The sequence below is a fragment of the Lithobates pipiens genome, unplaced genomic scaffold (genome assembly GCF_037356315.1).
Source record: "Lithobates pipiens isolate NorthernLeopardFrog02 unplaced genomic scaffold, aLitPip1_a1.2 Scaffold_3, whole genome shotgun sequence".
Lineage (NCBI taxonomy): Eukaryota > Metazoa > Chordata > Amphibia > Anura > Ranidae > Lithobates > Lithobates pipiens.
The window spans coordinates 5584672-5649870 of record NW_027507790.1 but is presented as its reverse complement, the minus strand read 5'-3'; the positions used below and the strand labels follow the sequence as shown (position 1 = coordinate 5649870).

General features: G+C 43.2%; 1 protein-coding gene across 3 annotated transcripts; it reads left to right on the top strand.

The window, feature by feature from the left end:
* Positions 1 to 13079: 13079 nt before the first annotated feature.
* LOC143940117 (telomerase protein component 1-like) lies at positions 13080 to 64126 on the top strand. Of its 3 annotated transcripts, XM_077461191.1 has the most exons (15): positions 13080 to 13200; positions 19213 to 19377; positions 33763 to 33947; positions 38356 to 38680; positions 46244 to 46356; positions 51273 to 51504; positions 51611 to 51719; positions 53214 to 53350; positions 54068 to 54271; positions 55696 to 55908; positions 58927 to 59127; positions 62943 to 63164; positions 63266 to 63361; positions 63616 to 63704; positions 63809 to 64126. In XM_077461191.1, exons 1-15 carry the CDS (start codon positions 13138 to 13140, stop codon positions 63927 to 63929), a joined length of 2475 nt encoding a protein of 824 aa, XP_077317317.1. In that variant the 5' UTR covers positions 13080 to 13137; the 3' UTR covers positions 63930 to 64126. The 3 variants fall into 3 exon arrangements, with proteins under 3 accessions (XP_077317317.1, XP_077317318.1, XP_077317319.1); XM_077461192.1 differs by lacking the exon at positions 55696 to 55908; XM_077461193.1 differs by lacking the exons at positions 13080 to 13200; positions 19213 to 19377 and adding an exon at positions 32796 to 32915.
* The last annotated feature ends 1073 nt before the right edge of the window (positions 64127 to 65199 follow it).

The window sequence follows — 65199 nt, the reverse complement described above, 5'->3', positions numbered from 1 at the left end:
CTGATTCACTGCCACTGAATCCTTTGAGCTCCTCCAATCTTCACATTGGTATCTTCCTCAAGCGCCACCCCCGCTTCTCTGCTGGCTCCCTAGTTTGCCACTCTCAAGCTTCACCCCACTGGCCTGTTCGGTCCCTGGCTTGACACACAAGGCTGGTCTGCAAGCGTCACCTCCACTGGCTGGGGCCCTGGCTTGATCACCGACTGAAGTTTCCCTATTCTCCCCCATTTGGTAAGAATACTGCTCCTGTACTTGCTTTACTCACTGTGGTAATAAAGTGGATGGCCCCTTAGTGGCGACAGCTTCCCCTCCACCTCCAACCACTGACAGGTTGTCTGGCCTGCAAAACCGTCCCTTCTGGTTGGACTGAATCCCAATCCTGCACTCCTCTCTTGCTTCTGGATAGGCCCTCTGACAGCCTAGCAGGCAGCTGTCCCCAGGATAGGCCCAATTTCTAGCCTAGCAGCCCAGGGCAACATGACACACAACCACCCAGAGAGCTGTCCAGGTGGCACAGAACATAAATCACCTGACTTCACTCGAATATATAGGCTCTTCCAGCAGGCCAAGGGATTCAAGAAAACCCCCTGCCCATTGGCTGAGACACACCATATACCCATAACCTGACCTTGAGTTGCCCTTCTCATATCTAGTGCCGCCAAGTGCCTGGCCACCTAGTGGTAGAAGAGAAAAGTGCAACAAGGCCAAACTTAGGGAGAAATCAATAGATCTCTAACAATCAACTAGGATAACTACTCCTGGCAAGTAAATTTGTGAGGAGCATCCCTGCCTAAACTCCAGGGTGCTACATCCAGTAGAAAATGCAGAGACCAAGGGCTACCAGAGTATTAACACAGTCTGCTTGGGTTATTGAATCAAGCTTTAAAGGGTAAGTTCACCTTTTCATGAACAAATGGAAAAGGTTAAATAACTAATTTCCTACATTATAATGCTACACAATAGCCAGGGCTGTGCAATAAACATGCTGATTGTGTGGCCCGTTCTAGTGACTGCAGGGAAAGTGACATGGGACCAGCTATGCGCAGTGGGGGACCAGGTAGGTAAGGAGGGTTTATGACGTTCACAATAGTCGGCAATCCCACAACACACACTATACCCAACATTGCCCTTTAAACAATAAAGCTCTTTACCAGGTGTAAATAGGGTATTGCTTCATTTACACCTGCTAGCCGTTATGCTTATGCAAATGTCTCTGCTCCTGGGCTTGTGCTCCTGCACATTACCACTTAGGATAGGGTAAGAAATGGTTATGACTCTATTTGGTTTCTTTTTTTTTTCTATCTGTGTCCCATTGGAGAAATTTAGCCTAATATCCTGTCCAATAGCCAAAGGGTGCAGTGTACAGAAATCCTTACATAGGGAGGAAATCCCTGGTTGCCACTAGAACCAGTGTCCCCATTTGACGATTCCCCCCTCTTTTCCCCTTTATTACTGTTCTGATGTCAATCCAAAATTTGGGATTTTCTTTCACTTTCAGTGATAATGATAAATAGGACAAATAGGGAGGGTGAACCTCCGTAAAGGGGCACATACAGCAATAAAAACCTGACAGGCGGTCTAATCCCTCTCCACTCTAAAATATTTAAAAAAAAGTTTTACCTTCGTAGTCCATGATAGAAGCTAGATGCTTGCTGTCATGTGACAGATTCCCTTAGCTCAGTGGTCTCCAAACTGCAGCCTTTTGCTAGCCTTTATCTGGCCTTTGGAGCACTATTTCTCCTGTTGACACCAACAGTGGGGTGTAATTCCTGCAACTGACACGTACTATTTCTCCCACTAATATCAATGATGGGGCACTATTCCTCCCACTGTCACCAACAATAGGTCACTATTTCTTCCACTGATAGTGGATTCTCATTGATGCTGGGCCTGGGACATTTTCTACCTCCACTGGCCACAATCCAGCCACCCTAAGTAAACTGTTTGAAAACTGTAGTGAACCCCTTAGTTCATTCCTTAGCTCTTTTTGAAGCACAACACAGAGGATACAGTGTATTATGCTGCAGTGTGTTAGTGTATGAAACATAAAGCAACACACCATACTGGCATTCAGTTGATGTGGGTGGGCCCTAATTTGATCTATAAAATGAAATAAAACAAATAATTATAATAACCAGACAAGTAATTCAGACAGTGAAAATCACTGACATTGAAGAAATGCCCACTTACATTGACAGTAGTAATGTTCCCCATTTACATTGGTGCCACTCTTACATTCTTAGTCATTAGAAGGGTCACCTTAGTTTTGAGGGCAAAATAACAATGCCCCCAACCTCTTTTCTAGTGGCAATGACATACATGTGCATGTATTTCCATAGCTCTCAACTGTCCCTGATTTCGAGGGACTTTCCTTGATTTGGAACAAAAAGTCCCTTTATCCTCCTCATTTGTCCCTTACTTTGGTCTGATCTATATAGTTGTATATAAAATGCACTATTTATCTTTCCAGTGTTCCCAGTGCTAAACATGTCATCCAATTTCTAAATGGTTGCTTTTGTAAATTTGAAAAGCCAGTATAAAGTAATAGTAATGGAAAAAAAAGCACTTGTGAGTTTAATCATTTCTTTTTGTATAATTCTCCTTTGACGGGGACGGGCCATGGTTCCCAACTGTCCCTGATTTTCAGGGACTGTCCCTAATTAAGAACAAAGGCGTTTATTTACTAAAGGGAAATCCACTATGCCCTACCAGTGCACTCTGAAGTGCAGTCGCTTTAGATCTGAGGGGGGCAGGCAAGGGAACTAAAAAACAGCATTTTAGCTTGCATATGATTGGATGATAAAATCAGCAGAGCTTCCCCTCATTTCAGATCTTCCACTCGGATCTACAGTGACGGCACTTGCAGTGCACTTGTAGTGCAAAGTGGATTTGCCTTTAGTAAATCAACCCCAGAGTCTTTGTCCCCCTGTTTCCTCTTTATTTGCCCCTCATTTCTGATTTATATAGTTGTATAAAAAAAAAAGCACTCTTTTTATCTTTCAAAAAATGTTTTCCAGTGCTAGTAACTTCTAAATTACTGCATTTGCAAGCCAGTATAAAAGCCAGCATAAAGTAAAAGTAGTGGTAAAAATAGCACTTGTGGGTTTACCTAATAATTTTTTTGTATATTTCTCCCTTTTAAGGGGGTGTGTCCTATGCCTACATACTTTTGATAATGGGGTGTGTCAGGAACCATGAAATCAGACCGAGACAGAAGTACAGGTAAATCACACTTGTTTAATAATAAAAGTAAAAAGAACAATCGTAATCAAAACATAGCCAAAGTTCAGTAACTGGAAAGGATAGTCAGCCAAGCCAGAAGTCAGGGATTAAAGTAGTGGAACAGCAAGTAGGATCTGGAGCCAGAAGGGATGTCAGCAAAGCCAGTCTTTAAATAGGAACACAGGAGATAGTTTCTTGTGATGTGACCAAGGCGAAGGCAGAGCTCCTCTGGACTGGACAGCTTAAGTAGGCAGGACTAGCGAGCAGGATCATCAACAGCTGAGTAACTGTGGAGAGAGATGGGAGCTGGCAATTAGCCGACAGCCGAGTGGCCAGCTCAGAGAAGGAAAGGCTGAGCCCAGCCCTGACAGTACCCCCTCCTCAATGACCCCTGCCCCTCAGAGGACCACCAAGCTTGAGGGGAAAACCTCTATGGAAATCATGTAGGAGGACAGGGGCATGTACATTCGAGGATGAGACTCAAGAGCTTTCCTCTAGACCGTACCCTTTCCAATGCATCATGTATTGTATGCGCCCACGGAACCTACGGGAGTTAACAATGGGTGAGACGTGGCACCCAGGTGGTAAAGTGGTTGCAGACCAAAGGTTTTAATAAGGAGACATGAAATACATTTGAAATATGCATATTAGAAGGAAGGTCTAATGCGTAAGCCACTGGGTTAATCCTGCGAAGAATATGGAAAGGCCCAATAAACCTAGGTGCGAACTTCAGTGAGGGAACATGAAGTTGGAGGTTGCGAGATGACAGCCAGACCCTGTCCCCAACCTGGTAGGAAGGCGCAGGCAGGCGCCTGCGGTCAGCATTGAGTCTGTACCTATCATTAGCATGACACAAAGCCTCCTGCACTTGTGCTCAAGTGGAGCGAAGACTACGGAGATACTCCTTTAAGGCAGGAATATTCTGCAGGACAAATTAGTCAGTGGGTTGTAGGAGGCCCACTGGAAGGTGTCGTGGAGTCTTGCTCTAAGCGCACATGGCACAGGCAGCTACTAAGGCAGTTACATCAGCATGTAGATTAGGCCACCAGAATTGTTGGGAAATGGCCCAAAGAAGTTTATTCTTCCCAGGGTGGCCAGCTGCCTTGGGAGAATGGTCTGGAGCACGGCAGTATGGAGACTCTGGCACGAGGCAGCAGTCAAGGTTTCTCAGGAGGAGCATGGACCTGAGCAGCAAGAATTTTGTCACCCAAAGGAGAAGTGAGACTGGTGCAAACTTGCCAGAATACGATCAGGAGGAATAACAGGAACCGGAACCGACTCCAACTCCAACTTGTAAGTGGAGGAAAATTGTCGTGACAAGGCATCAGCCCTTACATTTTTAGTACCGGGTAAGAATGAGATAATGTAATTGAAACTTGACAAGAAAAGAGCCCAGTGCGCCCTTCTGGGAGAGAGGCGTTTAGCCTCAGACAAGAATGTGAGATTCTTATGGTCAGTAGGAATGAGAACCGGCACAGTGGTACCTTTGAGGAGATGTCTCCATTCTTTCAGGGTTAAAATTAACAGCTCTCTGTCATCTCATAATTGCATTCCGCAGGTGACAATTTCTTGGAAAAGTAGCCACAAGGATGCATAGCGCTCTCAGAGGTAGGACGTTGAGACAGAAGGGTGCCAACACCAGTCTCAGAAGCATCGAGCTCAAGGATAAAAGGTAACGTAGGATCAGGATGTGCCAACACAGGAGCAGAAACAAAGGCAGCCTTGAGAATCTCAAAGGCCTTAATGGACTCCGGAGACCAATGCTGTGGTTTACCGTCCTTTTTGGTCATATCAGTCAGGGCGCTTGACCAGAGACGAGAAGTTACGAATAAACTTTTGATAATAGTTGGCAAAGCCCAGGAAACGCTGTAGAGGGCATAACCCCATGGGTCGGGGCCACTGTAGGACTGCCGAAAATTTCTCCAGGTCCATTGAAAAACCAGCTGTGACAAATGATATAGCCCAGGGATTTAACCTGTTCACGATGGAGCCCGCACTTCTCCAGTTTACAATAGAGATTGTTCTCTCTTAGTTTCTGAAGCACACGACAGACATCTGTGTGGTGGCTCTCCAGGGACTTGAAAATATGAGGATATCATTGAGATAAACCACCACACATAACTGCAACAAATCTCGGAGGACATCATTAATAAATTCCTGGAAAACTGCTGGGCCGTTACAAAGGCTAAAAGGTATTACGAGGTACTCATAATGTCCTATTCTGGTATTAAACGCAGTTTTCCACTCGTCGCCCTCCTTAATCCTCATAAGATTGTGTGCCCCTCTCAAATCAAACTGAAAACTGTTGCTCCCTTGAGGCGGTCAAATAACTCTGTAATCAACGGAATCGAAAAGGCATTCTTAACAGTGATACAAACAAACCCAAGGATAAACCGAGGAAAAAACCAAGCATTACTTACCTCCAGCCCACAGACAACCAAATAACCTGTCTAACAGTATGCGTTAAAAACAGGGGTTTAGTCTGCACACATCTGCAAATGCATGCGTAAGCCACATAGCCCCGCCAAGGCACCCCAGTATCTGTGGTACCTAACACTAAATTATAAGTGTCCCCACAGTGGAGGCACATGCATTCTAATGGATAGGTGAGAGCAGATGGACTGAAGGGGAGCCCACCCCTTCTTAAAGGTACAGGAGCACACTAGACACCCAGCACAATGGCAACACAGGTGAGATGACTGACCAAAAAACACAACAGTGATACAAAAAGACGCCTCCTGCTCACACCTATAGCTGGCTATCGCAGTAAAAAGCTTGGAAGGCTAACAGATACAAATAAACCGAGGAAAAAAACAAGCTTTACTTACCACCAGCCCAAATGTGTGCAGACTAAACCCCTATTTTTAACGCATACTGTTAGACAGGTTATTTGATTGTCTGTGGGCTGGTGGTAAGTAAAGCTTGTTTTTTTTCCTCGGTTTATCCTTGGGTTTGTTTGTATCTGTTGTTAGCCTTCCAAGCTTCTTACTGCGATAGCCAGCTATAGGTGTGAGCAGGTGGTGTCTTTTTGTATTCTTAACAGTGAGAAGATTGAGACCTCTATAATAAATACAAGGTCTCAGTTCACCACTCTTCTTCACAAAGAAGAAACCAGCACTAGCAGGAGACGAGGATTTGCTGAGGAAACCTTGAGAAAGTACGTCTGCAACATACTCCTCCATGGCCTTATCCTCAGAGACCGAAAAAGGTTAAACCCAGCCATGAGGGGGTATGGCACAAGGTTGAAGGTCAATTGCACAATCATACGGCCGGTGTGGAGCAAAACTACTGGCTTGACCTTTGTCAAAGACATTGCTAAATCGCGGTACTCCACTGGCTGGGAGGAGAGTGAAGAGGTGCACAGGACCTTGGCTAGCAGAAACTTAGGTGAAGGAAATAACTTGGAATTGGACTATCTCATGGCGAAGAGCCCCTACAACCATGGACAATGGAACCGTCTTATGAGTCACATGAGCAGGCTGTAGAGGTCTCCCGTCAAGAGCCTCAATGGCAAGTGGAGTGTCATGCAGCTGCAGTGGAATCGAGTGCTTTGATACATCAATGAACAGGCCTGCAGCCCCAGAGTCGATTAGAGCCTGTACATCCATGGACAACTCAACCCAAGAAAGGTGACCGAAACCAGGGGCTTATCCTTCTAAATAACTGGGGATGAAACAACGCCACCTAAGGTCTGTCCGGGTGGAACTACTACAGCGGCCCCACGGGGGTACCGCTACACATAGCAAACTCTGGAAGAATCCTAGGGTTCCAAGTAACACTGATAAACACTTTGATGGCAACTAAAATCAGCTTTATATAAAATGTTTTCCATTAACCACTTACAGACCGCCTGCCACAGTTTTGCGCCAGCTGTTTGAAGGAGGATATCATTGTTATGGCAGCAGCTAGCTGCCATAACCTCAGTAAAATATTATCGTAAAAAGGTTGTATATATGTTAATTGAGGTTAATTTTATATTGGATTCAATATTTGTTAATAAAAGGCTGCTATGGCCAGTTATACTCCAAAATTCCCGTGTTGCCTATTAATTTGGGAAAGGAGGTAAAGTTAAGGGAAAAGGGAGGAAGGGTGTTTTTTTGGTAAAAGGAAGTTATGGGAGAATTATGAATGTCTGGGATATATTGGTGATGTAAGGCGCTATATGAAATAACTTTTTTTATTACTCTTATAATGTATATTTCGTACCTCAGCATTCCCTGTGGAAACTGCAAATTACTGTAGTAGTCACTATTATTACATTAGAGCGGCAGTCTTCCAGATCCAGCATCGGGCATCACTGCCCACCTCTCCACCTCGTCCAAAGAATGCCTTATAAAAATAAATACAAGGTGTTTTGTGAATAGCGACATTGCCGGGCATCAAATCCCTGTGATTACTATGCAAAAAGGCAGTTGCCCAACACTGGGCCCAGAAGACTGCTGCCATCATTTTAGTAGTGGTGACTACTACATTGACTGTCAGCCTCGACAGGGATTGGTCAGGTATGAGATATGCATACTTACAGTATATTGGTCGAAGCTAGACCAATGTAACTATGCAATATAATTTGTAACACCCGCCTAGGTAGGTGCTAGAAAAGAGTATAGTTTTTGGTCTTTCTGCTTACCGGGAAGATGGTCAAGTAAAACCTAGTGTGCTCTCTGCCTACCAGGGAGCAGGATCTATTGGTTAGGTCTGCTCATTTGTACTCAGGTGCAGCTCAGCTTGTTCTGACTGCCCCCACTGGTCCAATAGGGAGGCATATTGGACAGTGGGAGTGGACTTGGCAAGTGGGTTCACATGCTCTGTTACAGCCCTGGCAATTGGAGGGAAAGTGCTGCATTGCATTGTGGGATACTGTATATAAGGCCAGAGTACATGTGCTCAGAGTTAGTTGAGCCGGGGAACAGAATCCAGGAGGGAGGAGGTGGATGCCTTCTCCTCTGCACAGGCTATGCGGCCCTTGGTGGTCCACCCATGGGCCTAGAGTGTCAGAGAGAAACTGAACCCGGAGGTCCTGCAAAGCTGACTAGAGGGGGAGACACCAGGAAGGATCTGATTCTGCCTACTGTGGGTACAGATCTGTGTCTTTGGGGCCTGTCGAGTGAGGGCTGCCCCCTTCAGCTAGAAGAATCAGTGGATGGGTGTCAGTAAAGGAGATGCTAGAGAATGTCCTTAAGATAATGTAAGGCATCAAGTCTGCTGCTAGTGAGAGCAAGAAGACTTAATACTTCCATACGTGGGGCTGTATGGTTCAAGCAGTGTGTCTGCTACCACAGATCATCCGGTGATAGGGTTGCCACCTGTCCGGGATTCACCCAGACAGTACGGGTTTTGAAACATGTGCCTGGGTCTCTGGCCACCTGAGACCCGGGCACATTATTTATTTCAGATGCGCCAGTGGCTCCCTGTGTCAGTGCGGCTGTGTCTCCTCATTTTCGGGTTCGCAGCGGCCCAGCATTGCTTGATTTCTGCTAGTGCACAGCTGTCTGAGTTCACCATACCCTATACATACACCCCCTCCCCCTACCATACCCTATACATACACCCCCTCCCCCCACCATACACTAGACATACACCCCCTCCCCCCACCATACACTAGACATACACCCCCTCCCCCCACCATACACCACACATACACCCCTCCCCCCACCATACACTATACATACACCCCCCTCCCCCCCACCATACACTATACATACACCATCTCCCCCCACCATCACTGAACATACACCCCCACCATACACTATACATACAACCCCCTCCCCCCATCATACACTATACATACACCCCCCTCCCCCCCACCATACACTATACATACACCCCCCTCCCCCCACCATACACTATACATACACCCCCCCACCCCCACCATACACCACCCATATATACAGTCCCCCCATATATACTGTTCTCCACCCCCCCATATATACTGTTCTCCACCCCCCCAGACACCATCCATATATACAGTTATCACTGGGTGACAACGTCCACTGCCCTACTGACACCATCCACTGCCCTACTGACACCGTCCACTGCCCTACTGACACCGTCCACTGCTCTACTGACACCGTCCACTGCCCTACTGAGACCGTCCACTGCCCTACTGACACCATGCACTGCCCTACTGACACCGTCCGCTGCCCTACTGACACCGTCCGCTGTCCTACTGACACCGTCCGCTGCCCTACTGACACCGTCCGCTGCCCTACTGACACCGTCCGCTGCTCTACTGACACCGTCCGCTGCCCTACTGACACCGTCCGCTGCTCTACCGACACCGTCCGCTGCCCTACCGACACCGTCCGCTGCCCTACCGACACCGTCCGCTGCCCTACCGACACCGTCCGCTGCCCTACCGACACCGTCCGCTGCCCTACCGACACCGTCCGCTGCCCTACCGACACCGTCCGCTGCCCTACCGACACCGTCCTCTGCCCTACCGACACCGTCCTCTGCCCTACCGACACCGTCCTCTGCCCTACCGACACCGTCCTCTGCCCTACCGACACCGTCCTCTGCCCTACTGACACCGTCCACTGCTTTACTGACATCGTCCTCTGCCCTACTGACACCGTCCGCTGCTCTACTGACACCGTCTGCTGCTTTACTGACATCATCCTCTGCCCTACTGACACCGTCCGCTGCTCTACTGCCACCGTCCGCTGCTCTACTGACACCGTCCACTTCTCTACTGACACCGTCCTCTGCCCTACTGACACCGTCCTCTGCCCTACTGACACCGTCCTCTGCCCTACTGACACCGTCCTCTGCCCTACTGACACCGTCCTCTGCCCTACTGACACCGTCCCCTGCCCTACTGACACCGTCCACTGCCCTACTGACACCGTCCACTGCTCTACGTACACTGTCCACTTCTCTACTGACACCGTCCTCTGCCCTACTGACACCGTCCTCTGCCCTACTGACACCGTCCTCTGCCCTACTGACACCATCCTCTGCCCTACTGACACCGTCCACTGCTTTACTGACATCGTCCTCTGCCCTACTGACACCGTCCGCTGCTCTACTGACACCGTCTGCTGCTTTACTGACATCATCCTCTGCCCTACTGACACCGTCCGCTGCTCTACTGCCACCGTCCGCTGCTCTACTGACACCGTCCACTTCTCTACTGACACCGTCCTCTGCCCTACTGACACCGTCCTCTGCCCTACTGACACCGTCCTCTGCCCTACTGACACCGTCCTCTGCCCTACTGACACCGTCCTCTGCCCTACTGACACCGTCCTCTGCCCTACTGACACCGTCCCCTGCCCTACTGACACCGTCCACTGCCCTACTGACACCGTCCACTGCTCTACGTACACTGTCCACTTCTCTACTGACACCGTCCTCTGCCCTACTGACACCGTCCTCTGCCCTACTGACACCGTCCTCTGCCCTACTGACACCGTCCTCTGCCCTACTGACACCGTCCACTGCTTTACTGACATCGTCCTCTGCCCTACTGACACCGTCCGCTGCTCTACTGACACCGTCTGCTGCTTTACTGACATCATCCTCTGCCCTACTGACACCGTCCGCTGCTCTACTGCCACCGTCCGCTGCTCTACTGCCACCGTCTGCTGCTCTACTGACACCGTCCTCTTCTCTACTGACACCGTCCTCTGCCCTACTGACACCGTCCTCTGCCCTACTGACACCGTCCTCTGCCCTACTGACACCGTCCTCTGCCCTACTGACACCGTCCTCTGCCCTACTGACACCGTCCCCTGCCCTACTGACACCGTCCACTGCCCTACTGACACCGTCCACTGCTCTACGTACACTGTCCACTTCTCTACTGACACCGTCCTCTGCCCTACTGACACCGTCCTCTGCCCTACTGACACCGTCCACTGCCCTTCTGACACCGTCCACTTCCCTACTGACACCGTCCTCTGCCCTACTGACACTGTCCTCTGCCCTACTGACACCGTCCTCTGCCCTACTGACACTGTCCGCTGCTCTACGTACACTGTCCTCTGCCCTACTGACACCGTCCTCTGCCCTTCTGACACCGTCCTCTGCCCTTCTGACACCGTCCTCTGCCCTTCTGACACCGTCCTCTGCCCTTCTGACACCGTCCACTGCCCTTCTGACACCATCCACTACCCTTCTGACACCGTCCACTGCCCTTCTGACACCGTCCACTGCCCTTCTGACATGTCCACTGCTCTACTGACATGGTTCACTGCTCTACTGACACCGTCCGCTGCTCTACGTACACTGTCCTCTGCCCTACTGACACCGTCCTCTGTTCTACTGACACCGTCCACTGCCCTACTGACACCGTCCACTGCCCTACTGACATGGCTCACTGCTCTACTGACACTGTCCACTGCCCTTCTGACACCGTCCACTGCCCTTCTGACATGTCCACTGCTCTACTGACATGGTTCACTGCTCTACTGACACCGTCTGCTGCTCTACGTACACTGTCCTCTGCCCTACTGACACCGTCCTCTGTTCTACTGACACTGTCCTCTGCCCTACTGACACCGTCCACTGCCCTACTGACACCGTCCACTGCCCTACTGACACCGTCCACTGCCCTACTGACACCATCCACTGCCCTACTGACACCGTCCACTGCCCTTCTGACACCGTCCACTGCCCTACCGACATGGCTCACTGCTCTACTGACACTGTCCACTGCCCTTCTGACACCGTCCACTGTACTTCTGACACGTCCACTGCTCTACTGACATGGCTCACTGCTCTACTGACACCGTCCACTGCCCTTCTGACAATGTCCACTGCCCTACTGACACCGTCCTCTGCCCTACTGACACTGTCCTCTGCCCTACTGACACCGTCCGCAGCTCTACTGACACCATCCGCAGCTCTACTGACACCGTCCTCTGCCCTACTGACACCGTCCACTGCCCTACTGACACCGTCCTCTGCCCTACTGACACCGTCCTCTGCCCTACTGACACCATCCTCTACCCTACTGACACCATCCACTGCCCTACTGACACCGTCCACTGCCCTACTGACACCGTCCACTGCCCTACTGACACTGTCCACTGCCCTACTGACACCGTCCACTGCTTAACTGGCTGACAGTGACCTTTTAAGGTAGGCTATTTTCACTGACATTTCTTTTATTAATCAAATCATATTTTATGGGTGCACGAATGCTTTTGTTTTATTTAATCATGCCCCTTTAAATCCCCCCCTACTGTTAATGCAATTTGGCCACAACCACTGTTCACCATAGCACACCTCATTACTACTCTTTTTGGGTAACCCAAGGTATTTTACAATCCTATAGCATGTACTACAAAACAATTGCCGTGGGCCGCAAAAATGTTCGGGTTTGGCTTGAAGAAAAGGTGGCAACCCTATCCGCTGAGGCCAAGTGAGAGTTGTCCTTATCTATTGTGAATACTTCTTGTTGGAATATCCCACTTATCCATTCTCCTATCTAAGTTTCAAAAAAATACAAAAAACCCAAATACCCTGGACTGGTCTGTGAGTAATGAGCAAACGGGAGTAAGGGGTGGAACAAGTAGGAGCCAACAGCAACTACGGGAATTCCTAGCAACATAGAAAGGAAATCCTTAGCAACCAAATGGGAATCCCCATAGCAACAGTGGAAACCCCCAGCAACCAAGTGGGAATCCTCTGCACTTAAGTGGGAACCATTGGCAACCAGCTGCAGGTTACCAGGGAGAGATCCAAGAACCCAACACTCAGCAAGCCCTACGGGGACAGTGCTACAAATTCATACTAAACTTCAGCTTTAAGTAAATGCCAGCTTGTAGTACTAGTAATGTTTCTGCTGAGTTCTCTAGGAATCCAAAGCATTCTAGTAACAATACATCTGTGTTTTCCAGTGTGTACACAAAGACAGTGCTAGAGCTGTGTTTCCAGGTGTCATGGTGACCAGCTAACTGAACTGTGAACATGGGGATCGTGGTGACTAGAATAACTGGGAAGGAGGAGAAGGGTCATGACAAAAACACAGAGGTAAACATAAAAAAGTTAAACGTCTGTCCTATATGTATGGGGGGCATCAGAATGGGAAGAAGAGGAGGAGATGTCAGCTTGTGTAAGGTGTGAGAAATTGCAGCAATAGGCTTATAATGCCACTGTAGACTCAGTTCAGGTGTCCTGAAAGTATTACATTTCTAATGCACAGCAAGAGACATAATGACCCAACCACTGGAGCTATGAGCACATGCAATACATGCAGTACATATACCTGGTATCAGAACCTAGACTTCTGCAAGCACCAAAAATGCAGCAAGCAGGACTTTTAAAAACAAGCAGATAAACAATCAGTTAATTATTGTAGAGCGGGGGAGCCTCACGGTAAGGAAGCAATTATTTTTATTTTCCTGCTATTCGTCAGAACTTCTACAGTGGACCAGATGGATTCTTAATGGTCAGCGCCATCACAATCCCCAGACTTCTGGAGTGACTGTGGAGGTGCTGACAGGTCAACAACCCCGAAGAAAAGACCAAGGGAGTGGAGAGGGTGTCCAGTGTAAGTCTACCTTTACATTTTTTCTGCAACAGTGAACACACTTTAAACTCTACCTTGCTTTCCTCTTATATGTAATGTTAAGGGGTGAACTGGGGTGCTGGCAGATCTCATTAGCAGTTGTGAACTCGATGTGCACACTGTCTGTCCTAACAAACATTTAAAGATTCCAAAGCTTGGGTGGTTCATTGTATGTCAAAGTACTTTCCCTCAGTTTATCCCTCTAATTGCACTTTGAAATTGTTCACAGTAGCTGCAGTCCTATGTATAGACCTGCTCCAAAGAAACAACCAGAGAGTACATGTGTATATACACTATATTCTCAAAAGAATTCATATGCCTGCATTTACAAGCACATGCACTTTAATGGCATCCTAGTCTTAGTCCGTAGGGTTTAATATTGATTTGGCCAACCCTTTGCAGATATAACAGCTTTCATTCTTCTGGGAAGGTTATCCACAAGGTTTAGGAGTGTGAGTGTGAGTTTGAGGTTAGGCACTGATGTTGGACAAGAAGGCCTGGCTCTTAGGCTCCGCTTTAATTCATCCCAAAGGTGTTCTATCGGGTTGAGGTCAGGACTCTGTGTAGGCCAATTTCCTCCACTCCAATCTCGTTCATCCAAGTGCCTGACCTCACAAATGTGCTTCTGGAAGAATGGTCAAACATTCCCATAGACACACTCCTAAACCTTGTGGACGGCCTTCGCAGAAGAGTTGAAGCTGTTATAGCTGCAAATGGTTGGCCAACTTAATATTGAACTCTACGGACTAAGACTGGGATGCTATTAAAGTTCATGTGAAGGCAGGTGTCCCAATACTTTTGACAATATAGTGTACGTAGGTGAATAGGAATACATAACAAACATATAGTGGGGGATTCTAAAATCTGGCTGCTAAAGTGGCAATGGACTTTAAATCCAGAATTCTTAGGCTGGTCATGTGACATTCAGTATCCTCTTGTCTCAGCGGTGGTCTTAAGTACTCAGATAACAGCACTACCATTATTGAAATGTGAGCCTAAGCCTGTACAGTGATTTATCAGAGTTTATGACAGCCTGGGCTTACTGTAAGTGGATTGACTGACGCCAGCCATCATTTGGACTGGAAAACAACACTGGAAAGGAGGTTGAGCATTGAGCATAGCAGCTAAAGTTTTTTTTTTTTTTTTTTTTTTTCTTCTATGCCGGGATACATAAAAAAAGGGAATTTTTACTGTAAAACAAAAACAATCTTTCACCATGGCCAGCAATCACTATAGTACAACGGTATACTTTGTGTGGTGCACTTTCTTTAGCCTACAGGAGACTTTCCATGTCATGAAAGGGCCCGCTGGTTTCCAAGGATCGTAATCCTGATGAAATCATGTGATTTTTGACTATACGTATTGTGAAAACACTGACTGGACCTATCTGTGCATGTTGCTAAGTGGCGTTCCATATTGGTACTGCATTACTAACGGCTCTGTGTTGCTGTACAACAACATATATCGCACAATTATATGTAAGTGTTAATTTTAATAAAATGCAGGTAAAGTTTATCCTACACTATGGGAATCTCCTATGTTTCTGATGAGATGATTGCCTAAGGAGCTTACATCAGGAGAGCTCTTTATAGAGGACAAAGGCAAATATCTGTGATCTTTCCCCTATAAAGGGAAAGGCGCTTCTGACTTATATCCCACATAGGTCCACTTAAAGTGATTGTAAAGTCTTGTTATAAAACAAAATAACCAAATAATAAATAAATGTTATACTTACCTCCTCTGTGCAGTTGGTTTTGCACAGAGCAGCCCAGATCCTTTAGGTCAGTGGTCATCCACCCTGTCCTCAGTGCCCACTAACAGGCCAGGTTTTATGTATTACCTTGGGGAGACGCAGACTAGAATACTGCAATCACTGAGCAGCAAATTATATCACCTGTGATGTATTTCAGTTATCTTGCAAACCTGGCCTGTTAGTGGGCCCTGAGGACAAGGTTGATGACCACTGCTTTAGGGAACAAGGAGGATTATGTAATATTTTAACAGTTATGAGAGCAGCAGGAGTTGTGGGGGTGGGCACTGTCACAGGAGCCGACAGGCAGGGAGGGAGGGGGAGAGAGGAGAGACGGAAGAGCTGCAGATGACGGAGGCACGTAAGCTGACCACGGTGTCAGGGCTCAGCAGCCCTGGTATTGTGGTCAACTTACAGAGTGGAGGGCAGAAACTGGCAGGATTAGCCAAGTATTTCAGGTGATACAATGGGCTAAATGAGACAGCACTAGCACTGTGCTGTATAACATGCTTTAACCCCCCCTGACGGTATTCCAGAGTCTGGCTCGGGGTGGAATTTTTATACCAAAAGCGGTAACCCCGAGCCAGACTCGGGACTGCATCGCTGGATCCAGGAGTAGGTTTACTTACCTTCTCCCGCGGATCCAGCGCTGTCTCACCGCTGTACGAGCGAGCCGTGTCTCGCTCGATCTATCACATCGCCGATCTCCGTGCCCTTCGAGCGTTGCGACGCACGGGGACGGAGATCGGCGCCAAATTCAAAAAGTGAAACACACAGTATACATACAGTATAATGTAATCTTACAGATTACATTGCTGTATGTAAATATTTCACATCCCTTTTGTCCCTAGTGGTCTGCCCAGTGTCCTGCATGCAGTTTTATATTATAAAAACTGTTCTTTATGCCTGGAAACTGGAGATTGTCCATAGCAACCAAAACTGTCCCTTTACATCAAAAATTATTTTAGACCAGCTAGAAAACAGCGATAATAAATTGGAATCACTCGCAGAATTGAGGGATAGCGATTTGTGGGGAGATCCGTCATCAAATACTGAAAAGTAATGACAGCGACAATTCTGCAACTGAGCAAATTTCAGTGTTTTTGATTTGATTACATTATTGAATAATTTTTATTATTGTTATATTATTATTTGGTACAATTATTTATAGTTATTTATTATATTATAATTTATGATTTCATTTTTCAAACTTTATTATACCCGGGATGTCTGCTAGATTTTCATGCAAAATAATGGTACCGCTTTTAGCACCTAAAATCCGAAATAATCGTACCGCCAGGGAGGTTAAAGGGACAGAATCCATTTTTTTTTCTTAGGTTAACCCCTTCCCGCCGAGCGTACGCAGATCTGCGTACTCGGCTTCCGGGGGGTATACCGGGATGATGCCTGCACCTGCAGGCATCATCCCGGTGCCGTTTTGTTCAGCGGGCGATTGGCTTTCCAGCCATAACAACCGATGTGGCTAAAAGCCGCTCGGCTGTTATGCCGGAGGAGCGGGAGGGGACGTCCCCCCCTCCCGCCGCCTCTCGCCGCTGTTACCGGTGCTCCCGCTCGATCGGGAGCACCGATCAGTGGTCCGACGCCTCCGGCTGCTGCGGAGGAACTGGAACGAAGCCGTAATCGGCTTCATTCCAGTCTCCTCATCGTAAACACGGAAGCGACGTCATGACGTCACTTCCCGTTTACTCGGCTGCCAAAGGCGCCGGTTTTAAAGAAATATCCGGTATTCAGAATCGCCGTTTTCGGCGATCTGAATACATTGAAGTGTAAAGGAGGGGTGGGGGGTCTTTTAGACCCCCGATCCCTCCATAAAGAGTACCTGTCATCACCTATTACTGTCACAAGGGATGTTTACATTCCTTGTGACAGCAATAAAAGTGATCAAATTTATTATTTTTTTTTTAAACAATTTAGTCGTTTTTAAATAAATAAAATAAATAAAAAAATTAAAAAAAAATTTTCAAAGCGCCCGCCGTCCCCGTGAGCTCGCGAAGCAAAGAAAACGCATACGGAAGTCGCGCCCGCGTATGTAAACGGTGTTCAAATCACACATGTAAGGTATCGCCACGATCGTCAGAGCGAGAGCAATAATTCTAGCAGTAGACCTCCTCTGTAACGCTAACCTGGTAACCGTAAAAATTTTTTAAAGCGTCGCCTATTGAGATTTTTAGGTACCGTACTTTGTCGTCAATCTACAAGTGCGCGCAATTATAAAGTGTGACATGTTTGGTATCTATTTACTCGGCGTAACATTATCTTTCACATTACGCAAAAAAATTGGGCTAATTTTACTGTTTTGTTTTTTTTTTTATTCATGAAAGTGTCCCTTTTCCCAAAAAGTTGCGTTTAAAACACCACTGCGCAAATACCGTGTGACATAAAATATTGCAACAATCGCCGTTTTATTCTCTAGAGCCTCTGCTAAAAAAAAATATATAATGTTTGGGGGTTCCAAGTAATTTTCTAGCAAAAAATATGGATTTTAACTTGTAAACACCAAATTCCAAAAATAGGCTTAGTCATGAAAGGGTTAACAAACACTTTAACCAGGTGAGAGGCTCATTGCACAATTGGTGGAACACAATTGTATTTTAAAGTTTCATAGGAGCATTTGGAACTGTCAATTTTTTTCATTACTATACACAAACTAATATACCTATACATTTATATTTTTAGTTGGAGCATTATTTGAATCACCAATTTTGGCTGGAGCAGTTTTTAGTACTGAATATATTTACATATACAATTGCTGTTACTATTGATTTTATGGTTGGCACCATGTTTGCTTGAGTGTTTTGATTGTAGAGTATTGCTTATATGATTATTTTTTAGGTGGAGCACTTTTTGAGTATAGATTATAGATGAGCAATTCTCCACACATGTTTCTTTTGAACATTTTGTTGGATTATGATTTGGTGGTGTTTTTTTGCGTTTTTTTTTTTCACTTAGAGCAGTGCAGCACCATATACACTACTTTTAACAAATTGATTAATATGAGAACACATACTTGTGCTTGCTAGCAGCTCATAAGGGAGGAATTCACGGTCAGCACACAAGTTATCTATTGGTCACTATTTAATTCATGCCATTGACATAAGCAAGTAAAATAAAGTTTATTTTTCTACTCTGAAGCCTTTTGTGTTTAGAGAAGTGTTTATTACAGCCAGTGTCTGGGGAATTAAGTGAGAGATGCATCTACTGGGGCCATCCTATCCACAGAGTCCAGGAATTGTACTCTTGGACCAAGTGTGTGAGTACTTCCTGAGAAGAAGGGGGTTAACAGGACAGAGATTAAGAGGGTGAGAAGTTTTGGCCTGCAGCCACTATCCAGGCACAGGACAGTAACAGGTTGGGCTAAGAAGCTTGGAGAACCCTGGAACCTGTATGATAGGTGGTGACCCAGCTGCTCATGATGGCTGCATGCAAGGCAGCTTGGGTACTGCCCACAAAGATAATGTAACTCCAGCAAGAGCATGCTGAAACATCAGTGCATGCTCAGTGATGAAACAGGCAGAAGATGGCAGTGATCCTTGAGGATTGAACAACATCCTTGAGGATTGACTTGTCAACGCTGGAGAAAGGTAGACTCAGATGTAAGTCTTCCATAATGTGCAAGTATGTTGTGAGTACTTGCATGCATGTAAAAGGCCATGAGCAGATTGTTCTTTTTAACTTTATGATCTTTTGTTCTTTATATTACTAGAGCTCATCCAATCACATAGCCCACTTGTGGAATGCAATTAATAATTTACCACCCACTGAGAGGCCCTTTGAAGTACCAGTGTCTTCCAGATGGGTTACAGTTCGAGTGTTTGTGTCATCCACATTTGATGATTTTCATTCAGAGAGAGAGGTGCTAGTAAAACAGGTAAGTAATAAGATATTCCTCTTCAAGGAGAAATCTTGTGTTTGCAACCTCCGAACTGCCTAATTTCATAAATTGTGGACCTGCTGAAAATAATGCCCCCAAAAATTTTAATTTGGTTTGGGTATAGAGCCAGCTTTGAGTTTGCGTTATTCTAACTTAAATGTGGTCTGGCCCTCCCTTAATCTTAGTGAGAAAATCTAATTTTGCTTACTCTTTTATAACCTTTTCTGATAGTTTTGTGTATGTAATCCTCTCTGCACTTACAAGTTGTCAAGTGTATTTTGAAATAGAAAAGAAAAAGAACTGCGCTAACCACGAATACCCAATATGATTAGGGTATATAGAAGTGCCAGACCCACACTGTGGGTCTTAGTACCTAATGTCTCTAAGGCCACCTCCAAAATGTAGTGTAAACCATATACGGATAAATGCAATTAAATGCAAAAACAAACCATAAATACGTATCGATAATGTGAATTCCCCAAACACAATATATGTGTATCAAACTCTGTGTATGAACCCCTAAAACATAAAAGTGAAGATATGAAAAAATATTTGCTATTAAGCATAAATGGGCTATCAAAAAATAAATTTGTGTTTAGAGACACCCTATATAATGTCCATATAGTCCTATATCAAAAATAATAATAATAAAATGTCCAAATGGTAAACGAACACCAGTAAAGCAAGACTTCAAATGAGGTACGGCAGTGAAGAAAGATTCCAAACGGCTGAATTACAGATACACAAATTGAAAATCTTCTCCAAAGATGTGGTATGCTTATCCCATCACCGAATGAATGAATTAGCTCCTTACCAGATCCAAGCGACCCCCCGTTACAGAGGGTCACCACAAGCAGCAGCAGTCAAAGGATATCCGGATAACGCTTCCTCCTCAGGTGATCACGAATCTTCCACGCGATAGGGTTATGGCTGTTACTCACTCCCGACTCGACGTGGTATCACATAAGGAAAAACATAGGCTCCAGATAGTGTAAAACCAAATGACTTTAATTTCTTAAAAACGAACGTAAACACTTACGTAAAAGACTTTAAAAACAGGTTCCAAACAAAGGCGTGCACCGGCCGGATACACGCCAACGCAAAGACCAACCCGTCCTTCCTGGTCCACAGAAACGAACACGACTGGGGTGACGTCGACACGTTCGCACCGCCCTACGCGTTTCGTAATAATTTACGTCGTCCAGGGGCACGGGCGGCGTGCGACGTCACCCCTTTTATAACCATAGATTTAACCAAGCCTCACTTTGGGTCAGCGGCCATCTTAGATGTCACATAAACATTAAGAATCAAAAAAAAAAAAAAAACGTAGGCCAAGCCTCACTATCAATCACGAACGTCAGATGTGCGTATCCGCAGCGGACGTCCTATGGTTGCGGACCATACCTCGTTTCCATACGAACGTCATATGATTATAAGCCAAAGCCTCGCTTCCAGGTATTAACCCTATCGGCAGAGTGGCGTGGCAAATACCCTCATTTTAAGGTGCCCTTCCTATACCCCGAAACAGGGTATAGTGTAGATCGCCAAGAGGGGGTAAAATAAGATGGAAAATCAATAAGATAAAAAGAATAATAAAAAAATATAAAAAAATATAAAAAATGGAATAAATTATCACAAATAGGAATAAAAATACATCAAAAATTCTACGTTTCGATGTATTCATACAGCCATCAAATTCAATTAAGTATAGGCAAATAGGTATAGAGATACATCAAACATTATGCGTTTACCCGATGTGTTTATGTAGCCATCAAAATCAATTGAGAAATGGGATTACTGTAGACTTGTATTTCAAATACCTTGTTGTCTCGCATATTCCCCAGGGGTTGTTCAGAACACCCCAAAGCGAATGTCGAGGGATACACTAAAACGTGACCTAGAGGGCCGCCAGACCCAAAACCAGGCCTACCACACAAGAATATGCTCTACAGTGATATATACCAAAATAAACAGCAAGAAAAAATACAATAGAGTAGTTTTTTACAGTAACTAATACAGTAAAAACGTGGTGGAGAAGCGTTATATCAAACAGGTTACCTCAAGAGTTATTAATAAAGGCATTTACATCGGTGTCCACATTAAGGCCAAACGGAACATATGTTTTTAATCTATGGATCCAGGCCATTTCAAGCTTGGATATCTCCCTAACCAAGGACCCTCCCCTCCAGTGGGGCCTATATTTGTCTAAGCCGACGAATAGGGTACCTGATGGGTCTCTCTTGTGTGTCTGGTCGTAATGTCTGGACACAGGGTGTTTGTCGAACCCCCGTCTGATGTTGCCAATATGTTCGTTCACTCTGACACGAAGTGCCCTCTTGGTCCGCCCATATATACTGGAGGCCACAGGGGCACTGTAAAAGGTAAACCACAGCCTCCGAGGAGCAAGTAATAAAGGACTCTATATCGTATGTCCTAGAAGTACTCGAAGATACGATACTAGAAATCTTAGAGCCCCTATGCGAATTCAGGGTACAGACCTGACAGTTCTTGCATTTATAGTAGCCAACTAGATTTTGGAAAAAACATCTATTGGCCCTAGGCGGGTCTTATACACTGGGGGCAATCTTGTTTCCCAGTGAAGAGGCCCCTTTAAAAATTATTTGGGGTTTGACAGGTAGAATTGGATTCAAAACATGGTCACTAGTAAGTAAGTGCCAATGTTTTTGAATCAAATTTCTCACACCACGATGTTGGACTGAGAAAGTCGTGACAAACGGTACACCACCCTGTATGTCAGCCCTAACACTTTGTCTGTCTGCCAGTAGTGAGGGTCTGTCTCTAGTCCGGGCAATCCTCATAGTTGCGTCAAGGGAAACGGGATCATATCCCTTTTCCAAAAATCTACCTGCCAAAATCGCTGCCTGTTCATCATATTTTACAATATCCGAACAGTTCCGTCTGAGGCGTAGAAATTGCCCCAAGGGAACAGCTTTTAGCCAAGGTTGAAAGTGGCAGCTATCGGTAGGGATGTACGAGTTCCTATCGGTAGATTTAAAATATGTAGATGTGATGAACTCATTACCAACCCTCCTGATGTTAAGATCGAGAAAATTGACCTCGTCCTGGCTAGCCTCAAAGCTAAATTTAATTCCTCTGTTGTTTTCATTTAGACCAGCCATGAACGATCGCAAGTCTGGCTCTGTTCCTTCCCAAAGGAGGAGGACATCATCGATATACCTCGCCCACAGGACTATCTCAGACCTTCTAGGGGCATCGATGATGTCCTCCTCCCATTTGGCCATGAAAAGATTGGCCAAACTGGGGGCATATTTTGCCCCCATGGCCACACCCCTATCCTGGCGATAAAATTGCTGGTCAAACCAGAAATAGTTGTGTCCGGCCGCATATTCCAAAAGTTCTATTAGGAAATGAATCTGAGGTAAAGGAAGACCCGATCCCCTCTCTAGGAATAGTCTCACTGCCTCGACCCCTAGGGAGTGGGGGATGATGGTATACAGTGAATTCACGTCTGCCGTGACCAGCCAAAGACCATCTCCAGGGGTGATACCGGACAGAAGATTGATTACATGTTTAGTGTCCTTGACATAAGACGGGACCTTTTGGACCAAAGGTTGCAGATAGTGATCTATATACTTGCCCACCCGGGACGTAACCGAGTCAATGCCACTGACTATGGGTCGACCCGGGGGGCAAGTTTGATTCTTATGAAGCTTCGGGAGGTAGTAAATGACAGGTGTACGGGGGGCACAAGGTATCAAAAAAAGTTTTTCTTTATCGTTTAGGATGCCCCTCCGATGGCCTCCCTCCACAATCCTACCCAGTTCCTTCTTATACTTGTCCACTGGATCCCGATTAAGGATAGTATATGTTTCCCTATCTTCCAAGATGCGATACATCTCTTTCATGTAGTCACAACGATCTAGTACCACAATCCCCCCCCCTTTATCGGCAGGTCTAATGACCAAGGACTTGTTGTTGCACAAGGTGTCTAGGCCCATCTCCAGATCTCTCCGCATTTTAACTTTCTTTACCCTAATATCCTCCAGGTCACGTAATACCACATCCCTGAATACCTTGATACTGGGTGCAAGGGATCCTGGAGGGTTAAAAAGGGAGGCATTTGAGAGGCTGGAGTGTTGAAACTCCGTGACTCTCGTAGTACTCTCTCTGATGGGATTACCCAACATATACCGTTTTATATTTAGCTTGCGGACGAATTTATGTACGTCCATATAGGTTTGAAACTTGCTCAGGCATCTGGGCGGAGCAAATTTCAAACCTTTGTCAAGTACTTTGGTTTCAGAGGTCGTGAGTTCCTGTTTGCTAAGGTTAAAGATTCCAGTTCCTATGGCCTCTTTCTTTTTTGTTGACTGAGCTCGCCTCCCCCCTCTAACCCCTCTCTTTGTTCGACGGACCTTTTTAGGCCTCTGTTGTCCCTGGGAAAAAAATGTTGGTTATTATTCCCACTGGTGTGGGGCCCTTCCTCATAGGCGGGCTGTTGGTGTCCCTGTCTAAAACCTGGGCTCCCCTGGAAATGGGAATCCGGATGGCGTCTATGGTCCGCCCTCCAATTCCCTCCTACTCGGCCCGATCCCCTGGGGGTCTCAGAATCAGAGAGGGGAAAAAAAACGATTTTGAGTGGGGACATTATAATTATAATTCCTATCGTCTCTATTGTGATAGGGGAGGTTCCCTTGGTAGGGGCCCTGAGTCCATTCTGGGGGCCCATAGGTCCCTGAATGGCTAGGTCGTCCTGTTCTCGGAGAAAAAGGTACTCGGTAAGGGTGTGGCCCATTTAACTTGGGGCCTTTTTTAGGGACTCTCTGTTGGGGAGCTCCCACATATTGATTCCTAGTATGGTTTGGAGTTTTATGATTGTTCACAGGTCTCCTAAAACCATAACTAGTACCGGGATTAGGTTGGGTGCTGTTCGGGGGTGGCTGTACGGGGTTACCTCCCACTGCGCCCAATAAATTCAGTTGTTGTGATGTGTCCATCTGGACCTCCACCACCTCTTCCAAATCTAAATCCCTCTGCCAAGAGAAAACCATCCCAGTGTTGTAATCCTCCTTATCTCTATTATATTTCCGTTTTTTCTTAGTTTTCTGATCTCTTTCTTCTTTTTCAAGCACCTTCAACAGGTTCTTGGAACATTCCCTATATTCCTCACTGTCCCTGAGAGGTAATAGGGAATCCCTAATGGCCTTAATCTCTATATCTAATCGGGCAGCTTTCTCGCTCTTTTTTTGAGCTAAGAAGCGTAGTAAACTCACACCTGATTCATTAAAATATCTATACCAACCTTCTAAATCCGGTTCCCCTTGTTGGGGACTGACATTCCACCTCAAACTCCTAGGGACCATTGCCTCCCTAATATAGGTTTCCAGGAAGGCAATGTCCCATTGGAGGTGGATCTCGGATGTGGTCAAATTCTTAAGTCGTAAGAAAAGGCCACTCGTATCAGAGACCACTGACGGTGGGGTAGAGTCAAAAACCCCAGTTGTGTCTACAACCCTTTTTGCCCGAAATTCAAAAATATCCATGATCTTAAAATTGGTATGACCCAAAACCAACCGAAGCAGCAATTAACAATTGGAAAGTAAACAAGAAGGAAAAAAGGATAAAACTGCGCTACGGGAAAAACAAATAGTGTTAAACGGAAGCTGCAATTCAAATGTACACCAAAAATACACCAAACAGAAATAGAAAAGAAAAAGAACTGCGCTAACCACGAATACCCAATATGATTAGGGTATATAGAAGTGCCAGACCCACACTGTGGGTCTTAGTACCTAATGTCTCTAAGGCCACCTCCAAAATGTAGTGTAAACCATATACGGATAAATGCAATTAAATGCAAAAACAAACCATAAATACGTATCGATAATGTGAATTCCCCAAACACAATATATGTGTATCAAACTCTGTGTATGAACCCCTAAAACATAAAAGTGAAGATATGAAAAAATATTTGCTATTAAGCATAAATGGGCTATCAAAAAATAAATTTGTGTTTAGAGACACCCTATATAATGTCCATATAGTCCTATATCAAAAATAATAATAATAAAATGTCCAAATGGTAAACGAACACCAGTAAAGCAAGACTTCAAATGAGGTACGGCAGTGAAGAAAGATTCCAAACGGCTGAATTACAGATACACAAATTGAAAATCTTCTCCAAAGATGTGGTATGCTTATCCCATCACCGAATGAATGAATTAGCTCCTTACCAGATCCAAGCGACCCCCCGTTACAGAGGGTCACCACAAGCAGCAGCAGTCAAAGGATATCCGGATAACGCTTCCTCCTCAGGTGATCACGAATCTTCCACGCGATAGGGTTATGGCTGTTACTCACTCCCGACTCGACGTGGTATCACATAAGGAAAAACATAGGCTCCAGATAGTGTAAAACCAAATGACTTTAATTTCTTAAAAACGAACGTAAACACTTACGTAAAAGACTTTAAAAACAGGTTCCAAACAAAGGCGTGCACCGGCCGGATACACGCCAACGCAAAGACCAACCCGTCCTTCCTGGTCCACAGAAACGAACACGACTGGGGTGACGTCGACACGTTCGCACCGCCCTACGCGTTTCGTAATAATTTACGTCGTCCAGGGGCACGGGCGGCGTGCGACGTCACCCCTTTTATAACCATAGATTTAACCAAGCCTCACTTTGGGTCAGCGGCCATCTTAGATGTCACATAAACATTAAGAACCAAAAAAAAAAAAAACGTAGGCCAAGCCTCACTATCAATCACGAACGTCAGATGTGCGTATCCGCAGCGGACGTCCTATGGTTGCGGACCATACCTCGTTTCCATACGAACGTCATATGATTATAAGCCAAAGCCTCGCTTCCAGGTATTAACCCTATCGGCAGAGTGGCGTGGCAAATACCCTCATTTTAAGGTGCCCTTCCTATACCCCGAAACAGGGTATAGTGTAGATCGCCAAGAGGGGGTAAAATAAGATGGAAAATCAATAAGATAAAAAGAATAATAAAAAAATATAAAAAAATATAAAAAATGGAATAAATTATCACAAATAGGAATAAAAATACATCAAAAATCTAGGTCACGTTTTAGTGTATCCCTCGACATTCGCTTTGGGGTGTTCTGAACAACCCCTGGGGAATATGCGAGACAGCAAGGTATTTGAAATACAAGTCTACAGTAATCCCATTTCTCAATTGAATTTGATGGCTACATAAACACATCGGGTAAACGCATAATGTTTGATGTATCTCTATACCTATTTGCCTATACTTAATTGAATTTGATGGCTGTATGAATACATCGAAACGTAGAATTTTTGATGTATTTTTATTCCTATTTGTGATAATTTATTCAATTTTTTATATTTTTTTATATTTTTTTATTATTCTTTTTATCTTATTGATTTTCCATCTTATTTTACCCCCTCTTGGCGATCTACACTATACCCTGTTTCGGGGTATAGGAAGGGCACCTTAAAATGAGGGTATTTGCCACGCCACTCTGCCGATAGGGTTAATACCTGGAAGCGAGGCTTTGGCTTATAATCATATGACGTTCGTATGGAAACGAGGTATGGTCCGCAACCATAGGACGTCCGCTGCGGATACGCACATCTGACGTTCGTGATTGATAGTGAGGCTTGGCCTACGTTTTTTTTTTTTTTTTTTGATTCTTAATGTTTATGTGACATCTAAGATGGCCGCTGACCCAAAGTGAGGCTTGGTTAAATCTATGGTTATAAAAGGGGTGACGTCGCACGCCGCCCGTGCCCCTGGACGACGTAAATTATTACGAAACGCGTAGGGCGGTGCGAACGTGTCGACGTCACCCCAGTCGTGTTCGTTTCTGTGGACCAGGAAGGACGGGTTGGTCTTTGCGTTGGCGTGTATCCGGCCGGTGCACGCCTTTGTTTGGAACTTGTTTTTAAAGTCTTTTACGTAAGTGTTTACGTTCGTTTTTAAGAAATTAAAGTCATTTGGTTTTACACTATCTGGAGCCTATGTTTTTCCTTATGTGATACCACGTCGAGTCGGGAGTGAGTAACAGCCATAACCCTATCGCGTGGAAGATTCGTGATCACCTGAGGAGGAAGCGTTATCCGGATATCCTTTGACTGCTGCTGCTTGTGGTGACCCTCTGTAACGGGGGGTCGCTTGGATCTGGTAAGGAGCTAATTCATTCATTCGGTGATGGGATAAGCATACCACATCTTTGGAGAAGATTTTCAATTTGTGTATCTGTAATTCAGCCGTTTGGAATCTTTCTTCACTGCCGTACCTCATTTGAAGTCTTGCTTTACTGGTGTTCGTTTACCATTTGGACATTTTATTATTATTATTTTTGATATAGGACTATATGGACATTATATAGGGTGTCTCTAAACACAAATTTATTTTTTGATAGCCCATTTATGCTTAATAGCAAATATTTTTTCATATCTTCACTTTTATGTTTTAGGGGTTCATACACAGAGTTTGATACACATATATTGTGTTTGGGGAATTCACATTATCGATACGTATTTATGGTTTGTTTTTGCATTTAATTGCATTTATCCGTATATGGTTTACACTACATTTTGGAGGTGGCCTTAGAGACATTAGGTACTAAGACCCACAGTGTGGGTCTGGCACTTCTATATACCCTAATCATATTGGGTATTCGTGGTTAGCGCAGTTCTTTTTCTTTTCTATTTCTGTTTGGTGTATTTTTGGTGTACATTTGAATTGCAGCTTCCGTTTAACACTATTTGTTTTTCCCGTAGCGCAGTTTTATCCTTTTTTCCTTCTTGTTTACTTTCCAATTGTTAATTGCTGCTTCGGTTGGTTTTGGGTCATACCAATTTTAAGATCATGGATATTTTTGAATTTCGGGCAAAAAGGGTTGTAGACACAACTGGGGTTTTTGACTCTACCCCACCGTCAGTGGTCTCCGATACGAGTGGCCTTTTCTTACGACTTAAGAATTTGACCACATCCGAGATCCACCTCCAATGGGACATTGCCTTCCTGGAAACCTATATTAGGGAGGCAATGGTCCCTAGGAGTTTGAGGTGGAATGTCAGTCCCCAACAAGGGGAACCGGATTTAGAAGGTTGGTATAGATATTTTAATGAATCAGGTGTGAGTTTACTACGCTTCTTAGCTCAAAAAAAGAGCGAGAAAGCTGCCCGATTAGATATAGAGATTAAGGCCATTAGGGATTCCCTATTACCTCTCAGGGACAGTGAGGAATATAGGGAATGTTCCAAGAACCTGTTGAAGGTGCTTGAAAAAGAAGAAAGAGATCAGAAAACTAAGAAAAAACGGAAATATAATAGAGATAAGGAGGATTACAACACTGGGATGGTTTTCTCTTGGCAGAGGGATTTAGATTTGGAAGAGGTGGTGGAGGTCCAGATGGACACATCACAACAACTGAATTTATTGGGCGCAGTGGGAGGTAACCCCGTACAGCCACCCCCGAACAGCACCCAACCTAATCCCGGTACTAGTTATGGTTTTAGGAGACCTGTGAACAATCATAAAACTCCAAACCATACTAGGAATCAATATGTGGGAGCTCCCCAACAGAGAGTCCCTAAAAAAGGCCCCAAGTTAAATGGGCCACACCCTTACCGAGTACCTTTTTCTCCGAGAACAGGACGACCTAGCCATTCAGGGACCTATGGGCCCCCAGAATGGACTCAGGGCCCCTACCAAGGGAACCTCCCCTATCACAATAGAGACGATAGGAATTATAATTATAATGTCCCCACTCAAAATCGTTTTTTTCCCCTCTCTGATTCTGAGACCCCCAGGGGATCGGGCCGAGTAGGAGGGAATTGGAGGGCGGACCATAGACGCCATCCGGATTCCCATTTCCAGGGGAGCCCAGGTTTTAGACAGGGACACCAACAGCCCGCCTATGAGGAAGGGCCCCACACCAGTGGGAATAATAACCAACATTTTTTTCCCAGGGACAACAGAGGCCTAAAAAGGTCCGTCGAACAAAGAGAGGGGTTAGAGGGGGGAGGCGAGCTCAGTCAACAAAAAAGAAAGAGGCCATAGGAACTGGAATCTTTAACCTTAGCAAACAGGAACTCACGACCTCTGAAACCAAAGTACTTGACAAAGGTTTGAAATTTGCTCCGCCCAGATGCCTGAGCAAGTTTCAAACCTATATGGACGTACATAAATTCGTCCGCAAGCTAAATATAAAACGGTATATGTTGGGTAATCCCATCAGAGAGAGTACTACGAGAGTCACGGAGTTTCAACACTCCAGCCTCTCAAATGCCTCCCTTTTTAACCCTCCAGGATCCCTTGCACCCAGTATCAAGGTATTCAGGGATGTGGTATTACGTGACCTGGAGGATATTAGGGTAAAGAAAGTTAAAATGCGGAGAGATCTGGAGATGGGCCTAGACACCTTGTGCAACAACAAGTCCTTGGTCATTAGACCTGCCGATAAAGGGGGGGGATTGTGGTACTAGATCGTTGTGACTACATGAAAGAGATGTATCGCATCTTGGAAGATAGGGAAACATATACTATCCTTAATCGGGATCCAGTGGACAAGTATAAGAAGGAACTGGGTAGGATTGTGGAGGGAGGCCATCGGAGGGGCATCCTAAACGATAAAGAAAAACTTTTTTTGATACCTTGTGCCCCCCGTACACCTGTCATTTACTACCTCCCGAAGCTTCATAAGAATCAAACTTGCCCCCCGGGTCGACCCATAGTCAGTGGCATTGACTCGGTTACGTCCCGGGTGGGCAAGTATATAGATCACTATCTGCAACCTTTGGTCCAAAAGGTCCCGTCTTATGTCAAGGACACTAAACATGTAATCAATCTTCTGTCCGGTATCACCCCTGGAGATGGTCTTTGGCTGGTCACGGCAGACGTGAATTCACTGTATACCATCATCCCCCACTCCCTAGGGGTCGAGGCAGTGAGACTATTCCTAGAGAGGGGATCGGGTCTTCCTTTACCTCAGATTGATTTCCTAATAGAACTTTTGGAATATGCGGCCGGACACAACTATTTCTGGTTTGACCAGAAATTTTATCGCCAGGATAGGGGTGTGGCCATGGGGGCAAAATATGCCCCCAGTTTGGCCAATCTTTTCATGGCCAAATGGGAGGAGGACATCATCGATGCCCCTAGAAGGTCTGAGATAGTCCTGTGGGCGAGGTATATCGATGATGTCCTCCTCCTTTGGGAAGGAACAGAGCCAGACTTGCGATCGTTCATGGCTGGTCTAAATGAAAACAACAGAGGAATTAAATTTAGCTTTGAGGCTAGCCAGGACGAGGTCAATTTTCTCGATCTTAACATCAGGAGGGTTGGTAATGAGTTCATCACATCTACATATTTTAAATCTACCGATAGGAACTCGTACATCCCTACCGATAGCTGCCACTTTCAACCTTGGCTAAAAGCTGTTCCCTTGGGGCAATTTCTACGCCTCAGACGGAACTGTTCGGATATTGTAAAATATGATGAACAGGCAGCGATTTTGGCAGGTAGATTTTTGGAAAAGGGATATGATCCCGTTTCCCTTGACGCAACTATGAGGATTGCCCGGACTAGAGACAGACCCTCACTACTGGCAGACAGACAAAGTGTTAGGGCTGACATACAGGGTGGTGTACCGTTTGTCACGACTTTCTCAGTCCAACATCGTGGTGTGAGAAATTTGATTCAAAAACATTGGCACTTACTTACTAGTGACCATGTTTTGAATCCAATTCTACCTGTCAAACCCCAAATAATTTTTAAAGGGGCCTCTTCACTGGGAAACAAGATTGCCCCCAGTGTACAAGACCCGCCTAGGGCCAATAGATGTTTTTTCCAAAATCTAGTTGGCTACTATAAATGCAAGAACTGTCAGGTCTGTACCCTGAATTCGCATAGGGGCTCTAAGATTTCTAGTATCGTATCTTCGAGTACTTCTAGGACATACGATATAGAGTCCTTTATTACTTGCTCCTCGGAGGCTGTGGTTTACCTTTTACAGTGCCCCTGTGGCCTCCAGTATATTGGGCGGACCAAGAGGGCACTTCGTGTCAGAGTGAACGAACATATTGGCAACATCAGACGGGGGTTCGACAAACACCCTGTGTCCAGACATTACGACCAGACACACAAGAGAGACCCATCAGGTACCCTATTCGTCGGCTTAGACAAATATAGGCCCCACTGGAGGGGAGGGTCCTTGGTTAGGGAGATATCCAAGCTTGAAATGGCCTGGATCCATAAATTAAAAACATATGTTCCGTTTGGCCTTAATGTGGACACCGATGTAAATGCCTTTATTAATAACTCTTGAGGTAACCTGTTTGATATAACGCTTCTCCACCACGTTTTTACTGTATTAGTTACTGTAAAAAACTACTCTATTGTATTTTTTCTTGCTGTTTATTTTGGTATATATCACTGTAGAGCATATTCCTGTGTGGTAGGCCTGGTTTTGGGTCTGGCGGCCCTCTAGGTCACGTTTTAGTGTATCCCTCGACATTCGCTTTGGGGTGTTCTGAACAACCCCTGGGGAATATGCGAGACAGCAAGGTATTTGAAATACAAGTCTACAGTAATCCCATTTCTCAATTGAATTTGATGGCTACATAAACACATCGGGTAAACGCATAATGTTTGATGTATCTCTATACCTATTTGCCTATACTTAATTGAATTTGATGGCTGTATGAATACATCGAAACGTAGAATTTTTGATGTATTTTTATTCCTATTTGTGATAATTTATTCCATTTTTTATATTTTTTTATTATTCTTTTTATCTTATTGATTTTCCATCTTATTTTACCCCCTCTTGGCGATCTACACTATACCCTGTTTCGGGGTATAGGAAGGGCACCTTAAAATGAGGGTATTTGCCACGCCACTCTGCCGATAGGGTTAATACCTGGAAGCGAGGCTTTGGCTTATAATCATATGACGTTCGTATGGAAACGAGGTATGGTCCGCAACCATAGGACGTCCGCTGCGGATACGCACATCTGACGTTCGTGATTGATAGTGAGGCTTGGCCTATGTTTTTTTTTTTTGATTCTTAATGTTTATGTGACATCTAAGATGGCCGCTGACCCAAAGTGAGGCTTGGTTAAATCTATGGTTATAAAAGGGGTGACGTCGCACGCCGCCCGTGCCCCTGGACGACGTAAATTATTACGAAACGCGTAGGGCGGTGCGAACGTGTCGACGTCACCCCAGTCGTGTTCGTTTCTGTGGACCAGGAAGGACGGGTTGGTCTTTGCGTTGGCGTGTATCCGGCCGGTGCACGCCTTTGTTTGGAACCTGTTTTTAAAGTCTTTTACGTAAGTGTTTACGTTCGTTTTTAAGAAATTAAAGTCATTTGGTTTTACACTATCTGGAGCCTATGTTTTTCCTTATGTGATACCACGTCGAGTCGGGAGTGAGTAACAGCCATAACCCTATCGCGTGGAAGATTCGTGATCACCTGAGGAGGAAGCGTTATCCGGATATCCTTTGACTGCTGCTGCTTGTGGTGACCCTCTGTAACGGGGGGTCGCTTGGATCTGGTAAGGAGCTAATTCATTCATTCGGTGATGGGATAAGCATACCACATCTTTGGAGAAGATTTTCAATTTGTGTATCTGTAATTCAGCCGTTTGGAATCTTTCTTCACTGCCGTACCTCATTTGAAGTCTTGCTTTACTGGTGTTCGTTTACCATTTGGACATTTTATTATTATTATTTTTGATATAGGACTATATGGACATTATATAGGGTGTCTCTAAACACAAATTTATTTTTTGATAGCCCATTTATGCTTAATAGCAAATATTTTTTCATATCTTCACTTTTATGTTTTAGGGGTTCATACACAGAGTTTGATACACATATATTGTGTTTGGGGAATTCACATTATCGATACGTATTTATGGTTTGTTTTTGCATTTAATTGCATTTATCCGTATATGGTTTACACTACATTTTGGAGGTGGCCTTAGAGACATTAGGTACTAAGACCCACAGTGTGGGTCTGGCACTTCTATATACCCTAATCATATTGGGTATTCGTGGTTAGCGCAGTTCTTTTTCTTTTCTATTTCTGTTTGGTGTGTTTTTGGTGTACATTTGAATTGCAGCTTCCGTTTAACACTATTTGTTTTTCCCGTAGCGCAGTTTTATCCTTTTTTCCTTCTTGTATTTTGAAATACATGCTTACATTGCAAAGTGCATTTTTTATGTACCAAGTGGTTTTCATTATCTTTCTCAGCTGGGTACATTAAAATAAAGTTCAGTTCATTACTGCATTTTTTCCATTTCCTTTTAAATGGACCCAATAAAATGTGAATTAACCATGCTGCTCTCCATTTACTTATTCTAATCACAGATTTTCTTCCATTGCTAATGCCACTGTAGGTATTCCCAGAGCTTAGGGAATGGTGTGAAGCCCACAGTATGTGCCTTGTAGAATGTGACTTAAGATGGGGGATCCCTAAAGACACTCCCTCAGGAAACATATTTGCTACTTGCCTCGGTGAACTGGATCGATGCCACCAGGACACATTTGGAAAGCCACTAATGGTGGTACTTTTAGGTGAACGGTAAATAGTTTTTACTTGTTTTTTTTTCAACAAATTTGAAATTTGAATATCCTCAAACTACATCAAGGGGTTGATTTACTAAAGGCAAATAGACTGTGCACTTTGCAGTTGCGCCAAAGTTTAGTAAATGAGGTAAACCTTCACTTTGTAAAGAATACCCAATCACATGCAAGGAAAATGTAAAAAACAGCAGTAGTGATTGCACATGATTGACTGGTGGAAATCAACAGAGCTTCTGCTCATTTACTAAGTTTTGGGAGCAACTGCACTTTGTAAAGTGCAAAGACTATTTTCCTTTAGTAAATACCACCTACAGGTGTCTTATTAAACTGTTTCATAACTTGAGTATTATGGTATACATTATAGATCAACTGACAGCCCTCCATGCCTTTTGCGCTCTTGGTCTAATTTGAAGCTAAGGATGCCAGCACAACTCTTATTGAAAACAATGTTGAGCTCAGGGCCAGGACAAGGAGGGGGGTGGGGGCAGAAGGTGCATGTGCCCTGCTCTGTTCTCGGGTGCCTCATTGCAACATAACCTCTGTCAGAAGGAGCAGGGGCCTATATGGCTTCTGAATGGTGGATTCTGCACTCTGCAGCTGTTGAGCGCACTCCTCCACCTCAGTGCGGCACTGCTGGGGAGTGAGGGCAGATTGATTTTATTCCTGTCTCCCCTTATCATGTAACATATCAAATAACCCAATATGGACAGAAGGAGAAGCTGCCTTCACTCCCAGTGGGCCCTGCACTGAGAAGACGGTTTGAACTGAGTGAATACACAAGCACACAAGGTAGTTACACTGCATTTGTAAGGTCTCTTCCACAGAAAGATTTCAAAGTAGGCTGGGGTTTCAGATGTGCTCTTGAAGCTCTTTTGAAGAAGTACACAGAAACAGGGCAACATTAAGGGCTGTAGAGGCAGTGGTTGGTCAAATAAACCTATTTCAGCATATGAAAGACACATCATGCCTACTTCCCTTTGACATCAGAAGATGTCCAGCAGAGCCACCAGCACAAAACTGGTAGAAACCAGTGGGACCCAAGTACACTCATCTACTGTCCAGCAAGTCTGGCCAGAAGTGGTCTTCATGGAGGAATTGCAGCCAACAAGCCATACTTTCAACATGGAAGCAAAGCTAAGAAAACTCAACTATGCACAAAAACATAGAAATTGGGGTGCAGAAAAATGGCAGCAGGTGCTTTGGACTGATGAGTCAAAATTTGAAATATTTGGTTGTAGTAGGAGGCAGGTTGTTCGCCAAAGGCCTGGAGAGTGGTACAATAATGAGTGTCTGCAGGAAACAGTCAAGCGTGGTGGAGGTTCCTTGCAAGTTTGGGGCTGCATTTCTGCAAATTGGAGATCTGGTCAGGATCAATGGTGTATTCAATGCTTAGAAAGACAGGCACATTTTTAATTTATTCTGCAGCAGGACAATGAACCCAAACATACATCCAACGTCATTCAGAACTATCTTCAGTGTAAAGAAGAACAAGGAATCCTGCAAGTGATGGTTTGGCCCCCACAGAGCCCTGATCGCAACATCATTGAGTCTGTCTGGGATTACATGAAGAGACAGAAGGATTTAAAGAGGAAGTAAACCCTGATGGGTTTACTTCCTCTTTGTCTCCCTACAAAGGTAAAGCATAATGGGCTACTATGCATCGTATAGTAGCCCATTAGGTGTCACTTGCCTGACACAGGAGCCAGCGATGTCACCACTGTCCCCTGTAGCACGAACTGTCCATCTTCTTCCAGTTTTCGCTGCTCTGGTCACTCACAGTGCCGGAGCATCGATGATGTCACTCCCGCGGATGCGCATGGGAGCCGCCACTAACGGCATATCGCCGTTAGTAGTGGCATGCTCAGTGCGCCTGCATGCACCATAGACAGCGGTGCCTGTCTTTTTGCAAATATCTCCTAAACCGTGTAGGTTTAGGATATATTTCATGGACCTACAGGTAAGCCTTAATCTAGGCTTACCTGTAGGTCAAAGTGGTCTGTAAGGGTTTACAACCACTTTAAGGCAGCCTATATATATCCACAAAAGATCTGTGGTTAGTTCTCAAGATGTTTGGAACAACCTAACTGCCAAGTTCCTTCGAAAAACTGTGTGCAAGTGTACCTAGAAGAATTGATGCTGTTTGAAGGCAAAGGGTGATCACACCAAATATTCATCTGACTTGGATTTCTGTTCTGTTCGTTTACTGCCATTTTGTACATTGATAAAAATTAAATAAACTATTAACACTTCTACTTCTGAAAGCATTCTTAAATTTACAGCATTTTTTCACACTTGCCTAAAACTTTTGCACAGTAGTGTAGATGCAAAAGCATACATCCTCAGACTGATTACACCGACGCAGGGATATTTTTTTCCCCACTGACACTGATGCAGCGCCATTTTTCCTCTTAACAAAACCACCATTGCAGGGACAATTTTTCATTCCAGTGACACCACCAACGCAGAGACAGTTTTCTTTACAGTGACATCACCGATGCAGGGACATTTTTCCTTTCAAGGGAAGAAAGACACATGGGGAAATTTAAATTTGCCATCTTCACCCTGGCCAGTGGATGAGCTTTTCCTGGCACTGATTGTACTAGTTTTCTTCTTCCTTCCCAAGTTTCTTTACTTGTATGAAACATGTTGTAAATAATTTTTTTCTACAGTTTTGTCAATGAACATTTCTACTTCTCCTCTCTATTTTCAGGACATTAATAATACTGACTGCATTTCAATAATGGGCTATTGTTACACATATTACCAAGTTTACATTTTTGATATGTAACATCTGTTATTATTTATAATTTTCCAAGCAAAATAAACCTTTAAAAAATTATATATTTTTAAAGTTCTCCGAATACATATTGGTTTATTCATGGTCTGATATAGATGTGTAACCAATCATCTTCAGTTCTCTAATGCATAAGTGATCACAGATTTCACAATCTACACTGTTGTTAAGAGCAAAATTATGATTGCTATGTTATAACTGATTATATTTCCCTCACTTTTTGCCTATTTGATAGGTGTGGGACACAACAGGAAGTAGGAGGAAATCTCTCCAATCAAAACATAAACAATATTAAAACAATTCTTGTTCAGCAGAATGGGTGGAATAGGGAAGGGCAGGCATGTACTGGCCATAGGGACTATAGGGAGTTTCCTGGTGGGCCGATGGCTCAGTGGGCCGGTTTCAGTGACAGCCAGTGGCATCGCTGGGGGGGACTTTTGGGGCTATAGCCCCGAATCTGGGGCCCATAGCCCTGAGTCAGTCCAGGAGTCTTTCTGGTGACCCTAATGTAAGGGGGGGCTCTCTGTGGACCTGGATGTAAGGGGGGGCTCTGTGGGGACCCAGATGTAAGGGGTTGGCTCTCTAGGGACCCTGATATAAGGCGGATGATCTCTGGGGACTCTTTTTGGTGACCCTGATGTAAGAGGGGCTCTCTGGGGACCCTGATGTAAGGGGAAGGCTATATGGGGACCCTGATGTAAGTGGGGGGGGTTCTCTGGGGACCCAGATGTAAGGAGGGGCTCTCTGGGGACCCTGATGTAAGGGAGGCTCTCTAGGGGCTTTTTTGCGCAATTGCGTACAGTTTATATACTGTTTTTTGCGTGTTTGCAAAATTAAAGTGGGCTGGTCTGGATGAAGTCCAGGGCCAAATTTTTGTTCCAGTCCAGCCCTGGGGAAGGGTAATGCCGCGTACACACGATCGGACATTTTGACAACAAAATCCATAGGATTTTTTCCGAAGGATGTTGGCTCAAACTTGTCTTGCATACACACGGTCACACAATGTTGTTGGAAATTCCCAATGTCAAGAATGAGGTGACGTACGACGAGCCGAGAAAATTGAAGTTCAATAGCCAGTGCGGCTCTTCTGCTTGATTCCGAGCATGCGTAGAACTTTGTGCGTCGGAATTGTGTACACACAATCAGAATTTCTGACAATGGATTTTGTTGTTGGAAAATTTGAGATACAGATCTAAAATTTTGTGTGTCTGAAATTCCGATGGAAAATGTCAGATGGAGCCTACACAAGGTCAGAATTTACGACAAAAAGCTCCCATCGAACATTTTCCTTTGGAAAATCCGACTGTGTGTACGCTGCATTAGAATCTTTTTTAGGTCATCATTGCTGTTTGTTTCTCCAATTGGAAGATTTACCCTCATTTCCTGAGCAGATGATAGGTGTCAGAACAGGAAAAAATCCCCAGAGGGCACAATGAAAGTAACCACACAGTGGGTCTAACCATTTCATAGCCTATACATAGAAAAATGTAAAAAAAAAAGTTTTGTTTGGAGTTGAAATAAAATGTTAACTGTTTTTGTAGACTTTTTTCCCCTTTGCAACTTATGCCTCTTTTGCTTCAAGTTTACTGTTACTCATCCTCTCTACTTTCAGAGCTGGCTGGATACCACAAGCAGCTGAAGTTCCCCAAGAGATTGTTGAACAATATAACTGGATCAATGGTGTGTCTGTAACAGGAACAGAGATTCTACATGGTGCTTACAGGAACTTTAATCCTAATGCTGCTTTTTGCTTAAGAGATCCATCTTTTCTATCTCAGCTATTATTACAGGATCTTCCACGATATCAGGACAAGGGTCATCATGCTTTATTCATACAGTCACTCAAGGAACAAGTGTGTCATCGCTTTCCCAAAGAACAGATTCTAAAGTACAACTGCCAAGTGCTGGGCACGGATTGCACTGCTGGAATAGAGAAGGTAAAAAAGTATATATATATAATCAAAGATATATCCAAAAAGAAGGAACATATGAATGCATTATTAGGACTATTCTTTATTAATTATCAGTATTAACATCATAAAAAATACCACAAGCTATTTAGATGATGTGAAGGCAGGAGTACACATGTATTATACAATTTGACGAATACATCAAACTAAATAAGAGAGAGGAGAGAAGAGGTGAACTCAGGTCCCTTAAAGAGGCAAAGAGGTTGATTTACTAAAGGCAAAAAAACTTTACGCTCTGCAATTGCTACAGAGGTTAGTAAATTAGGAAAAGTTTCACTTTGCAAAGAGTACCCAATCACCTGCAAGAAAAAAAAAAAAAAAACAGCAGTTTGCTTGCACATGATTGGATAATGGAAGTCAGCAGAGCTTCTGCTCATTTACTAAGCTCTAGAGTAGACGTACTTGCAGAGTACAAATGCCCTTTGCAAAGGGCACGGCCTATTTGGCTTTAGTAAATCAACCCAACGTGATACTATGTACATTTATATAGATATGCAGTTGTAGCACCCTCTACCTTAGGTAGCTAGGTAGGAGCTATTGTAGTGTTTGTGTTTTTTTCTGCCAGTGCAGGTAAATTAAGGCAGGACTATTTGTCTTGATCTGGGGGTAGGGGAGTGGTTTTAGTGTAGCAGCAGGTGACTGACATGTGCCTTTAGTTCTTGGGTGCCTCCTCTGTTTCCAGGGTGAAGGTTCTGGAAAAGGGGCAGGACAGAGAGCTGGAGGCTGGAGTGACATGGGATGCATGTGGGAGCCATGACCAATCCCCAACTAGGATTGGCAGGGGGGGCAGGCCTCCTATATATACCCACGGTCAGTCTGCTGTGGGAGCAGTTGTCGGGTGGATGAACTGAATAATGGAGTGGTTAGACTGTCATGGTCTGAGGGAAACCCCTTTCTGGGGGGTGTACCTCAAGCCAGGAGCTTGGGAGCTGCGAGGGAGCCTCTCATTACAGTCATTGAGAGGTTCCTGTAACAGGGGCAGGAACGAGGACAGTTGGGAGCACGTCCAGGCAAGTCATTCAGGAGGGATCCATGCTGGGTTCGGTGAGTGAAAAGCACAGTGGAGTGCAGTGGAGTGGAGTTGGATGTGGAGCCAGAGGGAGAGACTGTGAGTTTGTTGTAAAGTCAAGTCGTTGCAGCCAGGAGGGCGGGCAGGATTTTTATCAGACGTGCTGGGATCAGTAGTCTACCAAGTGTCAGTTAGCACATTTATTCTTCTCATCTAAAATGGTTGCTACCACAAAAGGGACTGCAGGAGATGTTCAGAGGAAGAGACTGTCAGATCTAGACTCAACTACTTTTATTCTACTAAGAAGTATAGATGCAACTACTTTTATTCTACTAAGTAGTATTCATTATCTGGGAATCCCATGTCCCTTTTCCCCATCCAAGTTTAATCCCCTAATAAAAAACAACAAAAACAAGCAAGAGACTATTCATTGTCTGGGAAAGTGTGCCAAAATGGATGTCTGACCAGCAGGGTGAAATGTGTGAATGCTAGAACAGGCAGCGACCTCATGGGGCCATCGCTACACAGTAATTAACTTCTAGTTTTTTTTATGGTATCTAATAAATCAGTTAGCTGCTATGTCCTTTGGCGTTTTGCCCTGGAACTGAGTTTGATCAGAACCCCTCGTATATAGGCTTTGTGAGAAGCCCACAATGAGAACGGATTTCTGACTGAATGTTCATTGAGAGTGAAGAAGTCTCTCAGTTGGTTATGGATCTGGAGATTATTGGCTGGAACTGACATTAGGTGTCAGTTGCACCAATTATTGAAGGGCACGCTCTCTTCTTTTCCTCCTAAAGTTAGTGAGATGAGCGGATGGTCCAACCATGTTATTTTATGTATCTATCTAGTCTAGAGCATCTTGGAGTAGTTGTTTATCTCCTAGGAACAAGTCTATTCTGGAATAGGTTAAGAGAAGAAAGTATAGTGCTTTTCTGTTCAGTGTTGGCACCTCCATATATCATATCCATATATGGCATTTGTATGTAAAAAAGAGAGGAGATCAGAAGAACATGTTTTTTTCGGAGTTAGTCCTTTCACATCTATTGAGGCATCTGGGGCAAGGTTAAAAGCCCCACAGAGGATAACCCAGCCTTGTTTTAGTTTGGTCACCTTTGTCCACAGTTTCTTCAAAAAGGACAATTGGCCCGTATTTGGGGCGTAAAAACTTACTAACGTGTATACGATGTTGGCGATTTCGCAGATCAATATTATATATCTTCCGTTTGGGTCAGTTGAGATACTTAATAACTTGAATGCTACTGAATCTTTGATTGCTATTAGCACTCCTTTTGATTTGGTAGGAGCATTTGCTGTAAACAAGTGTGGAACGTTCTTATGGGACATATTTGGTGCTTGGGTTTGGCTGAAATTAGTTTCTTGGAGACATAGGACATTGCATTTGAGGGTGCGGGTGTACCTTTTCCCTGGGTAGCTAACCTCTAACGTTAAGGGCCAAGATTTGAAGGACATGTTGCTCCTGGTGGGAATTTTATGTTTAGAGACGTTGGAATGTAGGAGTCTCTCCGCCTAGAGAGATAGCCTATTTAGGTAGTCACAAGTATGTGGTGAGTGTCGTGTGGGTAACTTACTGTTTAGGCGTTTCAATCAATAGGGTCTGTAAGCTTGTTAGGCATCAGGACCTTTCGGACCGTGTCTTCTGTGTTGTGTATCTTGGAAGAAGCAAAACATTTAAATAAAAAGAGAACAAAAGATAACTAAGTGTTCAACAGATATTTTGCATAGGAAAGAACCAGTGGTTCTAGAGCAGAACAGTAAGAAGTTTCTCAATTAATTGGTGTAGTTAACAATCAAACTGATCTTAAGCGAGAAATCCAGGGCTGATTGGTTAGCTGGTCATGGCTGAAGTGATTCAGGTGATCATGTCGTCCGGAGGGTCCAATTCTTCCCAGTTGTCGTTGCGGTTATGGTGAATTTGACTTTGCTGACGTTGTTCCTGTGGTTCCAGGATATGCCATTGCCTGAGAAGTGAAAGACCTTCATCTAGCAAGCTGATAGTGAAGAAGTTGTTGTCTTTCGTAATTATTAGCTTTACTGGGTGGCCCCATTTATAAGGAATCTGGTGGTTGCGAAGAGGTTTAGTAATTACGGCCAGATTTTTCGCTGTTGCATTGTATAATTCAATAGTTCATCATAAAAAGCTAAATTGGAGCACTGCTTCAATAATTGCAATGTTAATTGGCAGACTCCAAGACTTCTATAGGCAGACAGCTATACAGGTGAAGACCTCCAGCCGGACACCACTTCTATATAGGTAGGACGCTGTCTCCTATGGCAACCGTCTTGTAAAAGTTACTAACTGTATATTTATCCAACTATTTGCAACTCGAACAGTTCTCCGCTTGCCCCGCAGTCACTCACTGGTTCTTCACTCAATGGGCACCCAGTCTCTCTAACTAGACTTCAGATCCAATAGCCACTGGATCCCCTGAGATCTTCCAACATTAACACTATGTATTTTCCTCAAGCGTCATCACCACTTCCCTGCTGGGTGCCTGGCTTGGCACTCATAGATACTCTTCAAGCTTCACCCCTGGGGGCACACTAGGTCCCTGGCTTGGCACTCACTGATGCTCCACAAGCGTCATCTCTGCTGTCCCCCTGGGTCCCTGACTTGGCACTTGCTGAAGTTTTCCCACTTCTTCGCCATCCCCATTGGCGAGAAATCTGCTCTGATACTGGCCTCAGCTTACTCACAGTGGTCTCCACTAACAAGGAGGATGGTCTCTTAGTGGCGACAGCTTCCCCTCTACCCCGACCATGACTGGTTCCCCCCCTGCCAGTGGAACCGTTACTTCTGGTTGGACTACAAGCCCACAGTCCCAACCCTATGCTGCTCTCTTGCTTCTGGGTAGGCCCTCAGACAGCCTAGCAGCCAGATGTCCCTGGGATAGGCCTTAAGTTTCTGGCCTAGCAGCCCAGGGCAATATGACACATGTCCACCCAGACAGCCATCCAGGTGGCACAGAACCCCGATCACCTGACTCCACCCAAATAGACAGGCTCTTCCAGCAGGCCAAGGGACCCAAGAAAATCTCTGCCCATTGGCTGAGATACCCTATTCACTCATAATCTGTCATTGCTGTGCCCTGGTCTTATCCAATGTGACCAGCTACCAGGCCACCAAGTGACAGCGGAGAGAAGTGCAGCAATTCCAGAATTAGGGGGAAATCAATTGATCTCCTAACAATCAGCCAAGGCAACCAAATTTAATAGCAACCCTGCCTAAACATCAGGGTGCTACATAGGTTAAGCCAAATTCTTTATTCTATTATTCAAACTTTTCTGCATCTTCATCATCACATCAATGTACCCTGTAGGTAAATTTTGTTTTTCTCAGCACTACAGAGTTCTGTTATCATTTATAACAAATGCATGATAAAGTTGTTGCTTCTAGCTATATTGTTGCTACCAGAAACAGACATTATGGGGGAGATTTACTAAAACTGGTACACATAGAGCCTGGTGCAGCTGTGCATAGTAACCAATCCGCTTCTAACTTTAAAACAGTTCTATCAGTTTTTTACGTAATTGCACATACTTTAATTGGAAGGAGTCTATTTCATTTTATAACATTTTCTTGGTGAATTATATGAATTATAGTGTAAAGAGTGTGTGTGATGGGAGCACTGATGATTAATAAAGAATAGTTACCTGTGTGCCTAAACATGTTTCTTTTTTTGTGGCTCTATTCTGTAACATATTTAGATATAGTGCACTATTTTCAATGGAAACAGGATTTTATTATTTTTTAAATCAAGTGGAAGAAAACAAATATGTTCTAAAATGCCTCTACCACATTGTATAGAAATTGCACTAATATTTTAATAAGTATAATAAAACTAAAAAATATTAACATATTAACCTCCCTGGCGGTATGATTCAGTCTGGAATTAGGTGCTGAAAGCGGTACAATTATTTTGCACGGAAATCTGGCTTTTATTTTGTAGTCCTGTAATTCTTAGGAATAACGCTCTTAAATCTGTTCAAACCAGAGTCTAGCAGACATCCCGGGTATGATAAAGTTTATAATATAATAAAGAATAATAAAAATGATTCAATAATGTAATCAAATCCAAAAACACTGAAAAATTGACACTTTTTGGTTGCTATGGACAATCTCCAAATTCCAGGCAGTAAAAAACAGTATTTATAATATAAAAGTGCATGCAGGGCACTGCACAGACCACTAGGGACAAAGGGGGTGTGTATTTTTTAATACAGCACTGTAATCTGTAAGATTACAGTGCTGTGTGTGTTTTGTGTGTTTTTACTTTTTTGAATTTGCCGCCGTTCTCCGCTCCCGTGCGCCGTAACGCCGCAGGGAACGGAGCTCGGTGGCATTCGGCACTGAGAATCGAGCGGAGGACGGCTCGATCACACAGCGCGGAGGACATCGCTGGATCCAGGGGACAAGGTGAGCAACTCTCCCTGTGTCCTCCCCTGCATCGAGCGAAGCCATCCCGAGTCTGGCTCGGGGTTACCGCTCCTATCAGTATATTCCTACCCCGAGCCAGACTCGGGATTACCGCTAGGGGGGTTAAACATTTTAATACTAAAATTGATATACAGAGACCAAAATCTTCCATAGATCACACTGATTCAGTTCATAATAGATCCAACCTGTACTGGTTTAGAACATTATCCAGTCATTGGGGTATCTGCCCAATTGACAGATCTGCTTGCACTAGATGTCATGATTACAAATTAGTTCTGTTTGTTAAAATCATCGTAATTATTTTCCCTTAAAGAAAGCCTGTTATCAAAAAGTGCCCTCCCTATATAACCCCGCCCACTACTGGGAGTACCTCAGTTTTTTCGCCAGTGTCTAAGGTGTTGGTCACAACTAAAGATGTGCTGTGCTGAGCTCCTCTGGAACAATCCTTGCTGGGGCTAGCCATGCTGTCCGGATCCATTCAAAGTGTCTCTTTTTGCCAAATTGAATGGTACCTGGGCCTCGTATCCAAAGAAATTAGGTTTTGCCTGTAAATGCTTCTCTTTTTAGAGAGCTGGACCCCCGGGATTCAGTACTTTTTGATAGTAAGACCATAAAGTTTTACTGGCGGAGGTGCTGTTACAGGTCCAGGATAGTGGGTTTCCTGAGGATTCCCAGCTCCTGAAGGTTTAACGGAACCCACCGTGAAGGGTGAAGATTGGGGTTTACCACAGAAAACCCTGCGGTGGGAAAGGTAAGTGGAGTTTTCTAAGACATTTTTAGAATTTTCTTATGAACGTCTCCTTTAAAGCGGTAGTAAACCCGCTATTTTTTTTTTTTTTTAACACCTACAAAGCAAAAGGCATAATGAGCTAGTATGCACCGCATACTAGCTCATTATGAAATACTTACCTTAGAACGAGGCCCCGTATCGCGTCTCCGGCGCTGTGAGTGGCCCGAGCCGCATTATCGTCACTCCCGCGCAGGCTGAGAATCCCCTGTGCGCATGCGCCGCTGCAGTCAGCGGCTCATACCGAGGGGAATATCTCCTAAACCGTACAGGTTTAGGAGAGATTTTTTTTACCTACAGGTAAGCCTTATTATAGGCTTTCCTGTAGGTAAAAGTAAAAAAAATTAGTATACAACCACTTTAAGATCAGTAAATGTTGTCATGCCTATGTGTCACCACTGGGGGCTGTATTGAGCACTCACTGCCTCACGCTGAGAGAACATGCTGTGTCAGGGAGCTGAGATGCTTCTTCCTCCAGGCAGACAGAGGACCTCCAGTAAGCTTGAGGGGAGGTTCTTCTTCCCACCTATCTCCCCCTGTGCTGTCAGTCTCTCTCTCTTCATAGGGGAAGAAGTGCTCTAAGTTTTTCTTTTGAAAAAAAAAAAAAGAGAAGAAAACTAGCGCGATCAGCGCGCTGCTCGGTGGCTTACAGACCCCCCCCCCCGCGCTGCTCCTTCACGTAGGTCCCAGAGGACCTGTAGTCCACCGCTCACGTGGGAAAAAGTTTTCCTTTAAAAGGAAAAGGGGCATAGCTGTAGGCAACGTGGGGGGCAGGAATTAGCGGCGTCGGCGTCCTCCAACTCCCAACACGAGGAGGCAAGGTTTTAAAAGCACCTTTGTGTTGCTGCAGGCTGTGGAGGGACACAAGAGCAAAAGGTGGCGTTAAGGGGTTTGTTGACACAGGCATTTCCTTTGACACATTTTTACTGCTGCATCAGGCTGGGCATTAACAGCAGCAACTGTGCTGGACTATAAGCAGTATATGCATTCTTTCTGGTAGTACCTCTGCTTTGTGCATCGGGCTATGAGTGGAAGGGGAACAAGAAAAACCTCAAAGGGTTCTAGAGGGTCTGCTGTTTCACGACAGCCTAGATCCATCTCTAAGAAGATAAGATGGCATCCTCCTCTTAAAGTGAGTTAAAAATCCTGTTTTTGAAGCCCCATCAACCCATTGCTTTAAAGACAGGAACAGACACCTTAAAGTATGCAACATTTGTGTTATGGATAAAAACAAAATAACAGGCCCCCTTTAATCTGATGTGTGTTTATATGCAGGTGAGATTGGGCATTTATGATGAATTCTCATCCTGGATCCTGCAGTTTCTAAAGACAAGAATTCTTCAGACTTTCTCAGAACATATTAACACACGGGAAGAGCAGCTTTCTTGGTATGTACACCCATAGCAACAACCCTGTAAGCCGCTGCCAAGTATTTGGTGACTGCTTGGTAATCCTGCTTTTGTAGCACACTACATAGACCATCTATTCATACTATAATAACAAACACCTGGTTTCAGGCTGGATGAATTGGCACATGTAATTTGGAAGTGAAAGCATTGCAGAAAATGTTGAGTGCATTATTTCAGAGGTGATGATCCTGGCAGTGCCATCTAATGCCGCGTACACCCGATCAAACAATCCGGTGGAAAAGTCCATGTCCATGTTGATGAGGACAAGGGCCTCTTCCCGACAACCCTGGTAGTTGGTTGTCGGGGTCTGCGGGCGGGGGGCTTATCGGAATCCGGGAGCCCCCTTTAATAAGGGGGCCCCCGAATACCGGCCCACCACCCTATGTGAATGAATATGGGGTACAATGTACCCCTACCCATTCACCTGTGAAAAAAAGTAAAAATAAAACACAACACACAAGGGTTAAAATAGTTTATTGCACAGCTCCGGGGGTCTTCCCTCTTCGGGGGTCTTCTCACCTCCTTTGCTGGCCCCGGCTACCTGGAGACGCGCTCAAAATGAGCGGACCTTCCTCCGCGTGTGTGGGCGAGTCCGTTCATTTCAAAAGTATGGTGGATAGTCCGGCGGACTTAGTACACCATATTAGTCCGCTGAAAAAGTGCTGTGTGTGGGCAAGTAGCTCGTTCGGAAAGTCCGGCGGACAGTCCGGCGGGAAGTCCGTCAGACTAAGTCCGCTGGATAGTTGGCTATGTGTGTACGAGGCATAACTTTTACCATCAAATTTCCATACAATCTCACACAGCTGAAGTGCATTATGAGCATATAACCATTATCATTGAACTTCCCACAATATAGTGTGATAGAATTATTGGAGTTGGGTTTTAAAGTTTCATGTTCATGGTTTTTGTTTTCTTCTGGCTGTTGACTTATCTCCCTTTTGGTATCGCCTTTCTCCTCATTTCTGTTTTGGTTCACAAAGTATACTTGCTTGGGAGATAATCCAAAACTTTGGAGTTGATTTACTAATGGCAAATAGAATGTGCAATGTACAAGTGCAGTTGCACTCTGCAATTGTAGTTGCTCCGGAGTTTAGTCCAGGAAGTGAAGCTTCACTTTGCAAAGAACATACAATTACATGCAAGGAACTTTTTTTTTTTAAAACAGAATTTTTTGCTTGCTTATGATTGAATGATGGAAGTCAGTAGAGCTTCCCCTCATTTACTAACTGTGCATGGAAGCCAAATTTTTCCAGCCCCCCTTCACACCACAACCCCCTTTTATAGTGTCCACAGCCCCCTCTTTACTGCACAGTTCCCCCTTTACAGCAGTCCCCCAGTGTCCTCAGTTCCCTTTAACATCACAGCCCCACTTTATATTACAGTGCCCCTTTACAGTTCAGTCCATTTACATTAATGTAACAGGAGTTGCACTGTAAAGGGGCATGGTGATATAATGGGGGCTGCACTGTAAAGGGGCACTGTGATGTAACCGGGACTGCACAGTAAAGGGGGACTGCACTGTAAAAGGGGTACTGTGATATAAAGGGGACTCCACTGTAAAGGGCACTGTATTGATTGCAGTGTCCCTTTACAGTGCAGTCCCCTTTATATCACAGTATTCCCTGCAATCACATCCCACCTGTCATAGTGCCCCTTGCAGTCATGCCCCCCTCCCCCTTTTTCTCTCTCACTGTCCCATCACAATGCCCTATTTCAGTCTCTTCCTCCCCTGCACAATCCTACCTGTGGCAGGGTAGAGGCAGTTTTTAGTCATGTGTCTTCACCCTGGTCTCCCATCGCTGCGGATGTCAACCTGTCAGCAAAGCATGGGGAGGAAGGAGTTGCAAATCTGAATGGAGGGCGGGAGCTGGCAAAACTTATAATGTTAACAAATGGATGATTAACAGTACTGGTCCGCCTGGGGGTTGGTGACTCCTGCTTTAGTAAATGACAGTATACCCATTGGGGGTTATGTACTAAAGGCAACTCCACTTTGCACTGCAAGTGCACTTGGAAATAAAGTCACTGTAGATCTGAGGGGGACATGCAAGGAAAATAAACAGCATTTTAGCTTGCACATGATTGTATGATAAAATCAGCAGAGATTCCACTCATTTCAGATCTACCCCTTAGATTTAGAGCGACTACATTTCAAGTGCATTTTCAGTGCAAAGTGGATTTGGCTTTCGTAAATAACCCCCATTGTGTATGTGTCTCCCATTGTTGGAGGATGTATTGCCTGTCACTCATAGGCTTTCATCATGGTGTAAGGTTGAATACCTGCTTAACCTTTTCTCATCACTCTTTTTATAATGGCTGTGTTTACTGCATTTCATTATACAATCCTAACATCAAAATAAAATATTTTTCAAAAAATAAAAAAGAACAAAATTAGGGCTTACTAAACAATCCTAAAAGAATCAAGATCTACACATGACTTTGGAATGTTTAAATAACACATAATTTATAAAATAAAGTCTTTTAGCATTGATGATATTTTAAGTACCTGCATAGAAAACTGGTTGCAAAGCATGTCCAGAGAATGGTGATTAACCACTTCAGCTTCGGAAGAATATACCCCCTTCCTGACCAGAGCACTTTTTTCGATTCGGCACTGTGTCATTTTAACTGACAATTGCACGGTCGTTCGAACGTGGCTCCCAAACAAAATTGACGTCCTTCTTTTCCCGCAAATAGAGATTTCTTTTGGTGGTATTTGATGACCTCTGCGATTTTTATTTTTTGCGCTCTAAAAGAAAAAATAGCGACAATTTTGAAAAAAACGCATTATTTTTTACTTTTTGATATAATAAATATCCCTCAAAAATATATTTAAAAAAAACATTTTTTTCCCCTCAGTTTAGGCCGATATGTATTCTTCTACATATTCTTGGTAAAAAAAATCGCAAGCGTTTCTTGATTGGTTTGCGCAAAAGTTATAGTGTCTACAAAATAGGGGATAGTTTTATGGCATTTTTATTGATCATTTTTTTTTTTTTTACTAGCAATGGTGGTGATCAGCGATTTTTAGCATGACTGCAACATTATGGTGGAAACATCGGACAATTTTGACACATTTTTGGGACCATTGGCATTAATACAGCGATCAATGCTAAAAAATTGCATTGATTACTGTAAAAATGTCACCGGCAGTGTAGGGGTTAACCACTAGGTTGCACTGTAGGGGTTAAGTGTGTCCTAGGGAGTGATTCTAACTGTGGGGGGGGGGAAGGGGGCTTTGTGTGACTCCTCACTGATCATGTTCCCAATTACAGGGAGTGCTGATCAATGACAGTGTCATTAGGCAGAACGAGGAGATGCTTGTTTACATTAGCATCTCCCTGTTCTTCCTCACCGTGAGACGTTCGTGGGTATGCGCGCTGACATTGAGTCCATGGAACCTGCTATCACGGTCATGGAGCCCGCAAGCCGCCTCTTAAAGGGCAATGGACAGGTACTTTAATCTGCCTGTACGTGCCCTTCTGCCTCAGTATTTCTGCGTGAGGCGGTCGGGAAGCGGTTAATGGCATATTTTGTGAATGGCCTAGAGTTATGGGCAGTATGCCTTCTGGGCTCCTTTCTGGGACCAAATCTGTTTAATCTTTTCATAAACGATATAGAGGTTGGAATAAATAGTTAAATCTCAATTTTGCTGATGATAAAAAGCTAAGCAGGGCAATAACTTCACAACAAGTACATTTACTCAAGAGATAAAATAATATAAATAATTCTGCCACTCTACAAATCTTTGGATCGGCCACATCTTGAGTCAGACAGTTTTGGCCACCGTTCCTCAGGAAGGATGTGCTTGAACTGGAGAGAGTCCATACACGGGCAGGAAAACTAAAAAAAGGGGCTGGAGGTCCTTGTTTTCTTTTAAGTTTGGCATGTAAGCTACGCAGCAGACCCCGGGTGGCCTCTCGGTTTCCAGCACGGATAACTGACTTTTGGTGTCTTCCGTCCTGCTGTGCACCCTGGGTCGGTTGGTCTGATCCCGCTGTATTTCCCGGTACTGTACTTTTCTGCACTGCCCACTTACAATGGGCCTCCTGTGTTTTGGAAGCCATGTTACTATTGCTGTATGCCTGCACTACTACTTTTGTTATGCGACCACGAAACCTTAATAAATTGTTATTTGAAAAAAAAAAGGGGCTGGAGAACAACCACAAGCATTAGTTAAAATAAAGCAAAGTTATTCTCCCTGGAGAAGAGATGATTAAGAAGGAATTTGATCTCAATATACAACTCTTTAAATTAAATGGTGACTTTATTGAGCAGAAACTATTTACCCAACGTCTCTAAAGAAAGGCCACAAAAAGAAGTTGGATGAGTAGTGGTTCTATCTTAAACTGTGTAATGGGATCTTTACTGTTAAGATCGGAAGGATGTGGAACTCCCTTCACAGTTGGTGGTGTGAGCTTGAAGTGTAGATAAATTCAAAATACCTTAAATATATTTCTTAGCAGACACAATGTACTGGGATATGGAAAATGAAAGTCTCTGACATACACCACAGACACTCAGGTTGAACTGGATGCATTAGTGTCCATTTATTCAACCTTACCAACTTTGTAACTACTGTAAGTTTTATTAAAGTCAAAGAAATGTATTTACATTTATTATGAGACATTTGTGTCATGTGTACCTCAGCATACTTAATCATAAAGTAACATTATTATCAGGGTCATTTGATTAAATAGTTACATCAACCAATTAGCGATTATTATTATTATTATTATTATTATACAGTATTTGTATGATGCCAACAGTTTACTCTTAAATACTCATTTTAAAGATAGATAGCAATAGTGACTTTTAGCCTTTGTGGTCTGTTATTATAAGCCCTTATGAGTGGGAAATATTATGTGTGAATTACATTTTATATGTATTTGCAGGCAGCAGACAGAGTTGGCACAGCACCAACTATTCCTTCAGCAGAAGCATCAGTTCTTCTTGGGCCGGGAGTTGGAGCTACAAAACATCCTGGACTTTCTTTACATGGATCCAGCTAGTGCTCCGAATCCAAGCACAAATAAAAATTCTAGTACTGCTCTCTACTGGATTATATCACAGCCTGGCATGGGCAAATCTTCTCTTCTAGCTGCGTGTATTGATAAAATACTGCAGGTGAGCTGCTGTGAAACCTTCTGTGTCTGTAAACTATATTCAAAATTATGTATGCTACCTTAATACCATAGGTTTTTAATTTGCTACATTGTGCTTGTTCACACAGAGCCCCAACAACAATGTGTTTTACCATTTTGTTGGCTGCTGTCCTTCTTCCGTTCAGCTTTCCAACCTAGTGAGACGTCTGTGTTGTTACCTTTTGCCAAATGGACCAGGTATGTTGTTTCAATACAGTTCAGTGTTGCATTTCAGGAGTTGCCAAGCACAAACACCCGAAGGGAAAATGGTGCCATTGTAAAAGCGGGCTAAATGTTTCCACACATCACTATCTACAGTATAATATGTAGCTCTAAATTTTTTGTAATCTCCAATGGTTATCTGAAAACATGCTTAGCACTTGCAACATTTGTTTTGAATCACATTAATCCTTAAAAACCCTAAAACCCAACCAAACTTTTAAATTAAATCCACTAAATATATTCCAGGTACATCAAAACAAAAAGGCGTGGAACTTCTGTATCTACGTGGAGCTTGCATGTCATCCTTGTGCATGTGTGGGTTTTCTCATGGTACTCTAGTTTCCTCCCACACTCTAAAGACACAATGGTAGGTTAATTGGCTCCTATCTATAAAATTGGCCCTAGTATAATATTCTACTGAGTGTGACCAAGATGATAACCTGGGAGGAAACGTGCAATAGAAATGAGAAAAGTCTGTCACTTGCCAGCATGCCACAAAGAAGGACCCTTGCTCTATGTGTGAAAATAGTGGCCTCTCTGCAGAGGTCCAGCACACCCTCGGCTGATTCAAATATAACATTTTCCAATGGGAACTAAGTGTGAGCTTTGTTGATTGCAGAATATATAGACTCAGAGAGGTTTGATGGACCTCTACAGAAACTCACTACTTACCGACAGAGAGAAAATGTTTTTTTTTTGCAGCTTGCTGGAAGAGGACAGGTTCTTCTATTCAGACTGAGGCTGCTTTAGAAAGAAAAATTAACTGTAAGACTTTTTAATTTTTTTATGTACTTGGGATGTGTTTAACTGATTTAAACAGAAGATTTAGTTGGGCTTTAACATGGTTATGTTTACTTAAGAAAAATATCCTAGTATGTGTTTTATGTAATAATGCAGCCTTTCTCAACCTGTATAACATGGAAGAACCCTTGCTAATATTTACAGCAGTTGCATCTCACAGTACATTGCTCTATATAACTAAATATAAATATAATATATATATATATATATATATATATATATATATATTTATATTATTTTCAGTAAATGTAATGAAAGGAAACAAGTGTCCCATCACAGTGGTGGTCTGTGGAAAAGTGTCCACTTTAACTGGTGGTGAGTGAAGAGCTCCCTTTGGTGGTCATTGGAGAAGGGTCCCTCTAGATTGGTGGTCAGAGTTAAAATGAGTAACTTACATTGGTGATGTTTGGGAGGGGACCCAATTATACTGATTGTCGTCTGGTAAAATGTCCCTTACATTGGTGGTCAGTAGAAAGACTGTTACCCCTTAAGAATAGCTTAAAATAGCTTGTCAGAGGTTACTTTTTTGAAAGGCAAATATTGCTAATTTCTCAAGGAACCCCTAGTAACCTCTGGAAGAATTCTAGAGTTCAACAGACCCCTGGTTGAGAAAGGCTGTAATAATGAATAATATAGTAGCACTGTGTTTTTTAATTTGGACTGTTTCAGAGCTCGAGGATGTTCTTCTCAAGCTTAAAGACTGCTGGAGAAATGAAGAAATTAAAGAAATCTTGGAACAGGCTCTGCAGTCTACTGTCAGACTGGCCAATTCCAATTCATATTTATTAATTGATGCTGTAAACCAGGTGACATAATTCTCTTTTATTCTTAAGCTATCCAAAAATGATAATATGCTGGTTAGGGCAATCAGATGCTGTCGTCCTTTATTCGCTGTGGATTCCATTGGTGGGACTTTCCCACTAGAATCTCACCCTGGTATGGACATCACAAAGACAAAGGTTGCTATTGCATTCCCCATGATGGGCTCCATTCAAAAAAGCTTAGGACATATGGTAGTTTGATTACCATATGTTATTTTTATGTTTTCACAATTAGAAATGCAATATAGGCATTGCCACACACATCGGATTAATTTACTGCACATCTTACATTACTAAACAAACCTTATTTTATAGGTACAGTATGTTGAGTAGAAGTCAATTTACAAATAATGAATTTGTTAAAGGGGTTGAGACACAACCAGGAAATCCTACTCTTGGATAGATAAGAAAACAACTTGTGATTCAGTTATGGTGAAATTGACAAGCCTTGTGCGATATTATCAATTACCAGAAAATGAAAGCTGTAGATTTGATAGCAGCCCTGGCTGTCTGAAGGATTTCTTTTCTAGATCCCATGTTTACTGCCTTCCTAATTGGCACTAAGATGGCTGAATTTAGAATTTATATCCTATCCTACAGCATACAAAAAAGAAATCATCTTGTGTCAAAGAATACATACAGTAGAATCAACATCTGTAACAGTGATATCCATTATAATGCTGAATTAACTTTGATTTCAAGTTATCCCACCCTTCTGATGTATCTGACCTCCTGTCCTGGTTGAGCACTGCAGGATTTTTACCTCAGCATTGCAAGTGTATCATCAGCTGCATACCAACAGCTACTGTCCACAGTGATCCCCCACCTTACTGTCTTTACCTGGACCTTCTTCCTATGGACACAGCTCAGGACCTGGCCATCATGTACCTGTCCCGCTATAGCAAGGTAAAGGCAGAGCTGTTTAGAAGTCATACATTTTAACACTAATTCTTGTAGCAAAGTAAGAGACATTTACAATGTGGATATACCCTTAAAATACATTTCTTTATCATTATCATTATGGCTGCTCTGTGTCCCATCATGTATGATAAAGAAATGTATTGTAGTTTACTTACAAGTAGTAGTAGAATACAGTCATCATGATACAAGATAAAATCCGCGGTTCTCAACGTGCTTGCATCGGCCAGCCTGACATGTTTCATCCAAAAGGACATCATCAGAGATGTGGCCTATTGACGCAAGCCCGCCCATATAAATACTGACCTGAATGATGTTCATCAGTAGGTAATCAAACAATCTGGCATCAACAACAAATGGAGGTATAATTGATGTGCAGAAGGAAACATCAGCTGCTATATTGCAAGGCAGCTGTGTCTCCAAACCAGGAAATGAACAACCAATGACAACTTCCGGGGTTTGGATCCCGCCCAGGCTAAGTTCTGACTATAGCTACTGCATTCTATAAGTAATGGTCTGATGATAAGGAAGGACGGGTAAGCGCTGCATTTTGGACTTTTATATTTATTGTTTGATGATCAACAAACTGTTCTGGCTGCTTTTATATTTTATTGCCATTATAGTTAGCACAGATACCCACCACCCTCTTTTTCCCACAATCTTATGGTAGTGTAAACTGTATTATAGCAGACCTTCACCAATGATCTTTTTGATTGTGCTGTACTGCAGCACTTTCTCCCTCCTCACCAAGGCAAGAATGATGTTGGACCCAACTACCTCCTGGAATGGCCACGTCACACATCTCAGAAGGCAGTGTTTTGCTGAAGGACACGTGCGCATCATGAGATTTTGAGCATGCACACATGTGCTGGGTTATTCAAGCGCATACACTCACGTCAAAGGTCTGATATAAGAAACGAGCAGCGTGTGTGTTCATGCACGTGTGTTAGTAGCCCCAATGCATACGCAGACGTGCCGTAGGTCTCTGCCAGTTCTTTGGCACATCTGTGCATGTGCGGGATATCCAAGGATGGTGGTGCAGAAAAGTAACTGGGGAGGACAATATTCCCCAGTTGACATTCCTCTTTTGTAAGGCAAAGATTTTATAGAAGTACAAAATAAAGATATAACACAATACATCAGTTAAACATTTTAATGTAGAAGAAATATAAAATAAAAATCTAAACCCATTGTAGTTTTTCTTTTTAGGTGGACAGGATTAGTGGAGTAAGGCAGTATAGTCATTACTGAAATTTTAGAGGGGTCAATTCTAAAGCTTTCTTTATTATATATTATGTAGACTCTTCTTAACTTTGCACAAGACTCATAAATACACATAATAAAGCAAATATAACTAGTGCAGAAGTACATTTGAATATACATATAAGTTCTATTTCGATTGCCGCATGTAGACATTAAGCTCGGAACAGCTTAATCAACTTCTTCAGAAATCCTCCTCAGCAAATCCTCTGTGGTTGTCCCTTGCCTGTGAGGAGCTGCGTGTGTTTGGTGTATTTGAGATGATAACCAAGAAAATTATTGGATTTCCTGACTCACTGCAAGGACTTTTGGAGAGCATCATTCAGAGACTGGTTCAGGAAGACCAAAGTAATCACGTTAAAAAGGTGTGTTTTGTTACAAGTTCCTTTTTTTAATGTTCAATTGCACAAAAGCACCCATTTCGTAAGCTTTCTTCTCAAATGTGAAGTAAGAGATTCTACATAACTGGAATACCTTTTAGCTAGTTTAGACTTAAAAGCAAGGCAAAATTGCAAATGGGACCCTATGCAGTGTAGGTGCCATAAATGACTTTCTTTTGAAAATGTACTTGTCTGGATTTGTGTGGTTTCAATACTTTCAGAGTCACTGACCCCAAACCAACAGCAAGTATAGACAGAATATCTGATCTGCATGTGGGTAGATTCAACGTCGTGCGGCGGTGATAACTTACACAGTCCAGGTTGTCAGAATGTTTAAACTATAAGTTTGTTTATCCATGATATTTTGAAGACAATTGATAACAAAAAAATTCAGTGTAAAATAATATCAGGTATATTTGGTGATAATACAAAATTTTATATACTTTCAAATATATATGAGGATACAAATGATAATCACATTTCTACCACAAGCTCTTATTACAAAATACCATATTTCAATACTTGAATGATAACTTGGTAAATTTAGACTTGGTAACTCTTAGCCCTTGTACACATGGTCGGACATTCTGACGAAAAATGTCCGATCGGACCGTGTTGTCGGATAATCCGACCATGTGTGGGCTACATCGGACTGTTTCCGTCGGAATATCCGACCGACAAAGTTTTAGAGCTGGGCTATAAAATTTTCCGACAACATGATCTGATCTGACTTTGTCCGATCATTTGTAGAGAATTCCGATTGGACAAAGTGCCAAGCATGCTCAGGTCAAATTCCTAGACCAAAGCTATTAGCTACTAGCCTGAAAGTAGTCCCGTCGTAACGAAATAACGTCATCACGTTACGAACGATCGGATTTTCCGACAACTGTGTCCGACCGTGTGTATGCAACACCAGTTTCGGACAAAATCTGACGGATTTTGTTGTCGGAATGTTCGACCGTGTGTACAAGGGCAAAGTGAAGACTTTGAAGTCAATTTTGTGAGATATAACAAGATATATATATCCCTTGGTTTAAAAGTTAAATGAATTCGTACTGCAGTTAGAATTCATTCCCTTCAAAACTGAACTACCAATATTGATTGGTTTAGTTAAGTATATGCTCAAACAACTTCAATTACCCAAAAGGTAAAAATTTAAAGATTAATACTTTACCATGGCTTAAGAAATCGGTTGTTTTGAAAATCAAGTTAGGTGTCCCACAGGACTTCTCCAACATTTCTACATCTCTGCGCTCTCTCCTTCTCCTCCCATCTTCAAAGATTCTTTCAGACCCCTTCAAGATTATTTTTCCTCTGCTATGAGTATACTCTTTTATCCCACCCAAAAAGTGTGTGTGTGTATCACTACCACGTAATTGATGATGTCAAACAATGGGTTGTTTCTATGGAACTATGACAACCTTGTCTGGGCAGCCATCTTGGACTCTTAATATGTTCACCACCAGGGGCAGAATAGGATAAGAATTGTATTGAAATTTATTTTTGTTTGTCCAAAATTAATCTTTATGTGACTTTTAATTTTAGGCTTGACAGAAAGCTATGAATTGTCTAAAGTTGACACATGCTAGCCAACATTTGTCCGTGGAAAATCCGACAACAATTGTCCGATAGAGCATACGCATATTTGGATTAACCGCCAATAGCCTGTCATCACACATTTCCCATCAGAAAGTCTGATCGTGTGTGCGAGGCATAAGAGCGACAACACCAAATTTAACACACCTGCTCCCCATTCACACCTGAGATGTTGTAATATTAACGAGTCACATGACACGGGGAAGGAAAATGGCTAATTGGGCCCAATTTGGACATTTTCACTTAGGGGTGTACTCACTTTTGTTGCCAGCAGTTTAGACATTAATGGCTGTGTGTTGAGTTATTTTGAGGGGACAGCAAATTTACACTATTATACAAGCTGTACACGCACTACTTTACATTGTAGCAAAGTGTCATTTCTTCAATGTTGTCACAAAAAAGATATAATAAAATATTTACAAAAATGTGAGGGGTGTACTCACTTTTGTGAGATACAATATATTTGGCAATACAATATAAGCTTACTTGAAAAATCTCCTTTCATGTTGTAAGTTTTGCCTGTCTGCTAGCCGTCTCTTTCCACAATGTCCTGGATTCCCATTTTGTAGCCTCTCCTCTTCTGTTTACTTTCCATTTCTAAGGACTACATATTTCATGGTACCTTGTTGCCTGTAAGAAGTGATTCCTGTACTGACTTCTCCTTCTGAAACTCCTCCTCTCAGCACCTCTGTTGCTCACAAGGCAGTCTCAGTGAAATGTGTGACACAACAATGCCCACTCACAGGACATAGTGAACACAAAGAATTCAAGGAAGTAAATGTATGGGAATCTTCATAAAGCAAGATTACAAAATTTAAGATTGTTCAGATTAATAGGCGTAGGCTGGAAATAATTGCAATGCAATGTACAAATGAATACAGTGATACCTTGATTTGCGAGTAACACGGTATATACAAGACGAGTTATATATATTATTTTAAATCCTGACTTGATTTGCGAGCGCTGTTTTGCAAGACAAGCAGGACTGTAGCCACTGGTGTATGTATTACCTTATGTGGTCAGAGGTCCAGGGGCGCTGGAGAACTCTGAGATGCTCGGAGACACTCCCAGCTGGGTGGGACGGGCATAACGTGCGTCGGAGTACCCAAAATTGTCAACAGCTCCCAAGTGCCTCTGAGCATCACCAGCACCCCCGCACCTCTGGCCACATAAAGTACTGTATACATCAGCAGTAGTTGTGGAACTAATCATCTGAGTTTCCATTATTTCTTACGGGGAAACTCGCTTTGATATACAAGTGCTTTGGATTACACGCATGCTTCTGTAACTAATTATGCTCATAATCCAAGGTATTACTGTATAATGATTTTACATTTTGACCACAGATACAATTAAATAGTCTATATACTTTTGACAGTTTTATATATTGTGTTTTCTTTTAAATAGCTACTTTGTCTGCTGCACTGTTGCCAGGAGGGTGTAGCGGAAAGAGACCTGCAAGGAGCCATGTCTTTACTAAATGGTGGTGCAGAAATACCTACAATGCACTGGGCCTCATTTCGCAGAACATTGAATAGTCTTCTTCGTGTAGGCCGAGACTATCGAGGGAGGGATACCCTAAATTTTTTTCATGGCAGCGTAGTACAGGTAATTTGGAGAATGAACCAAAACACATGGGAGATGTTTGATTCAAGTACTTTATTTAGTATTGTATTAGGCAAGATTTGCTCTTCATTATAAAAAAAAAAGATGTGCAATTTATCACCTCATTAAACCATGCACAGCTATAACCAATTGCTATTGTTCATATCTAACTTGGTCAATGTACATATATGGTAGATGCTTTGCTTGGTAAAGGAACTGGTTTCTCCATAGCTCCACATTCATGCACTTTATTGTTCAGAAACTAACCACTACATGGTCTGATTGCTTTTAAGCAGAACTCTGGGTTTGGCAAAAAAAATTCCCCATTAGTATACCCCCCTACACAAAACACTAAACAGTTAATACATTTGTGAAATTCCTTACCATTGAAGAGAAAATTCTAATTGAATTTTCAGGAAGTCATCTCTGTAATTCAAAAAATGCCAGCATCTGTTCTGACAAGGAGGAGCTGTTTTTTGGGGGGGCAAACAGTATGCCACCCCCGCCGGTCGGTCAGCACTTACCCCATCACCGGTGGCTTTCCCTGCTCAGCAGCAGCTTCCCCTGCTTGGCGGCCTCCCATTCTTCTGCATTTCTCCTGCGCCTCTCATTTTTTGGGTCATCAAGGTGGTTTAAGTTTCCTTCCTTCTCCTCTGTGGCCAATTGGGAGTCTTCTCTTTTTGGCCAATCGGAAAACAGGTCTCACACCCACTTCTGTTTGGCAGGATTGAGAATCAGTGTTTCAACAGCGAATATTCATTCGTTGTTGTAACACACCTGGGTGGGATCAGAGCACATCCTCTGCGTCCCGAGCCCAACCAATTTTGAAGCCTATTAGAGTTTCTGGCTTTAATCGGGTGCTTAAAAAAAGAACCCTGCCGCTGTAATTCATGCACCCGGTGCCCTGAAAGGGGTCGGACGCAAGAGTAGGGGGTGGCCGCGGTGGCCATGGATAGGTTCATGCTATGCATGAATCTATCCATTACCATATAGGGGGGTGGAGTAGAGAGAGGGGGAGGCGCCCGGGTGCCCCTAATGGATGGGCCGCCACTGGATAGAACAATGAGTACATCATATCCTCTCTCTGTACACTATAATGAAACTACACTTCCCATCATACTTTGGGAATTGCAGTGAACGTGGGAGGGTACACTAGGCAAGTACATGTTGGTTATGAACATCATGCCAAGTAAATGACACTCACTCCCCAGCAACTATGGGGTTAAGTCTGTACAGCTACCCAGTTCCTTCTCCTTTGCTTATAGAGAAAAACTATCAAATATCTCTCCCCTGTGTGTCTCCGGTGATCGGCATAGTTAATACTGATCTCTGAAATCTGGGCCGTCACAGGGCCTTTTTAATCTCACTAGTGAGATCTGTACTCCCTGCCTGCCTGTGTGATTGCCTTGCATGTATGGGATTCAGTGGTTTGAGGGAACTTATCAGCTCCAACTGGGTGTGTGATGGGAGGAGGGGAGCACTGCCTCTATGGGAGGTTCAGACCGGGTATTTCAGATTTGCTGGTCCACCCACTGCAGCGAGCAGAAAGTGCTGGCTGAACGAAATAAACTACGGGAGGGATGTGACAAGACCAATGGAATGCAAGGCATAGCAGCCTGTGGTCTTGTAAACAGGAAACCACAAGGAACCAACCCCATTATTTATTTAAAAAATAAACAGGCTGTTTCTCAAAAACTACAGAGGCAATCAGAAGGTGGACTACACATTCTATAAAGGTAGGAAAGCAGCATTAAAAACTTTGGGTAACAACATTTGTAGATTTAATTAAAGGCTGAATAATGTATATTCATCATTTAAATGCATATTAGTTAAATCTAATTATGGCACTGACAGATACATGCTCAGATGTTAAATGGACAGAATGAAACATATACCCATATGAAGATTGCATTGCTTCGTGTGTAAAATGTGTCAGATTAGGCCAAACCTGTAAAACTCTACAACTGATGGGCACTAACCTCTTAGGTCATAATTAGCAGAGTACCATCTTGTACTAAAATATTAGGTATAATAAAAAAAATATTAGGTATACCCACAGAAAGGCCTGACATAGTAAAAAAAAAAAAAACAAGCTTAATAAAAGCAAGGTAAATCTATACTTTAAAGAGTCTTTCAATCTGTTCAAATGTAGGATTCAGTGGAAGCAGACATTCCCCAAATGATGTTTCTAGAACAGTGACTCAGTGAATAAGTTTAGTTGGGAAATGGCTGCTTAAGTCAAATTCTGAACTCCTTATTCTGTCAGAACGGAATATAAATTTATGTTATAATCTATACTCCAATTTTTTAGTAGTAAAAAATGTAGTACTTGCTAAGATTTGTCAAAGTCCTCAATATGCTATCTCCTGGCAAACCCAATAATCAAAATAATTTGTTTCTTTTTTTAAGTCAAAACTTCTATCTGGGGAGATAAAGGACATAATAAGTTGTTTTAATTTCAACATTCCAGTATTTCAATGATTTGTTTTTTTCCTATTGGTATTGATCTCACAATGTAAATAATGTAGCTCTCTTGAGAGGTAAGGGATGCCCGGTTTTGTCAATTTTGGTCTGAGACAGAGCTGCCTGCAATGATGTGCAGAAGAGTGGGATGAGACACACAAGCATGTTGCATGTTTGATCTCTTTGCATCTCTGTTAGAACTATAACATTCCTCAAAACAGTAAATGCTTTGGCACGTAATGCAGTGGTATTCTGTTAGTTAGCAAATCATTAAAAAAAAATACTATTTCCTTGCCTGCTATTCACATCAGCAGAAGTCACTGTTATTTGATCATGTTCCAAGTCAGATACTGAAAAGCCTAAAAACCCCTTCACTTTGTTGCCTTTGACTATATGCACATAGGCGGTTTGACCTGGCAGTAGCAAATCCCAACATTTTCAGTAATTATAGGTGCAGGGTCCAGCTCTGTTACCAGCAGCCTGTTACAATCTATGACAGGGTGAAATATTCAGTGGCCTACACTGAACCAAGTGCAGAATTCCTGCATTTAAGGTATACGTCCCAAATGCATATGCCCCCCTGAAAACCCATAGATTTCATGCTGATGAGCCAAACCACCCATGTGCATGAGACCTTAGGGTAACATGCAATAAAAAAGACCTTCTCAGAATTTCAGCAATGGCAACTTACATATTTATTCAAACAAAGGTTTCATTTTAAACTTTCATAGACCAACATCAGTGCTTCTAGACTACAGGCTATATGTGGTTTACCACACTTCAGATGCAGGTGTATATCATCGCAACAAGAGACGAACTCTGCCATCTTGGACAAAGTTGAAGGATTTTGTAGACTATTCTTATGAAAATGTGCAAAAATTATATATTATATATATAAAACCCAGGAGGGGGAAGGGTTAGTAAAATGTTCATTGCACATCTGTATCATTGGAGAGATTTTCACTTACTTCATGTTATGCTGAAATTCTGTGCAGTGGGAGATAGACAGCAGCAAAACAACATTTAGAGGAGTGAGGAAGCATTCAAATCTCGGTTAGGTTTTTGTAACTGTCTGTGGCCCCTAATCTATTGAGGTTCAGTCCACTTGTTTCTTCTCCTGGTGTCACACTTATAAAGAGTGAGGGGAAGTCTCCAAAATGGAGCCACAAACATTATTTTTTTAAAAACTGAGATAGCCTATAAATCATCTTCACTCTGTTGAGAACAAATAAAGCATTGGCAGAAGTTGAAATTTCACTTTAGTATATGCAATATTGTAAAACAAGGCTACTGTTACTTTTTTCAGCTATTTGTCTTCTGTCCTTCATAAATGTCCTTTTTTTTCTTGGGTGTAGGCAGTGGAGCAGTGTTTGCTTAGCCCTGACAACTCCCGTGGCCAGTACCTTCTTAGTTTGGCTGATTACTATGACCACAAGTGCACAGATGATGCCATAGTGGTGTACCATTTGCCACGTCTCCTGCAGGAAGCCAGACTTAATGGTCGGTTGGTTGAGTTCCTAAGAAAGGACCCACGTGCACGCTCCATCCAAGCGCACACTCGAGCTCAGTACTTAAAGGTAACCATATTGCACAGATTAATTCACCCTTCCAATGCATCTCAATATAAAGTTTATGATAATCATTTGTCTTATACATATGATGTATATTTGCATGGCAGGCTCTTCGCTGCTTCCACGTTTGTAGAAATGGTTTCCCCAGGTCTGCTGCTATGATATGTGGCACGTGCACATTCAAGATCGGAGCATTTGGGCAGGTAAGGGAAAATCTTACATTTTAGGCACTGCTTCAGTCTAAAGGCAGGCTTCTCTTCATCAACACCCAAGGTTAGTTTCACTTAAAAATATTGCAAACCAAGTCTTTCTTCAGTTTCTTTCATTGGTGCCTCTTCCCTTCCCTCTGAAAAGTGAATGACGCATATCTGAAAGCTTCACTTACCTTTCTTATTCTTACCTCTTAGCTCTATTTAATGCATCTATTTGTTTAACATGCATACTGTCCTCCCTGCAGTTATTCCCTAATAAACAGAGCTGTGTGTTGTGTGGAACACATGTTGCCATCATGGGAAAAGAGGCCTTCCTATGTCCTCAGCATAACAGGTAACTATGCAACTTTAATATTTATTGCTGAGCCTTTTCAGGAAAGCCAAGAAGAAATAACTAAAGCAAATTAATAGTTGACAAAGTCATCTTTTTTGTTGCAGGACTGGCAGAAGTGAATGTCTGGTCTGTAAATTACCCATCATTGGGGTTCCTCCACCATCTCCAGCCATTCTGTGTCACATGTGTGGATTTTCTGAAACATGCATATCCTTGAACATATAATACATTTTGTTTCATTGGTTTATTTCTTTGGAGAGCTCACATATGTTTTTAAAATACAGAAAATGGAGGACAAAAGCACTTTTATATTTGATTTTGCCTTGGTGGTCTATAACATGTTGTAACAAATGTTACACATATTATTTTTTTATATTTGAATATCTATTTATATTAATAAATATTATATTTATTGTATTGGGCCTCATTGTTTAGTGTCATGTGTGTTTTTTTTTTCTAAATTCCTTTTACACTATACAAATGTATTTTTCCCTCTTCTGACAAGCAATCACAAGGAGGATAATGTGAGCAGTCCACATAACAGCTTTGGGTTTTGTATTAGCTTTTATACTTAATTTTTTTCCTCCTTCACCACTAGTTGTCATTAGAGGTGGGCTTGGGCGTGTTCGAAATCTTACGTGCACCATCCCACCAGGAATCCGTCACTGCACAGCGCTAATCACAGGCAGTGAGACATTTCCCAATCAGCAGCTGCACAGATTGGGAAATGTCTTAGTGCCTGTGATTAGCACTGTGCAGTGTCAGCTTCCTGGCAGGATCGGGCATGTGGGATTTCAAACACACCCAAACCCATCTCTAGCTGTCGTTAAGGTGCTTACATTAAACTGCATAGCCCTGATTATTTTGCATTAAAGAGTCTTGATATTTAGTGTAGATCAGAGGCTCAAAGTTTTAGAAGCAAAAGTCCATGCGTGATGGTCATTTTAAGTTCAATAACAAGATAGTTTTACTTTAGAAAGGAACTGGAAACATGTTCCTATGCTCCACACTCCCCCATTGCTGTTTGGTGGGGAAGGGAGGGGTGCTGCTTGCTCCCTGTACATCCTCTGTTTTAATAGCTTTTTTTTCCATTTAAAAACTTTTTTTTTTATTTTCAATTAAGGAAGGTTCATAACCTCTGCCAGATTTTTTTTTTTTTTTTCGCCATCTGTGTCTCATTGCAGAGATTTCCCTTCACTTCTTGTTTAATAGCCAAACAGGAAGTGAGAGAAAATCTCTGCACATTAAGGGAATTTCTTGGGGACCCCCAGGTCACCAGAACTAGTTTCCCCATGGGAAGTTTACTTGTCTGAGGACAACCCACAATTTGGGATTTTCTTTTACGTTCACTTTCAATGATCATGGCAATCAAGACAAATAGAGAGGGTGATTCTCCTAATGGTAACACAGACAGCAATAAAAACTGACAGGTGTTCTAATCCACCTCCCCTTTATCCAAAACTAAAATAAAATATTTTAGTTATACTTTAACCAC

Bases quoted from the DNA above. Each gene is read 5' to 3' on its own strand.
- LOC143940117 (XM_077461191.1), top strand. From the start codon at position 13,138: ATGGGGATCGTGGTGACTAGAATAACTGGGAAGGAGGAGAAGGGTCAT. The intron at 51,720-53,213 runs GTATGTTGTTTC...GGACTGTTTCAG, and splicing joins CCTTTTGCCAAATGGACCAG to AGCTCGAGGATGTTCTTCTC. The intron at 63,362-63,615 runs GTAAGGGAAAAT...TCCTCCCTGCAG, and splicing joins AGATCGGAGCATTTGGGCAG to TTATTCCCTAATAAACAGAG.